The 72,089-nt window shown below is 27.9% G+C and overlaps 5 protein-coding genes across 5 annotated transcripts; 2 read left to right on the forward strand and 3 right to left on the reverse strand.

Moving 5' to 3' along the window:
• Nucleotides 1-7,667: 7,667 nt before the first annotated feature.
• LOC142162116 (uncharacterized) lies at nt 7,668-10,521 on the forward strand. Its single transcript, XM_075218427.1, has 2 exons — nt 7,668-8,536; nt 10,518-10,521. The coding sequence occupies exons 1-2, from the start codon at nt 7,668-7,670 to the stop codon at nt 10,519-10,521; spliced, it is 873 nt and encodes a 290-aa protein (XP_075074528.1).
• Nucleotides 10,522-11,538: 1,017 nt separating this feature from the next.
• LOC142162117 (uncharacterized) lies at nt 11,539-12,949 on the reverse strand. The gene is made up of 2 exons (XM_075218428.1): nt 12,081-12,949; nt 11,539-11,545 (listed from the first exon to the last, which is right to left on the reverse strand). Exons 1-2 carry the CDS (start codon nt 12,947-12,949, stop codon nt 11,539-11,541), a joined length of 876 nt encoding a protein of 291 aa, XP_075074529.1.
• Nucleotides 12,950-23,900: 10,951 nt separating this feature from the next.
• On the forward strand, nt 23,901-38,929 carry LOC142162118 (uncharacterized). The gene is made up of 2 exons (XM_075218429.1): nt 23,901-24,769; nt 38,920-38,929. Exons 1-2 carry the CDS (start codon nt 23,901-23,903, stop codon nt 38,927-38,929), a joined length of 879 nt encoding a protein of 292 aa, XP_075074530.1.
• A 280-nt stretch (nt 38,930-39,209) lies between these two features.
• On the reverse strand, nt 39,210-40,607 carry LOC142162119 (uncharacterized). Its single transcript, XM_075218430.1, has 2 exons — nt 39,739-40,607; nt 39,210-39,216 (listed from the first exon to the last, which is right to left on the reverse strand). The coding sequence occupies exons 1-2, from the start codon at nt 40,605-40,607 to the stop codon at nt 39,210-39,212; spliced, it is 876 nt and encodes a 291-aa protein (XP_075074531.1).
• A 6,580-nt stretch (nt 40,608-47,187) lies between these two features.
• Nucleotides 47,188-48,580, reverse strand: LOC142162120 (uncharacterized). The gene is made up of 2 exons (XM_075218431.1): nt 47,712-48,580; nt 47,188-47,194 (listed from the first exon to the last, which is right to left on the reverse strand). Exons 1-2 carry the CDS (start codon nt 48,578-48,580, stop codon nt 47,188-47,190), a joined length of 876 nt encoding a protein of 291 aa, XP_075074532.1.
• Between the last annotated feature and the right edge of the window lie 23,509 nt (nt 48,581-72,089).

Here is a 72,089-nt window from a genome sequence, read left to right on the forward strand (position 1 = left end):
GCCCATGTTCTTACCATTTGTGAGAGAATAGAAGAGTCGAGGTTCAAACTTCGGAAATAACAAATTCGCACGACAAGAATGCAAAAAAGTAATGTTTTTCTAGAAGTTCGGTAGCCTCTCAAAGATAAGCACAGACGTCTCTGTATCGATCTGTAAGACTCTACTAAACTTGCTCATGACTCACAATACCTATAAACCTAGGGTTCTGAATACCAACTTGTCATGGCCCAAAACCACGAATTAGGCATGATAGCGTCTAACGCACTTTCTAGGAAAGCAGAACATGACAAGACGAAACAAAATAATAGAATTTAACAAAATAATACAAGTTTAAACAAGCAACAATAAGGATCGGGATAGAGCTCTACCTCATCTCTCTAACAACTCTACAAGCAACTCCGCTACTAGTAACTAGGTAAAACACCTGGATTTGCACAATTAAGTTTAGAATATAATGTGAGTACAACTGATCCCATGTACTCAGCAAGTATAATAACAAACCTCGACGAGGTAATAGAGGCAAGAATTATAAATGATACTCTCTATATCGTAAGTAGTTCATAAATTCAACCAGTACAGAACAATAATGCGATCAAGTCATAAGGCACAAAAAGAAGCATCTTGGTGTAAAATATTTCTCAAGTACTCTGCTGAGTCAATGATCTGACATATATAGACGATATACAATTAAATCTGGAAATAATCAAGGAAATTGCAAGTAAAGATGAAATGCAATAACCAAACAATATTGGCTAGTTTTACCTCAGAATTTCCTTACCGTACCAACACTAATCAATTTTTCCTCAAGTCTGCATGTACATCATCAAGAAGGCAAATAAGAGGGACACCCTAGGGTGATAGATTCATATGCACACACTGTATGAACAACTCACGTGCTAATAATAGCAAGCGCACGAACAACTTACGTGCTTCCTGGACAACTTACTTGCTAATAATATGTATATCTAGATCAGCACGAACAACTCACATATTGCACGTGCAACTTACGAGCAAATAATACCAATCGTACGGACAACTTATGTGTCAATAATCACAATTCGCCTGTCATGGTCACAGGCTACAAGTCCGTATCATATCACATAGAAAATAAATATACAAGAATACATGTACATGATCAATGAATATCATGTTTCATACCCCCCTGGACTGATTTATATGAAATGTTAGGGTGTAGGCATGTGCAATGTGTGCTATCACAGCTCAATCAAACAATTTCATCGCAAAATAGAAGTTTATCAGGTTCAATCAGCCGAATAACTTCAACGTAACGTCAAATGTGTTACAAATAGCTCATAGAGGGGGTACAAATAGAAGCAAGACCACATCATAAATCTTAACAATCATATCAATATATATCATAGCCTAAGCACTACCCCGAGCATGAATAGTACCATGGTTCACGCATATGGGCTCAACCCCATACATATGCACCACTCATAGCACATAAGAATCATAAATAATTCAGGCAACTAGTGCCTCAACCAAGTTTGGGTAAGACACTTAACTCAAGCAAGCCAAATCAATCCTCTAACAAGCCCTTCCCGCGTGTATCAACCTCCGGACGGCTCAAAGCTTGTTAAAACAACTTCATATAATCAATAAAAGCTTTAGGAACCTATTCAAATTGATAAAGCTAAGATATTTAACTAAAATAAAAAAGTCAGTCCCCGGCCTACACCCCTGAACCCGACCAAATTCACAAATTCCGAACACCCATTTAAATACAACTCCAACGATACCAATTTCATCCAATACCAAACACAAATCAACCCTCAAATCATCAAATCTAACTCTCCAATAACATAGTCCGAAAATCCCTAAATCCCACCTTACGTTCATGACAATTAGATGTAATAATCCATGGGTATTCAATAGCTAATACCAAAAGTGAGTAAGGATCACTTACCTCTTCAATTATGAAGAAAACCACTCCAAAAATCGTCCTAGTCCGAGCTCGCAATTCAAAACAATGTGAAAAACACTATAACCCTTGATTGTTAAGCCTGCTAAGAAAACTCGCACCTGCGGTCACTAATCGCTTCTGTCACGCCCCAAAAACCGAGGGGCGCGACCGGCGCTCGACCGGGTAGGCCCCAGCAAAGCGGACCAGGGTGCCTTTCCTATTCCACGTGATACCCTGCGTTTCCATTACCCATTAACCAAGTGAAATAGCCATTTATAAATTTAAACACATTTTTACGAGATTTACATAACATACATAGTTACTTAGCGTGGTTTACAAGTTATACTGCCCAAAATACATAAGTACATAACCCACATTTCCTGTCTACTGAGCCTCTAAATACAACTGCAGAATAATACGGAAATGCCGGCAACAAGGCTCTGACTATACCTTACACAAATACCACAATAAGACTCCGGGAAGAAAAACGGCATGGGCCACGCAGGGCCCCGAGAGGAAAGGGGCTCACCAATACAGCTGACGGAAAGTGGAGGAGGTGCTACTGCCGGTGGACTGGAGTACCTGCTTTAGAACCACCTACAATCATAACACGAATGTAGCGCCCCCGGCAAAAGGGACGTCAGTACATTTGAATTGTACTGGTATGTATAAACAAACTTCACCCCAAGTAAAATCAAATAACACACAAGTAACAGACATCAATAGAATCAACGATCAAATGCACGTGAAAGAAACCATCAAAGCCAAACAAGTTTCACAATCTCTCCTTTTGCCCTTCAACATTATCACATCAATGATTTCACAATTTTCACATATTTTCGTTTCAATAGTGATTTCGATTACTTTCCAACCTTATTACCTTGGCCACCCTTATTACCTCGGTCACCCTTATCACCACAACCCACACCTTATAACTTCGTGTTGCGGTGCGCAACCCGATCCCACCAGATAATTACATTTCACACAACAATAGTAGTTCACAGTTCTAAAAAATACTAAAATAACAGAATTAGAAAAAGAATTAGAGATGCTAAAACAGATGTATGCAAATAAACTAATAGAAAAGGAAAAACGTAAAGAAGAAGAAGAAGAACTAAAACTAACAAATGAGATAGAAAGATTCAAATTACAGTTAGAAGAAGTACAGGAGAGTCCATCAAAAATAAGTATAAACGAAATAAATGACCAAAGTGATAAGACACAGAACTAGGAGAAAACTATTCAGAAACAAGTGAAACATACACAGAACTTATAGAAAAAACAGAAAAGATAAAAATAAACCCAGAAATAAATACAGGAGATATGAACGAAGATAAACCAAGCATATCAGGAATAAAAAATCCAAAACAATTAAACCCAACCTATTACAGAGTAAGTTATGATGCATATGATAGAAACAAAACATTATGGGATAAAAGGTTAAATAAGAAATGGGCACCAAGACAGATAACTGAACAATATAATTTTTTAGATCTAGATTGTGTAGCAGATATAAATAAAACAATACAATTATGGATAGGATATATCTCAAAACAACTAATAGATAATAAAATAACAATAGCGGAAACACCAGGATATATAGAAAGAACATTAATAGGAACTATAAAATTATGGTTACAAAATTTATCAAGTGAAAGCTTAGACACATTAAGGAGTAATAAAAAACTTGACGGTACAACTACAACAACAGTTACAGATATATTAAATAAATATGAAATAGCAATAAGAAATGAATTTAGTAGTATGACAACAGAAGTAGAAGAACAAAATAAAGAAAAAATTACAAATAGAAATTTAATGACAAAATTAGCAATATGTAATATGTGTTATATAGATGAATATACTTGTGCATTTAGAGACTATTATTATAAAGGAACATATAGTCTAGATGAAAGTAAAGAGATAAGAAAATTATATTTTACAAAATTACCAGAACCCTTTAGCTCAAAAATAATAAAAAATTGGAACGAAGCAGGACTAGCAGATACATTAGGAGCAAGGATAAAATTTCTACAAAACTGGTTTATAGAATTATGTGAAAAATATAAAGAAAACATGAAAATGGAAAAAATATTAGTAAAAAATTTGGCATGTTGCAAAAGTAGAATAGCACCCCAATTTGGATGCACAGATAAATATTACAAAAAAGAAGGAAAGAAAAAGAAATTTAAATAAAAATATTCAAAATATAAATATAGGAAACCAAGAAGAAGATATTATGTAAAAAATTATAAACATAAAAAACCATATAGGAAAAAGAAAAAACTAACAGAATGTACTTGCTATAATTGTGGAAAGCTAGGACACTTAGCCAAAGATTGTAAATTACCAAAAAACCCAAAGAATAAACAAATTACCGAAATACTAATTGATAATGATAAATATACACAAATAGAATATGTAGATTATGAATTAAGCAGTGAAGACAGCATATATGAGATATCAGAAAATGAGTTCTCTGAAAATGAAATAAACAAGGATATAGAAGAGTCAGATGAAGAAAATTATGACTGAAAAAGATATACAAATTATACAACAAGAAGAACACCAAGATGAACAATCTTCAGAACAAAAAATAATATTTGACGCTAATATATTTGAACAAATAAAAGGAAAAGAATTGGATCTAAGTATAGACAAAATATTAGAAGTACCAACAATAAAGAATTGGTTTAAAAGACAAAAAGAAGAATACTATGTAGTAAGCCAAAGAGAACATATAATAGATTGTAAATACATCAAAGGTAAAGCACAAATACCAATTTTAAATAAAAGACTACTAAATAAAGAAATACAAGATATAAAAGCAAAAAATCCAATAAAATATGTACACTTAGGAGGAACGGAGATCCTAATAAAAGCATGTTTTAGGGAAGGAATAGATACCCCTATAGAAATATACTTGGCAGATGATAGGATTGTACAACCTATAGAAAAGAGTATAATAAGTGCTGTAAGAGGTAACTTAATATACCAAAAATTTAAATTTATAGTAAGTGCTAACTATTCAGTAGCAGTAGATGATAAAAATATAGATAAATCATTAGTATTATACTGGAAAATGTCTGGAATAGAATTAGCACCAGGAAGTAAAATATTCACAGCAAGATGTAAAAATCTATATGTCTTAACAACAAAACATAAGATAACAGCTAAAAATAAAATAAATAAAATAAAAATAGAAAATCCATTCGAAAGAATAGTATCAGTTATAGACAACAATGATTACAGTTATACAGAAATAGACATGGATGAAGATTTAGAAATAGTAAAAAAAAGATTAAGCACATCAAAACGAATAAATAATGAAATGCCAGAAACGTCAACAAGAAGTACATCAAGAAGTACATCAAAAAGAATAAATTATACCACTCCACAAGAATTAATAGAACAAAAAATAGAAGAAATAAACACACATCATTATTATATAACAGGAATAATGGACCAAAGAAAATATTTAATACTAATAAATACAGGGCAGGAAGAGAACTATGTTATACCAGAACAAGAAATAGTAACAATAGAACAACAAAATTCAGAACTACCAAAAGCGTTAAGAAAAAACAAAGAAACAACTGAAAAAGAATTAATTATTGGAGGAATACCAATATTAATAAATTTTAAAATATATCAAGGAGATAAAAATATTACACTAGGGATAAAATGGTTAGAAAAAGTCAAACCATATAAATTAGAAGATAGGCAATTAACAATAAGTTATGAAAATAAGAAAATAATAATAAAAAGAACTTTGATATAATGCCAAAGATATACATACTTGCCAAAATAATAGTAGAAGGATATTATAATAGATATTATACACCTATGGTGGATACAGGAGCAGAAGCTAATATGTGTAGACATAATTGTTTACCAGAAAGTAAATGGGAAAAGCTAAAAACCCCCATAGTAGTAACAGGATTTAATAATGAAGGAAGTATGATAACATATAAAGCAAGAAATATAAAAATACAAATATGGGATAAAATATTAACCATAGAAGAAATATATAGTTACGAATTCACAAATAAAGATATATTATTAGGAATGCCATTTTTAGATAAATTATACCCACATATAATAACAAAAACACATTGGTGGTTTACTACCCCGTGTAAACAAAAATTAGGAGCAAAAAGAGTAAATAATAAAGTAAGAAAAACAACACCCTGGATTAAAGGAAGTGAAAAGATTACCCAAAAATTAGAAAATGTAATACAAAGCAACCATAATATAGAAATAATCATTTTCTCAATAAATAAAATAAAATTACTACAAGATAAATTAGAATTACTATATAATGATAATCCACTCCGAGGATGGGAAAAACATAAAACAAAAATAAAGATTGAACTAATAGATGAAAGTAGCATAATAACACAAAAACCTTTAAAATACAATTTTAATGATTTAACAGAATTTAAAATGCATATAAAGGAATTATTAGACAATAAGTACATACAAGAAAGTAATAGTAAACATACTAGCCCGGCATTTATAGTAAATAAGCATAGTGAGCAAAAACGAGGAAAAAGCCGTATGGTTATAGATTATAGAAACTTAAATGCAAAAACAAAAACATATAATTATCCGATACCAAATAAAATACTAAAAATCAGACAAATACAAGGATATAACTATTTTAGTAAGTTTGACTGTAAATCGGGATTTTACCATTTAAAACTAGAAGATGAATCTAAAAAGTTAACAGCATTCACAGTACCACAAGGATTTTACGAATGGAACGTATTACCTTTTGGATATAAAAATGCACCAGGTAGGTATCAACATTTTATGGATAATTACTTCAACCAATTAAAAAATTGTATAATATATATAGATGATATATTGCTATATTCTAGAACAGAGAACGAACATATAATACTACTAGAAAAATTCATACACATTGTAGAAATATCAGGAATAAGTTTAAGTAAAAAGAAAGCAGAAGTAATGAAAAATCAAATAGAATTTTTAGGTATACAAATAGATAAAAACGGGATAAAAATGCAAACCCATGTAGTACAAAAAATAATTAACTTGAATGAAACACTTGATACAAAAAAGAAGTTACAATCATTTTTAGGATTGGTTAACCAAGTAAGAGAATATATTCCTAAATTAGCAGAAAACTTAAAACCATTACAGAAAAAATTAAAAAAGGACATAGAATATCATTTTGACGAAAAAGATAAAATACATATACAGAAGATAAAAAATATGTGTAAAAAATTACCAAAACTATATTTTCCAGATGAAAAGAAACAATTTACATATATTGTAGAAACTGATTCTAGTGATCACAGCGACGGAGGAGTTCTAAAATATAAATATGATAATGAAAAAATTGAACACCATTGTAGATATTATTCCGGATCATACACGGAACCACAATTAAAATGGGAAATAAATAGGAAAGAACTATTTGGATTATATAAATGTTTGTTAGCATTTGAGCCATATATTGTTTATAACAAATTTATAGTAAGAACAGATTATACACAAGTAAAATGGTGGATAACTCGGAAAGTACAGGATTCAGTAACTACAAAGGAAATAAGGAGACTTGTATTAAATATACAAAATTTTACATTTACAATTGAAGTAATATGAACTGACAAGAATGTTATTGCAGACTACCTATCAAGACAAAGGTACCCAAACAGATGAAAGCCAAGAATCAAAAGACATATTTATATTCCTTACTACTCTATCCTTACAGATGGAGAGTATGGGAAAAAGATTACAACAGCTAGAAAGTCAGCAGCATGACTATAAAAATGCGGAGCTAAGTCGATCGGAAGACTCTAAACTTCCAGAGGTAGAAGGAGACGTTGGGAAACTCCAAAAAACCCATAACACAGTTGCTTTATATACAGCTGCAGGTACAAGCAAACAAGTTAGCAAAAAGGCATATAACAATGTAAACCTAAATACCGTATTTGATAAGCCATTTACATCAAAAAAGCCAAGAGAAGCAATAGTTATAGCCCCACAAACTTCAACCTATGCTAATAGCCTACACCACAACAAAAAGGTATATAACCATATTACTCAAACATATAATGAGAATATATATAAAATCCAGACATTTCTGAACCTAAACCCTAGATCAACAACTACGACAGATCCAACACAAGATTATGTAACCCAAAAACTACATGGATATAATAGGCTTATAGCCCAGCCAAAAACAAAAGCAAACCTAGTAAAAACATGTTACAACTACGGACTACTTAGCACAGTATATACCCATGACAGAGAAGAAATAATTGGAATACCAGAGCTATACAAAGCATTTGTCACCTTCAAGAGAATTACAAAAGGCAACCTATTCTTCATCAAATTCTATACAGCACCAGCGGAAATACTATATGATGAAATAAAATCCATAATACAGGTGATAAAGATAGGACTAACACGAGATATGATAATACCAGAAGAGATAGAGAAACAACCCGAGATACAGAAAATGGAGATACCAAGTTTCTATGCTAATAAAAGAATAATTGGTATAGCAACTATTATTCAAGAACTAGCTAACAATTATCTACAAGGAAATGCTATCTGGAGCTACTATTCCAGAGACCAGTTGATGATATATGCCAACTCGAAGGAACTACGACAAGGAGATATGGATGAAGTCCAGAAATGGATTTTATCATTATTAAAACCAGAAATGCAACCAACTACCAGAGCATTGAAAAAAGAATTTATTTCAAACGAGTTATTAACAAGATACTGCAAACTAGTAGGACACAAATATCCAGACCACATATGTTCAAAGTGCAACGGAGATGATAACTATGTACCAGAAGTCCAACTAGAATGAAGGTATCAACAAGAAGACAAAAGAAGAAGACAGCTACTGGAAACATATAATGTAAAGTAAATAGTACTAGTCGCATTCATGAACAGTAAAGGTCGTTCATGAATAGTAAGAATCATAAAGTAAATAGTATATGTCATAATCATGAACAGTAAAGGTCGTTCATGAATAGTAAGAGTCATGTAAAAAAGTCGTAAAGTAAATAGTATATGTCATAATCATGAACAGTAAAGGTCGTTCATGAATAGTAGGAGTCATTTGTAAACAGTAGGAGTCGTTTTAATTTTCTTTATATAGAATGTAAATCCGAGGAAGGAAGGATATCCTCAGACATCCTCATCCTCACTCTCTCTCTTATCTTCTCTCAATAAAATATCTAATTATATACAAACTTCTGAAAGCTATGGAGCATTCAAACGAGTTACAAAACCAGGTAAGTTTATTCATAATCATGTTTAACTAAACTCATATATTCCTTATAATCTCTTGAATATCATAATTGTTTATCATGTTATAGTACTGTTATAAAGAACATCTTGAGAAAGTTTGCCTGTCTAATAATGCTGAGAGTAGTTAAGCCCAGACTATGCCATCCTAAAGTGGAAACCAGTAGGCAAGGAAGCCGTTTAGGGGAGTACACAGAGTTGAGGCGCTGTTAGGGAAAATGATTGAAGCATGAAAAACATGGTAGTGACCAGAAAAGATTGTTCAGTATAACTTATTAAAATATGATAAACTCTATGATAAACAAAGAGGTTAGAGGGAATATGTTTAGTAAACACATGATAAGGATAAATAATAAATCTAAATGAACAACCACACGTATTTATTAGAAGAAGATATTGACTACAAAATAATTATGTTATATATCTTTAAGAGACTTAATAACGATGTTAAAAGAAAAATTTACGATATTTTAATTACTTTTGAAATAATATATGTAATGGAACAAGCATTTACGGAACTAATTGTATCACATGAAATAGATATATTAGATCTATATGAACTAGATTTATATTCAGACTAATGATCACATATCAAGTTAATAAAATATGTTTATAAATGAAACATAACACTTTTCATTATATAAGATTCTATAATACCCAGAAATGGAAACTTCTTAAAAACCTCAGTAACATAAATAGAAAAATAGATTGTGTTAAATACAATATTAAAACCTGCAAAGATATTATTAAATATAATAAATTACGTAATAAAGCTTTATTAACTATAGAAAATGAAATTGAATTTTATGAAGATAAACTTGAAAGTTATCAACACAGAAAAGAAATAACACTGAGAAAAATAGAAACCATGGATATATGTATCAACAGGTATACATCTCAGTATTAATATGAACAAATCAAAAATTGATAGTTACAAATATTTTAAGTACTGGTTAGAAAATCTAAAACATATAAATATGTCAAAAATAATATTAGAAACAAATATAGAAGAATATCAAAAAACTAAAGATATTAAATACTTAGAATACACACTTGAAAATATAAAAGAAATTTTAGGGTTAATTTCGTTAGCTGCAGATAATCATGAAAAAGCATTTAATTCCACAATTACATAAACTAGATCCTATGAAAAATAAGATGAACTCAAGCAAACCCCCCCAAAATGGTATCGATTAAGATTTTGGGGGGGGGGGGGGTTGTTTGAGTTCATCTTATTTTTCATAGGATCTATTTTATGTAGTTGTGGAATTTAATGCTTTTTCATGATTATCTGCAGCTAACGAAATTAACCCTAAAATTTCTTTTATATTTTCAAGTGTGTATTCTAAGTATTTAATATCTTTAGTTTTTTGATATTCTTTTATATTTTTTTCTAATATTATTTTTGACATATTTATATGTTTTAGATTTTCTAACCAGTACTTAAAATATTTGTAACTATCAATTTTTGATTTGTTCATATTAATACTGAGATGTTATATAAAGTTTCCATTTCTGGGTATTATAGAATCTTATATAATGAAAAGTGTTATGTTTCATTTATAAACAGATTTTATTAACTTGATATGTGATCATTAGTCTGAATATAAATCTAGTTCATATAGATCTAATATATCTATTTCATGTGATACAATTAGTTCCGTAAATGCTTGTTCCATTACATATATTATTTCAAAAGTAATTAAAATATCGTAAATTTTTCTTTTAACATCGTTATTAAGTCTCTTAAAGATATATAACATAAGTATTTTGTAGTCAATATCTTCTTCTAATAAATACGTGTGGTTGTTCATTTAGATTTATTATTTATCCTTATCATGTGTTTACTAAACATATTCCCTCTAACCTCTTTGTTTATCATAGAGTTTATCATATTTTAATAAGTTATACTGAACAATCTTTTCTGGTCACTACCATGTTTTTCATGCTTCAATCATTTTCCCTAACAGCGCCTCAACTCTGTGTACTCCCCTAAACGGCTTCCTTGCCTACTGGTTTCCACTTTAGGATGGCATAGTCTGGGCTTAACTACTCTCAGCATTATTAGACAGGCAAACTTTCTCAAGATGTTCTTTATAACAGTACTATAACATGATAAACAATTATGATATTCAAGAGATTATAAGGAATATATGAGTTTAGTTAAACATGATTATGAATAAACTTACCTGGTTTTGTAACTCGTTTGAATGCTCCATAGCTTTCAGAAGTTTGTATATAATTAGATATTTTATTGAGAGAAGATAAGAGAGAGAGTGAGGATGAGGATGTCTGAGGATATCCTTCCTTCCTCGGATTTACATTCTATATAAAGAAAATTAAAACGACTCCTACTGTTTACAAATGACTCCTACTATTCATGAACGACCTTTACTGTTCATGATTATGACATATACTATTTACTTTACGACTTTTTTACATGACTCTTACTATTCATGAACGACCTTTACTGTTCATGATTATGACATATACTATTTACTTTATGATTCTTACTATTCATGAACGACCTTTACTGTTCATGAATGCGACTAGTACTATTTACTTTACATTATATGTTTCCAGTAGCTGTCTTCTTCTTTTGTCTTCTTGTTGATACCTTCATTCTAGTTGGACTTCTGGTACATAGTTATCATCTCCGTTGCACTTTGAACATATGTGGTCTGGATATTTGTGTCCTACTAGTTTGCAGTATCTTGTTAATAACTCGTTTGAAATAAATTCTTTTTTCAATGCTCTGGTAGTTGGTTGCATTTCTGGTTTTAATAATGATAAAATCCATTTCTGGACTTCATCCATATCTCCTTGTCGTAGTTCCTTCGAGTTGGCATATATCATCAACTGGTCTCTGGAATAGTAGCTCCAGATAGCATTTCCTTGTAGATAATTGTTAGCTAGTTCTTGAATAATAGTTGCTATACCAATTATTCTTTTATTAGCATAGAAACTTGGTATCTCCATTTTCTGTATCTCGGGTTGTTTCTCTATCTCTTCTGGTATTATCATATCTCGTGTTAGTCCTATCTTTATCACCTGTATTATGGATTTTATTTCATCATATAGTATTTCCGCTGGTGCTGTATAGAATTTGATGAAGAATAGGTTGCCTTTTGTAATTCTCTTGAAGGTGACAAATGCTTTGTATAGCTCTGGTATTCCAATTATTTCTTCTCTGTCATGGGTATATACTGTGCTAAGTAGTCCGTAGTTGTAACATGTTTTTACTAGGTTTGCTTTTGTTTTTGGCTGGGCTATAAGCCTATTATATCCATGTAGTTTTTGGGTTACATAATCTTGTGTTGGATCTGTCGTAGTTGTTGATCTAGGGTTTAGGTTCAGAAATGTCTGGATTTTATATATATTCTCATTATATGTTTGAGTAATATGGTTATATACCTTTTTGTTGTGGTGTAGGCTATTAGCATAGGTTGAAGTTTGTGGGGCTATAACTATTGCTTCTCTTGGCTTTTTTGATGTAAATGGCTTATCAAATACGGTATTTAGGTTTACATTGTTATATGCCTTTTTGCTAACTTGTTTGCTTGTACCTGCAGCTGTATATAAAGCAACTGTGTTATGGGTTTTTTGGAGTTTCCCAACGTCTCCTTCTACCTCTGGAAGTTTAGAGTCTTCCGATCGACTTAGCTCCGCATTTTTATAGTCATGCTGCTGACTTTCTAGCTGTTGTAATCTTTTTCCCATACTCTCCATCTGTAAGGATAGAGTAGTAAGGAATGTAAATATGTCTTTTGATTCTTGGCTTTCATCTGTTTGGGTACCTTTGTCTTGATAGGTAGTCTGCAATAACATTCTTGTCAGTTCATATTACTTCAATTGTAAATGTAAAATTTTGTATATTTAATACAAGTCTCCTTATTTCCTTTGTAGTTACTGAATCCTGTACTTTCCGAGTTATCCACCATTTTACTTGTGTATAATCTGTTCTTACTATAAATTTGTTATAAACAATATATGGCTCAAATGCTAACAAACATTTATATAATCCAAATAGTTCTTTCCTATTTATTTCCCATTTTAATTGTGGTTCCGTGTATGATCCGGAATAATATCTACAATGGTGTTCAATTTTTTCATTATCATATTTATATTTTAGAACTCCTCCGTCGCTGTGATCACTAGAATCAGTTTCTACAATATATGTAAATTGTTTCTTTTCATCTGGAAAATATAGTTTTGGTAATTTTTTACACATATTTTTTATCTTCTGTATATGTATTTTATCTTTTTCGTCAAAATGATATTCTATGTCCTTTTTTAATTTTTTCTGTAATGGTTTTAAGTTTTCTGCTAATTTAGGAATATATTCTCTTACTTGGTTAACCAATCCTAAAAATGATTGTAACTTCTTTTTTGTATCAAGTGTTTCATTCAAGTTAATTATTTTTTGTACTACATGGGTTTGCATTTTTATCCCGTTTTTATCTATTTGTATACCTAAAAATTCTATTTGATTTTTCATTACTTCTGCTTTCTTTTTACTTAAACTTATTCCTGATATTTCTACAATGTGTATGAATTTTTCTAGTAGTATTATATGTTCGTTCTCTGTTCTAGAATATAGCAATATATCATCTATATATATTATACAATTTTTTAATTGGTTGAAGTAATTATCCATAAAATGTTGATACCTACCTGGTGCATTTTTATATCCAAAAGGTAATACGTTCCATTCGTAAAATCCTTGTGGTACTGTGAATGCTGTTAACTTTTTAGATTCATCTTCTAGTTTTAAATGGTAAAATCCCGATTTACAGTCAAACTTACTAAAATAGTTATATCCTTGTATTTGTCTGATTTTTAGTATTTTATTTGGTATCGGATAATTATATGTTTTTGTTTTTGCATTTAAGTTTCTATAATCTATAACCATACGGCTTTTTCCTCGTTTTTGCTCACTATGCTTATTTACTATAAATGTCGGGCTAGTATGTTTACTATTACTTTCTTGTATGTACTTATTGTCTAATAATTCCTTTATATGCATTTTAAATTCTGTTAAATCATTAAAATTGTATTTTAAAGGTTTTTGTGTTATTATGCTACTTTCATCTATTAGTTCAATCTTTATTTTTGTTTTATGTTTTTCCCATCCTCGGAGTGGATTATCATTATATAGTAATTCTAATTTATCTTGTAATGGTTTTATCTTATTTATTGAGAAAATGATTATCTCTATATTATGGTTACTTTGTATTACATTTTCTAATTTTTGGGTAATCTTTTCACTTTCTTTAATCCAGGGTGTTGTTTTTCTTACTTTATTATTTACTCTTTTTGCTCCTAATTTTTGTTTACACGGGGTAGTAAACCACCAATGTATTTTTGTTATAATATGTGGGTATAATTTATCTAAAAATGGCATTCCTAATAATATATCTTTATTTGTGAATTCGTAACTATATATTTCTTCTATGGTTAATATTTTATCCCATATTTGTATTTTTATATTTCTTGCTTTATATGTTATCATACTTCCTTCATTATTAAATCTTGTTACTACTATGGGGGTTTTTAGCTTTTCCCATTTACTTTCTAGTAAACAATTATGTCTACACATATTAGCTTCTGCTCATGTATCCACCATAGGTGTATAATATCTATTATAATATCCTTCTACTATTATTTTTGCAAGTATGTATATCTTTGGCATTATATCAAAGTTCTTTTTATTATTATTTTCTTATTTTCATAACTTATTGTTAATTGCCTATCTTCTAATTTATATGGTTTGACTTTTTCTAACCATTTTATCCCTAGTGTAATATTTTTATCTCCTTGATATATTTTAAAATTTATTAATATTGGTATTCCTCCAATAATTAATTCTTTTTCAGTTGTTTCTTCGTTTTTTCTTAACGCTTTCGGTAGTTCTGAATTTTGTTGTTCTATTGTTACTATCTCTTGTTCTGGTATTAGTTCTCTTATAACATAATTCTCTTCCTGCCCTGTATTTATTAGTATTAAATATTTTGTTTGGTCCATGATTCCTGTTATATAATAATGATGTGGGTTTATTTCTTCTATTTTTTGTTCTATTAATTTTTGTGGAGTGGTATAATTTATTCTTTTTGATGTACTTCTTGATGTACTTCTTGATGACATTTCTGGCATTTCATTATTTATTCGTTTTGATGTGCTTAATCTTTCTTTTACTATTTCTAAATCTTCATCCATGTCTATTTCTGTATAACTGTAATCATTGTTGTCTATAACTGATACTATTCTTTCGAATGGATTTTCTATTTTTATTTTATTTATTTTATTTTTAGCTGTTATCTTATGTTTTGTTGTTAAGACATATAGATTTTTACATCTTGCTGTGAATATTTTACTTCCTGGTGCTAATTCTATTCCAGACATTTTCCAGTATAATACTAATGATTTATCTATATTTTTATCATCTACTGCTACTGAATAGTTAGCACTTACTATAAATTTAAATTTTTGGTATATTAAGTTACCTCTTACAGCACTTATTATACTCTTTTCTATAGGTTGTACAATCCTATCATCTGCCAAGTATATTTCTATAGGGGTATCTATTCCTTCCCTAAAACATGCTTTTATTAGGATCTCCGTTCCTCCTAAGTGTACATATTTTATTGGATTTTTTGCTTTTATATCTTGTATTTCTTTATTTAGTAGTCTTTTATTTAAAATTGGTATTTGTGCTTTACCTTTGATGTATTTACAATCTATTATATGTTCTCTTTGGCTTACTACATAGTATTCTTCTTTTTGTCTTTTAAACCAATTCTTTATTGTTGGTACTTCTAATATTTTGTCTATACTTAGATCCAATTCTTTTCCTTTCAAATATATTAGCGTCAAATATTATTTTTTGTTCTGAAGATTGTTCATCTTGGTGTTCTTCTTGTTGTATAATTTGTATATCTTTTTCAGTCATAATTTTCTTCATCTGATTCTTCTATATCCTTGTTTATTTCATTTTCAGAGAACTCATTTTCTGATATCTCATATATGCTGTCTTCACTGCTTAATTCATAATCTACATATTCTATTTGTGTATATTTATCATTATCAATTAGTATTTCGGTAATTTGTTTCTTCTTTGGGTTTTTTGGTAATTTACAATCTTTGGCTAAGTGTCCTAGCTTTCCACAATTATAGCAAGTACACTCTGTTAGTTTTTTCTTTTTCCTATATGGTTTTTTATGTTTATAATTTTTTACATAATATCTTCTTCTTGGTTTCCTATATTTATATTTTGAATATTTTGATTTAAATTTCTTTTTCTTTCCTTCTTTTTTGTAATATTTATCTGTGCATCCAAATTGGGGTGCTATTCTACTTTTGCAACATGCCAAATTTTTTACTAATATTTTTTCCATTTTCATGTTTTCTTTATATTTTTCACATAATTCTATAAACCAGTTTTGTAGAAATTTTATCCTTGCTCCTAATGTATCTGCTAGTCCTGCTTCGTTCCAATTTTTTATTATTTTTGAGCTAAAGGGTTCTGGTAATTTTGTAAAATATAATTTTCTTATCTCTTTACTTTCATCTGGACTATATGTTCTTTTATAATAATAGTCTCTAAATGCACAAGTATATTCATCTATATAACACATATTACATATTGCTAATTTTGTCATTAAATTTCTATTTGTAATTTTTTCTTTATTTTGTTCTTCTACTTCTGTTGTCATACTACTAAATTCATTTCTTATTGCTATTTCATATTTATTTAATATATCTGTAACTGTTGTTGTAGTTGTACCGTCAAGTTTTTTATTACTCCTTAATGTGTCTAAGCTTTTACTTGATAAATTTTGTAACCATAATTTTACAGTTCCTATTAATGTTCTTTCTATATATCCTGGTGTTTCCGCTATTGTTATTTTATTATCTATTAGTTGTTTTGAGATATATCCTATCCATAATTGTATTGTTTATTTATATCTGCTACACAATCTAGATCTAAAAAATTATATTGTTCAGTTATCTGTCTTGGTGCCCATTTCTTATTTAACCTTTTATCCCATAATGTTTTGTTTCTATCATATGCATCATAACTTACTCTGTAATAGGTTGGGTTTAATTGTTTTGGATTTTTTATTCCTGATATGCTTGGTTTATCTTCGTTCATATCTCCTGTATTTATTTCTGGGTTTATTTTTATCTTTTCTGTTTTTTCTATAAGTTCTGTGTATGTTTCACTTGTTTCTGAATAGTTTTCTCCTAGTTCTGTGTCTTTATCACTTTGGTCATTTATTTCGTTTATACTTATTTTTGATGGACTCTCCTGTACTTCTTCTAACTGTAATTTGAATCTTTCTATCTCATTTGTTAGTTTTAGTTCTTCTTCTTCTTCTTCTTCTTCTTCTTCTTCTTCTTTACGTTTTTCCTTTTCTTTTAGTTTATTTGCATACATCTGTTTTAGCATCTCTAATTATTTTTCTAATTCTGTTATTTTAGTGTTTTTTACTTCCTCTATCTGTTGTATATTTTCTTTAGCTTGCTGTTGTATTTCTTTAATCTCTCGTTTTCTATCTATTTCTTCGTTTCTTTTGTTATTCTAACCATGGCGGTTAAACTATCCTCTAGTTTTACAGTTTCTTTTTCTAACATTAAGTTTAGGTTATTTCCTATTTTTTTATATCTTCTTCCTAAGTTGGAAAATATTATTGTTATTTTTAATCCTTCTGGATTCTCATATGTTTTCTCTTCTAATGCGAATTCTTCTTTATTCATCTTTTATCCTTTAGATAACAAACATATTTATATTCTGTTTTAGATATTATATCGATTAATTTGGACAGCCTAGCTTTGTTTATTTTTGTGATACTTAAGTATTCATATTCTATATATAGTTTCTTTAGTTTCTTCCTAATTTTCTGTGATTTCTTAGTTATTTTGATTGTTTCACTGTTTTGCGGGTTTGTACTATTAATGTCAGTGTTATTTTTCATGATTTGCTTCTTAATATAAATATTTATTTTTCATAGCTCTGATACCATTTTTGGGGGTGGGGGGTTGTTTGAGTTCATCTTATTGTAGTTGTGGAATTAAATGCTTTTTCATGATTATCTGCAGCTGACGAAATTAACCCTGAAATTTCTTATATATTTTCAAGTGTGTATTCTAAGTATTTATATCTTTAGTTTTTTGATATTCTTTTATATTTTTTTCTAATATTATTTTTGACATATTTATATGTTTTAGAATTTCTAACCAGTACTTAAAATATTTGTAACTATCAATTTTTGATTTGTTCATATTAATACTGAGATGTATACCTGTTGATACATATATCCATGGTTTCTATATTTCTCAGTGTTATTTCTTTTCTGTGTTGGTAACTTTCAAGTTTATCTTAATAAAATTCTATACAGCACCAGCGGAAATACTATATGATGAAAAATAAACATTTATATTAAAAGCAAATTATGAAAAATAACACTGACATTAATAGTACAAACCCGCAAAACAGTGAAACAATCAAAATAACTAAGAAATCACAGAAAATTAGGAAGAAACTAAAGAAACTATATATAGAATATGAATACTTAAGTATCACAAAAATAAACAAAGCTAGGCTGTCCAAATTAATCGATATAATATCTAAAACAGAATATAAATATGTTTGTTATCTAAAGGATAAAAGATGAATAAAGAAGAATTCGCATTAGAAGAGAAAACATATGAGAATCCAGAAGGATTAAAAATAACAATAATATTTTCCAACTTAGGAAGAAGATATAAAAAAATAGGAAATAACCTAAACTTAATGTTAGAAAAAGAAACTGTAAAACTAGAGGATAGTTTAACCGCCATGGTTAGAATAACAAAAGAAAACGAAAAAATAGATAAAAACGAGAGATTAAAGAAATACAACAGCAAGCTAAAGAAAAAATACAACAGATAGAGGAAGTAAAAAACACTAAAATAACATAATTAGAAAAAGAATTAGAGATGCTAAAACAGATGTATGCAAATAAACTAAAAGAAAAGGAAAAACGTAAAGAAGAAGAAGAAGAAGAACTAAAACTAACAAATGAGATAGAAAGATTTAAATTACAGTTAGAAGAAGTACAGGATAGTCCATCAAAAATAAGTATAAACGAAATAAATGACCAAAGTGATAAAGACACAGAACTAGGAGAAAACTATTCAGAAACAAGTGAAACATACACAGAACTTATAGAAAAAATAGAAAAGATAAAAATAAACCCAGAAATAAATACAGGAGATATGAACGAAGGTAAACCAAGCATATCAGGAATAAAAAATCCAAAACAATTAAACTCAACCTATTACAGAGTAAGTTATGATGCATATGACAGAAACAAAACATTATGGGATAAAAGGTTAAATAAGAAATGGGCACCAAGACAGATAACTGAACAATATAATTTTTTAGATCTAGATTGTGTAGCAGATATAAATAAAACAATACAATTATGGATAGGATATATCTCAAAACAACTAATAGATAATAAAATAACAATAGCGGAAACACCAAGATATATAGAAAGAACATTAATAGGAACTGTAAAATTATGGTTACAAAATTTATCAAGTGAAAGCTTAGACACATTAAGGAGTAATAAAAAACTTGACGGTACAACTACAACAACAGTTACAGATATATTAAATAAATATGAAATAGCAATAAGAAATGAATTTAGTAGTATGACAACAGAAGTAGAAGAACAAAATAAAGAAAAAATTACAAATAGAAATTTAATGACAAAATTAGCAATATGTAATATGTGTTATATAGATGAATATACTTGTGCATTTAGAGACTATTATTATAAAGGAACATATAGTCCAGATGAAAGTAAAGAGATAAGAAAATTATATTTTAAAAAATTACCAGAACCCTTTAGCTAAAAAATAATAAAAAATTGGAACGAAGCAGGACTAGCAGATACATTAGGAGCAAGGATAAAATTTCTACAAAACTGGTTTATAGAATTATGTGAAAAATATAAAGAAAACATGAAAATGGAAAAAATATTAGTAAAAAATTTGGCATGTTGCAAAAGTAGAATAGCACCCCAATTTGGATGCACAGATAAATATTACAAAAAAGAAGGAAAGAATAAGAAATTTAAATCAAAATATTCAAAATATAAATATAGGAAACCAAGAAGAAGATATTATGTAAAAAATTATAAACATAAAAAACCATATAGGAAAAAGAAAAAACTAACAGAATGTACTTGCTATAATTGTGGAAAGCTAGGACACTTAGCCAAAGATTGTAAATTACCAAAAAACCCAAAGAAGAAACAAATTACCGAAATACTAATTGATAATGATAAATATACACAAATAGAATATGTAGATTATGAATTAAGCAGTGAAGACAGCATATATGAGATATCAGAAAATGAGTTCTCTGAAAATGAAATAAACAAGGATATAGAAGAATCAGATGAAGAAAATTATGACTGAAAAAGATATACAAATTATACAACAAGAAGAACACCAAGATGAACAATCTTCAGAACAAAAAATAATATTTGACGCTAATATATTTGAAAGGAAAAGAATTGGATCTAAGTATAGACAAAATATTAGAAGTACCAACAATAAAGAATTGGTTTAAAAGACAAAAAGAAGAATACTATGTAGTAAGCCAAAGAGAACATATAATAGATTGTAAATACATCAAAGGTAAAGCACAAATACCAATTTTAAATAAAAGACTACTAAATAAAGAAATACAAGATATAAAAGCAAAAACTCCAATAAAATATGTACACTTAGGAGGAACGGAGATCCTAATAAAAGCATGTTTTAGGGAAGGAATAGATACCCCTATAGAAATATACTTGACAGATGATAGGATTGTACAACCTATAGAAAAGAGTATAATAAGTGCTGTAAGAGGTAACTTAATATACCAAAAATTTAAATTTATAGTAAGTGCTAACTATTCAGTAGCAGTAGATGATAAAAATATAGATAAATCATTAGTATTATACTGGAAAATGTCTGGAATAGAATTAGCACCAGGAAGTAAAATATTCACAGCAAGATGTAAAAATCTATATGTCTTAACAACAAAACATAAGATAACACCTAAAAATAAAATAAATAAAATAAAAATAGAAAATCCATTCGAAAGAATAGTATCAGTTATAGACAACAATGATTACAGTTATACAGAAATAGACATGGATGAAGATTTAGAAATAGTAAAAGAAAGATTAAGCACATCAAAACGAATAAATAATGAAATGCCAGAAACGTCAACAAGAAGTACATCAAGAAGTACATCAAAAAGAATAAATATACCACTCCACAAAAATTAATAGAACAAAAAATAGAAGAAATAAACCCACATCATTATTATATAACAAGAATAATGGACCAAAGAAAATATTTAATACTAATAAATACAGGGCAGGAAGAGAATTATGTTATAAGAGAAATAATACCAGAGCAAGAGATAGTAACAATAGAATAACAAAATTCAGAACTACCAAAAGCGTTAAGAAAAAACGAAGAAACAACTGAAAAAGAATTTATTATTGGAGGAATACCAATATTAATAAATTTTAAAATATATCAAGGAGATAAAAATATTACACTAGGGATAAAATGGTTAGAAAAAGTCAAACCATATAAATTAGAAGATAGGCAATTAACAATAAGTTATGAAAATAAGAAAATAATAATAAAAAGAACTTTGATATAATGCCAAAGATATACATACTTGCAAAAATAATAGTAGAAGGATATTATAATAGATATTATACACCTATGGTGGATACAGGAGCAGAAGCTAATATGTGTAGACATAATTGTTTACCAAAAAGTAAATGGGAAAAGCTAAAAACCCCCATAGTAGTAACAGGATTTAATAATGAAGGAAGTATGATAACATATAAAGCAAGAAATATAAAAATACAAATATGGGATAAAATATTAACCATAGAAGAAATATATAGTTACGAATTCACAAATAAAGATATATTATTAGGAATGTCATTTTTAGATAAATTATACCCACATATTATAACAAAAACACATTGGTGGTTTACTACCCCGTGTAAACAAAAATTAGGAGCAAAAAGAGTAAATAATAAAGTAAGAAAAACAACACCCTGGATTAAAGGAAGTGAAAAGATTACCCAAAAATTAGAAAATGTAATACAAAGTAACCATAATATAGAGATAATCATTTTCTCAATAAATAAGATAAAACCACTACAAGATAAACTAGAATTACTATATAATGATAATCCACTCCAAGGATGGGAAAAACATCAAACAAAAATAAAGATTGAACTAATAGATGAAAATAGCATAATAACACAAAAACCTTTAAAATACAATTTTAATGATTTAACAGAATTTAAAATGCATATAAAAGAATTATTAGATAATAACTACATACAAGAAAGTAATAGTAAACATACTAGCCCGGCATTTATAGTAAATAAGCATAGTGAACAAAAAAGAGGAAAAAGGCGTATGGTTATAGATTATAGAAATTTAAATGCAAAAACAAAAACATATAATTATCCGATACCAAATAAAATACTAAAAATTAGAAAAATACAAGGATATAACTATTTTAGTAAATTTGACTGTAAATCAGGATTTTACCATTTAAAACTAGAAGATGAATCTAAAAAGTTAACAACATTCACAGTACCACAAGGATTTTACGAATGGAACGTATTACCTTTTGGATATAAAAATGCACCAGGTAGGTATCAATATTTTATGGATAATTACTTCAACCAATTAGAAAATTGTATAATATATATAGATGATATATTGCTATATTCTAGAACAGAGAACGAACATATAAAACTACTAGAAAAATTCATACACATTGTAGAAATATCAGGAATAAGTTTAAGTAAAAAGAAAGCAGAAGTAATGAAAAATCAAATAGAATTTTAAGGTATACAAATAGATAAAAACGGAATAAAAATGCAAACCCATGCAGTACAAAAAATAATTAACTTGAATGAAACACTTGATACAAAAAAGAAGTTACAATCATTTTTAGGATTGGTTAACCAAGTAAGAGAATATATTCCTAAATTAGCAGAAAACTTAAAACCATTACAGAAAAAATTAAAAAAGGACATAGAATATCATTTTGACGAAAAAGATAAAATACATATACAGAAGATAAAAAATATGTGTAAAAAATTACCAAAACTATATTTTCCAGATGAAAAGAAACAATTTACATATATTGTAGAAACTGATTCTAGTGATCACAGCTACGGAGGAGTTCTAAAATATAAATATGATAATGAAAAAATTGAACACCATTGTAGATATTATTCCGGATCATACACGAAACCACAATTAAAATGGGAAATAAATAGGAAAGAACTATTTGGATTATATAAATGTTTGTTAGCATTTGAGTCATATATTGTTTATAACAAATTTATAGTAAGAACAGATAATACACAAGTAAAATGGTGGATAACTCGGAAAGTACATGATTCAGTAACTACAAAGGAAATAAGGAGACTTGTATTAAATATACAAAATTTTACATTTACAATTGAAGTAATACGAACTGACAAGAATGTTATTGCAGACTACCTATCAAGACAAAGGTACCCAAACAGATGAAAGCCAAGAATCAAAAGACATATTTACAATCCTTACTACTCTATCCTTACAGATGGAGAGTATGGGAAAAAGATTACAACAGCTAGAAAGTCAGCAGCATGACTATAAAAATGCGGAGCTAAGTCGATCGGAAGACTCTAAACTTCCAGAGGTAGAAGGAGACGTTGGGAAACTCCAAAAAACCCATAACACAGTTGCTTTATATACAGCTGCAGGTACAAGCAAACAAGTTAGCAAAAAGCCATATAACAATGTAAACCTAAATACCGTATTTGATAAGCCATTTACATCAAAAAAGCCAAGAGAAGCAATAGTTATAGCCCCACAAACTTCAACCTATGCTAATAGCCTACACCACAACAAAAAGGTATATAACCATATTACTCAAACATATATTGAGAATATATATAAAATCCAGACATTTCTGAACCTAAACCCTAGATCAACAACTACTACGGATCCAACACAAGATTATGTAACCCAAAAACTACAGGGATATAATAGGCTTATAGCCCAGCCAAAAACAAAAGCAAACCTAGTAAAAACATGTTACAACTACGGACTACTTAGCACAGTATATACCCATGACGGAGAAGAAATAATTGGAATACCAGAGCTATACAAAGCATTTGTCACCTTCAAGAGAATTACAAAAGGCAACCTATTCTTCATCAAATTCTATACAGCACCAGCGGAAATACTATATGATGAAATAAAACCCATAATACAGGTGATAAAGATAGGACTAACACGAGATATGATAATACCGGAAGAGATAGAGAAACAACCAGAGATACAGAAAATGGAGATACCAAGTTTCTATGCTAATAAAAGAATAATTGGTATAGCAACTATTATTCAAGAACTAGCTAACAATTATCTACAAGGAAATGCTATCTGGAGCTACTATTCCAGAGACCAGTTGATGATATATGCTAACTCGAAGGAACTACGACAAGGAGATATGGATGAAGTCCAGAAATGGATTTTATCATTATTAAAGCCAGAAATGCAACCAACTACCAGAGCATTGAAAAAAGAATTTATTTCAAACGAGTTATTAACAAGATACTGCAAACTAGTAGGACACAAATATCCAGACCACATATGTTCAAAGTGCAACGGAGATGATAACTATGTACCAGAAGTCCAACTAGAATGAAGGTATCAACAAGAAGACAAAAGAAGAAGACAACTACTGGAAACATATAATGTAAAGTAAATAGTACTAGTCGCATTCATGAACAGTAAAGGTCGTTCATGAATAGTAAGAGTCATAAAGTAAATAGTATATGTCATAATCATGAACAGTAAAGGTCGTTCATGAATAGTAAGAGTCATGTAAGTCGTAAAGTAAATAGTATATGTCATAATCATGAACAGTAAAGATCGTTCATGAATAGTAGGAGTCATTTGTAAACAGTAGGAGTCGTTTTAATTTTCTTTATATAGAATGTAAATCCGAGGAAGGGAGGACATCCTCAGACATCCTCATCCTCACTCTCTCTCTTATCTTCTCTCAATAAAATATCTAATTATATACAAACTTCTGAAAGCTATGGAGCATTCAAACGAGTTACAAAACCAGGTAAGTTTATTCATAATTATGTTTAACTAAACTCATATATTCCTTATAATCTCTTGAATATCATAATTGTTTATCATGTTATAGTACTGTTATAAAGAACATCTTGAGAAAGTTTGCCTGTCTAATAATGCTGAGAGTAGTTAAGCCCAGACTATGCCATCCTAAAGTGGAAACCAGTAGGCAAGGAAGCCGTTTAGGGAAGTACACAGAGTTGAGGCGCTGTTAGGGAAAATGATTGAAGCATGAAAAACATGGTAGTGACCAGAAAAGATTGTTCAGTATAACTTATTAAAATATGATAAACTCTATGATAAACAAAGAGGTTAGAGGGAATACGTTTAGTAAACACATGATAAGGATAAATAATAAATCTAAATGAACAACCACACGTATTTATTAGAAGAAAATATTGACTACAAAATACTTATGTTATATATCTTTAAGAGACTTAATAACGATGTTAAAAGAAAAATTTACGATATTTTAATTACTTTTGAAATAATATATGTAATGGAACAAGCATTTACGGAACTAATTGTATCACATGAAATAGATATATTAGATCAATATGAACTAGATTTATATTCAGACTAATGATCACATATCAAGTTAATAAAATCTGTTTATAAATGAAACATAACACTTTTCATTATATAAGATTCTATAATACCCAGAAATGGAAACTTCTTAAAAACCTTAGTAACATAAATAGAAAAATAGATTGTGTTAAATACAATATTAAAACCTGCAAAGATACTATTAGATATAATAAATTACGTAATAAAGCTTTATTAACTATAGAAAATGAAATTGAATTTTATGAAGATAAATTTGAAAGTTATCAACACAGAAAAGAAATAACACTGAGAAATATAGAAACCATGGATATATGTATCAACATGTATACATCTCAGTATTAATATGAACAAATCAAAAATTGATAGTTACAAATATTTTAAGTACTGGCTAGAAAATCTAAAACATATAAATATGACAAAAATAATATTAGAAAAAAATATAGAAGGATATCAAAAAACTAAAGATATTAAATACTTAGAATACACACTTGAAAATATAAAAGAAATTTCAGGGTTAATTTCGTTAGCTGCAGATAATCATGAAAAAGCATTTAATTCCACAACTACATAAAATAGATCCTATGAAAAATAAGATGAACTTGAGCTATGAAAAATAAACATTTATATTAAGAAGCAAATCATGAAAAATAACACTGACATTAATAGTACAAACCCGCAAAACAGTGAAACAATCAAAATAACTAAGAAATCACAGAAAATTAGGAAGAAACTAAAGAAACTATATATAGAATATGAATACTTAAGTATCACAAAAATAAACAAAGCTAGGCTGTCCAAATTAATCGATATAATATCTAAAACAGAATATAAATATGTTTGTTATCTAAAGGATAAAAGATGAATAAAGAAGAATTCGCATTAGAAGAGAAAACATATGAGAATCCAGAAGGATTAAAAATAACAATAATATTTTCCAACTTAGGAAGAAGATATAAAAAAATAGGAAATAACCTAAACTTAATGTTAGAAAAAGAAACTGTAAAACTAGAGGATAGTTTAACCGTCATGGTTAGAATAACAAAAGAAAACGAAGAAATAGATAAAAAACGAGAGATTAAAGAAATACAACAGCAAGCTAAAGAAAAAATACAACAGATAAAGGAAGTAAAAAACACTAAAATAACAGAATTAGAAAAAGAATTAGAGATGCTAAAACAGATGTATGCAAATAAACTAAAAGAAAAGGAAAAACGTAAAGAAGAAGAAGAAGAAGAACTAAAACTAACAAATGAGATAGAAAGATTTAAATTACAGTTAGAAGAAGTACAGGAGAGTCCATCAAAAATAAGTATAAACGAAATAAATGACCAAAGTGATAAAGACACAGAACTAGGAGAAAACTATTCAGAAACAAGTGAAACATACAGAGAACTTATAGAAAAAACAGAAAAGATAAAAATAAACCCAGAAATAAATACAGGAGATATGAACGAAGATAAACCAAGCATATCAGGAATAAAAAATCCAAAACAATTAAACCCAACCTATTACAGAGTAAGTTATGATGCATATGATAGAAACAAAACATTATGGGATAAAAGGTTAAATAAGAAATGGGCACCAAGATAGATAACTGAACAATATAATTTTTTAGATCTAGATTGTGTAGCAGATATAAATAAAACAATACAATTATGGATAAGATATATCTCAAAACAACTAATAGATAATAAAATAACAATAGCGGAAACACCAGGATATATAGAAAGAACATTAATAGGAACTGTAAAATTATGGTTACAAAATTTATCAAGTGAAAGCTTAGACATTAAGGAGTAATAAAAAACTTGACGGTACAACTACAACAACAGTTACAAATATATTAAATAAATATGAAATAGCAATAAGAAATGAATTTAGTAATATGACAACAGAAGTAGAAGAACAAAATAAAGAAAAAATTACAAATAGAAATTTAATGACAAAATTAGCAATATGTAGTATGTGTTATATAGATGAATATACTTGTGCATTTAGAGACTATTATTATAAAGGAACATATAGTCCAGATGAAAGTAAAGAGATAAGAAAATTATATTTTACAAAATTACCAGAACCCTTCAGCTCAAAAATAATAAAGAATTGGAACGAAGCAGGACTAGCAGAAACATTAAGAGTAAGGATAAAATTTCTACAAAACTGGTTTATAGAATTATGTGAAAAATATAAAGAAAACATGAAAATGGAAAAAATATTAGTAAAAAATTTGGCATGTTGCAAAAGTAGAATAGCACCCCAATTTGGATGCACAGATAAATATTACAAAAAAGAAGGAAAGAAAAAGAAATTTAAATCAAAATATTAAAAATATAAATATAGGAAACCAAGAAGAAGATATTATGTAAAAAATTATGTAAAAAATTATATAGGAAAAAGAAAAAACTGACAGAGTGTACTTGCTATAATTGTGGAAAGCTAGGACACTTAGCCAAAGATTGTAAATTACCAAAAAACCCAAAGAAGAAAGAAATTACCGAAATACTAATTGATAATGATAAATATACGCAAATAGAATATGTAGATTATGAATTAAGCAGTGAAGACAGCATATATGAGATATCAGAAAATGAGTTCTCTGAAAATGAAATAAACAAGGATATAGAAGAGTCAGATGAAGAAAATTATGACTGAAAAAGATATACAAATTATACAACAAGAAGAACACCATTGATGAACAATCTTCAGAACAAAAAATAATATTTGACGCTAATATATTTTAACAAATAAAAGGAAAAGAATTGGATCTAAGTATAGACAAAATATTAGAAGTACCAACAATAAAGAATTGGTTTAAAAGACAAAAAGAAGAATACTATGTAGTAAGCCAAAGAGAACATATAATAAATTGTAAATACATCAAAGGTAAAGCACAAATACCAATTTTAAATAAAAGACTACTAAATAAAGAAATACAAGATATAAAAGCAAAAAATCCAATAAAATATGTACACTTAGGAGGAACGGAGATCCTAATAAAAGCATATTTTAGGGAAGGAATAGATACCCCTATAGAAATATACTTGGCAGATGATAGGATTGTACAACCTATAGAAAAGAGTATAATAAGTGCTGTAAGAGGTAACTTAATATACCAAAAATTTAAATTTATAGTAAGTGCTAACTATTCAGTAGCAGTAGATGATAAAAATATAGATAAATCATTAGTATTATACTGGAAAATGTCTGGAATAGAATTAGCACCAGGAAGTAAAATATTCACAGCAAGATGTAAAAATCTATATGTCTTAACAACAAAACATAAGATAACAGCTAAAAATAAAATAAATAAAATAAAAATAGAAAATCCATTCGAAAGAATAGTATCAGTTATAAACAACAATGATTACAGTTATACAGAAATAGACATGGATGAAGAATTAGAAATAGTAAAAGAAAGATTAAGCACATCAAAACGAATAAATAATGAAATGCCAGAAACGTCAACAAGAAGTACATCAAGAAGTACATCAAAAAGAATAAATTATACCACTCCACAAAAATTAATAGAACAAAAAATAGAAGAAATAAACCCACATCATTATTATATAACAGGAATAATGGACCAAAGAAAATATTTAATACTAATAAATACAGGGCATGAAGAGAATTATGTTATTAGAGAACTAATACCAGAGCAAGAGATAGTAACAATAGAACAACAAAATTCAGAACTACCAAAAGCATTAAGAAAAAACGAAGAAACAACTGAAAAAGAATTAATTATTGGAGGAATACCAATATTAATAAATTTTAAAATATATCAAGGAGATCAAAATATTACACTAGGGATAAAATGGTTAGAAAAAGTCAAACCATATAAATTAGAAGATATGCAATTAACAATAAGTTATGAAAATAAGAAAATAATAATAAAAAGAACTTTGATATAATGCCAAAGATATACATACTTGCAAAAATAATAGTAGAAGGATATTATAATAGATATTATACACCTATGGTGGATACAGGAGCAGAAGCTAATATGTGTAGACATCATTGTTTACCAAAAAGTAAATGGGAAAAGCTAAAAATCCCCATAGTAGTAACAGGATTTAATAATGAAGGAAGTATGATAACATATAAAGCAAGAAATATAAAAATACAAATATGGGATAAAATATTAACCATAGAAGAAATATATAGTTACGAATTCACGAATAAAGATATATTATTAGGAATGCCATTTTTAGATAAATTATACCCACATATTATAACAAAAACACATTGGTGGTTTACTACCCCGTGTAAACAAAAATTAGGAGCAAAAAGAGTAAATAATAAAGTAAGAAAAACAACACCCTGGATTAAAGGAAGTGAAAAGATTACCCAAAAATTAGAAAATGTAATACAAAGTAACCATAATATAGAGATAATCATTTTCTTAATAAATAAGATAAAACCACTACAAGATAAACTAGAATTACTATATAATGATAATCCACTCCAAGGATGGGAAAAACATCAAACAAAAATAAAGATTGAACTAATAGATGAAAATAGCATAATAACACAAAAACCTTTAAAATATAATTTTAATGATTTAACAGAATTTAAAATGCATATAAAAGAATTATTAGATAATAACTACATACAAGAAAGTAATAGTAAACATACTAGCCCGGCATTTATAGTAAATAAGCATAGTGAACAAAAAAGAGGAAAAAGTCGTATGGTTATAGATTATAGAAATTTAAATGCAAAAACAAAAACATACAATTTATCCGATACCAAATAAAATACTAAAAATCAGACAAATACAAGGATATAACTATTTTAGTAAGTTTGACTGTAAATCGGGATTTTACCATTTAAAACTAGAAGATGAATCTAAAAAGTTAACAGCATTCACAGCACCACAAGGATTTTTCGAATGGAACGTATTACCTTTTGGATATAAAAATGCACCAGGTAGGTATCAACATTTTATGGATAATTACTTTAACCAATTAGAAAATTGTATAATATATATAGATGATATATTGCTATATTCTAGAACAGAGAACGAACATATAAAACTACTAGAAAAATTCATACACATTGTAGAAATATCAGGAATAAGTTTAAGTAAAAAGAAAGCAGAAGTAATGAAAAATCAAATAGAATTTTTAGGTATACAAATAGATAAAAACGGGATAAAAATGCAAACCCATGTAGTACAAAAAATAATTAACTTGAATGAAACACTTGATACAAAAAAGAAGTTACAATCATTTTTAGGATTGGTTAACCAAGTAAGAGAATATATTCCTAAATTAGCAGAAAACTTAAAACCATTACAGAAAAAATTAAAAAGGACATAGAATATCATTTTGACGAAAAAGATAAAATACATATACAGAAGATAAAAAATATGTGTAAAAAATTACCAAAACTATATTTTCCAGATGAAAAGAAACAATTTACATATATTGTAGAAACTGATTCTAGTGATCACAGCTACGGAGGAGTTCTAAAATATAAATATGATAATGAAAAAATAGAACACCATTGTAGATATTATTCCGGATCATACACGGAACCACAATTAAAATGGGAAATAAATAGGAAAGAACTATTTGGATTATATAAATGTTTGTTAGCATTTGAGCCATATATTGTTTATAACAAATTTATAGTAAGAACAGATAATACACAAGTAAAATGGTGGATAACTCGGAAAGTACAGGATTCAGTAACTACAAAGGAAATAAGGAGACTTGTATTAAATATACAAAATTTTACATTTACAATTGAAGTAATACGAACTGACAAGAATGTTATTGCAGACTACCTATCAAGACAAAGGTACCCAAACAGATGAAAGCCAAGAATCAAAAGACATATTTACAATCCTTACTACTCTATCCTTACAGATGGAGAGTATGAGAAAAAGATTACAACAGCTAGAAAGTCAGCAGCATGACTATAAAAATGCGGAGCTAAGTCGATCGGAAGACTCTAAACTTCCGGAGGTAGAAGGAGACGTTGGGAAACTCCAAAAAACCCATAACACAATTGCTTTATATACAGCTGCAGGTACAAGCAAACAAGTTAGCAAAAAGCCATATAACAATGTAAACCTAAATACCGTATTTGATAAGCCATTTACATCAAAGAAGCCAAGAGAAGCAATAGTTATAGCCCCACAAACTTCAACCTATGTTAATAGCCTACACCACAACAAAAAGGTATATAACCATATTACTCAAACATATATTGAGAATATATATAAAATCCAGACATTTCTGAACCTAAACCCTAGATCAACAACTACTACGGATCCAACACAAGATTATGTAACCCAAAAACTACAGGGATATAATAGGCTTATAGCCCAGCCAAAAACAAAAGCAAACCTAGTAAAAACATGTTAAAACTACGGACTACTTAGCACAGTATATAGTCACGACGGAGAAGAAATAATTGGAATACCAGAGCTATACAAAGCATTTGTCACCTTCAAGAGAATTACAAAAGGCAACCTATTCTTCATCAAATTCTATACAGCACCAGCGGAAATACTATATGATGAAATAAAACCCATAATACAGGTGATAAAAATAGGACTAACACGAGATATGATAATACCGGAAGAGATAGTGAAACAACCAGAGATACAGAAAATGGAGATACCAAGTTTCTATGCTAATAAAAGAATAATTGGTATAGCAACTATTATTCAAGAACTAGCTAACAATTATCTACAAGGAAATGCTATCTGGAGCTACTATTCCAGAGACCAGTTGATGATATATGCCAACTCAAAGGAACTACGACAAGGAGATATGGATGAAGTCCAGAAATGGATTTTATCATTATTAAAACCAGAAATGCAACCAACTACCAGAGCATTGAAAAAAGAATTTATTTCAAACGAGTTATTAACAAGATACTGCAAACTAGTAGGACACAAATATCCAGACCATATATGTTCAAAGTGCAACGGAGATGATAACTATGTACCAGAAGTCCAACTAGAATGAAGGTATCAACAAGAAGACAAAAGAAGAAGACAGCTACTGGAAACATATAATGTAAAGTAAATAGTACTAGTCACATTCATGAACAGTAAAGGTCGTTCATGAATAGTAAGAGTCATAAAGTAAATAGTATATGTCATAATCATGAACAGTAAAGGTCGTTCATGAATAGTAAGAGTCATGTAAGTCGTAAAGTAAATAGTATATGTCATAATCATGAACAGTAAAGGTCGTTCATGAATAGTAGGAGTCATTTGTAAATAGTAGGAGTCGTTTTAATTTTCTTTATATAGAATGTAAATCTGAGGAAGGAAGGACATCCTCAGACATCCTCATCCTCACTCTCTCTCTTATCTTCTTTCAATAAAATATCTAATTATATACAAACTTCTGAAAGCTATGGAGCATTCAAACGAGTTACAAAACCAGGTAAGTTTATTCATAATCATGTTTAACTAAACTCATATATTCCTTATAATCTCTTGAATATCATAATTGTTTATCATGTTATAGTACTGTTATAAAGAACATCTTGAGAAAGTTTGCCTGTCTAATAATGCTGAGAGTAGTTAAGCCCAGACTATGCCATCCTAAAGTGGAAACCAGTAGGCAAGGAAGCCGTTTAGGGGAGTACACAGAGTTGAGGCGCTGTTAGGGTAAATGATTGAAGCATGAAAAACATGGTAGTGACCAGAAAAGATTGTTCAGTATAACTTATTAAAATATGATAAACTTTATGATAAACAAAGAGGTTAGAGGGAATATGTTTAGTAAACACATGATAAGGATAAATAATAAATCTAAATGAACAACCACACGTATTTATTAGAAGAAAATATTGACTACAAAATACTTATGTTATATATCTTTAAGAGACTTAATAACGATGTTAAAAGAAAAATTTATGATATTTTAGTTACTTTTGAAATAATATATGTAATGGAACAAGCATTTACGGAACTAATTGTATCACATGAAATAGATATATTAGATCTATATGAACTAGATTTATATTCAGACTAATGATCACATATCAAGTTAATAAAATTTGTTTATAAATGAAACATAACACTTTTCATTATATAAGATTCTATAATACCCAGAAATGGAAACTTCTTAAAAACCTCAGTAACATAAATAGAAAAATAGATTGTGTTAAATACAATATTAAAACCTGCAAAGATACTATTAGATATAATAAATTACGTAATAAAGCTTTATTAACTATAGAAAATGAAATTGAATTTTATGAAGATAAACTTGAAAGTTATCAACACAGAAAAGAAATAACACTGAGAAATATAGAAACCATGAATATATGTATCAACAGGTATACATCTCAGTATTAATATGAACAAATAAAAAATTGATAGTTACAAATATTTTAAGTACTGGTTAGAAATTCTAAAACATATAAATATGTCAAAAGTTATATTAGGAAAAAATATAGAAGAATATCAAAAAACTAAAGATATTAAATACTTAGAATACACACTTGAAAATATAAAAGAAATTTCAAGGTTAATTTCGTTAGCTGCAGATAATCATGAAAAAGCATTTAATTCCACAACTACATAAAATAGATCCTATGAAAAATAAGATGAACTCAAACAACCCCCAACCCAAAAAATTACAGGGATATAATAGGCTTATAGCCCAGCCAAAAACAAAAGCAAACCTAGTAAAGACATGTTACAACTACGGACTACTTCCTGTATCCACCATAGGTGTATAATATTTATTAAAATATCCTTCTACTATTATTTTGGCAAGTATGTATATCTTTGACATTATATCAAAGTTCTTTTTATTATTATTTTCTTATTTTCATAACTTATTGTTAATTGCCTATCTTCTAATTTATATGGTTTGACTTTTTCTAACTATTTTATCCCTAGTGTAATATTTTTATCTCCTTGATATATTTTAAAATTTATTAATATTGGTATTCCTCCAATAATTAATTCTTTTTCAGTTGTTTCTTCGTTTTTTCTTAACGCTTTCGGTAGTTATGAATTTTGTTGTTCTATTGTTACTATCTCTTGTTCTGGTATTAGTTCTCTTATAACATAATTCTCTTCCTGCCCTGTATTTATTAGTATTAAATATTTTCTTTGGTCCATTATTCCTGTTATATAATAATGATGTGGGTTTATTTCTTCTATTTTTTGTTCTATTAATTTTTGTGGAGTGGTATAATTTATTCTTTTTGATGTACTTCTTGATGACGTTTCTGGCATTTCATTATTTATTCGTTTTGATGTGCTTAATCTTTCTTTTACTATTTCTAAATCTTCATCCATGTCTATTTCTGTATAACTGTAATCATTGTTGTCTATAACTGATACTATTCTTTCGAATGGATTTTCTATTTTTATTTTATTTATTTTATTTTTAGCTGTTATCTTATGTTTTGTTGTTAAGACATATAGATTTTTACATCTTGCTGTGAATATTTTACTTCCTGGTGCTAATTCTATTCCAGACATTTTCCAGTATAATACTAATGATTTATCTATATTTTTATCATCTACTGCTACTGAATAGTTAGCACTTACTATAAATTTAAATTTTTGGTATATTAAGTTACCTCTTACAGCACTTATTATACTCTTTTCTATAGGTTGTACAATCCTATCATCTGCCAAGTATATTTCTATAGGGGTATCTATTTCTTCCCTAAAACATGCTTTTATTAGGATCTCCGTTCCTCCTAAGTATACATATTTTATTGGATTTTTTGCTTTTATATCTTGTATTTCTTTATTTAGTAGTCTTTTATTTAAAATTGGTATTTGTGCTTTACCTTTGATGTATTTACAATCTATTATATGTTCTCTTTGGCTTACTACATAGTATTCTTCTTTTTGTCTTTTAAACCAATTCTTTATTGTTGGTACTTCTAATATTTTGTCTATACTTAGATCCAATTCTTTTCCTTTCAAATATATTAGCGTCAAATATTATTTTTTGTTCTGAAGATTGTTCATCTTGGTGTTCTTCTTGTTGTATAATTTGTATATCTTTTTCAGTCATAATTTTCTTCATCTGATTCTTCTATATCCTTGTTTATTTCATTTTCAGAGAACTCATTTTCTGATATCTCATATATGCTGTCTTCACTGCTTAATTCATAATCTACATATTCTATTTGTGTATATTTATCATTATCAATTAGTATTTCGGTAATTTGTTTCTTCTTTGGGTTTTTTGGTAATTTACAATATTTGGCTAAGTGTCCTAGCTTTCCACAATTATAGCAAGTACACTCTGTCAGTTTTTTCTTTTTCCTATATGGTTTTTTATGTTTATAATTTTTTACATAATATCTTCTTCTTGGTTTCCTATATTTATATCTTGAATATTTTGATTTAAATTTCTTTTTCTTTCCTTCTTTTTTGTAATATTTATCTGTGCATCCAAATTGGGGTGCTATTCTACTTTTGCAACATGCCAAATTTTTTACTAATATTTTTTCCATTTTCATGTTTTCTTTATATTTTTCACATAATTCAATAAACCAGTTTTGTAGAAATTTTATCCTTGCTCCTAATGTATCTGCTAGTCCTGCTTCGTTCCAATTTTTTATTATTTTTGAGCTAAAGGGTTCTGGTAATTTTGTAAAATATAATTTTCTTATCTCTTTACTTTCATCTGGACTATATGTTCCTTTATAATAATAGTCTCTAAATGCACAAGTATATTCATCTATATAACACATATTACATATTGCTAATTTTGTCATTAAATTTCTATTTGTAATTTTTTCTTTATTTTGTTCTTCTACTTCTGTTGTCATACTACTAAATTCATTTCTTATTGCTATTTCATATTTATTTAATATATCTGTAACTGTTGTTGTAGTTGTACCGTCAAGTTTTTTATTACTCCTTAATGTGTCTAAGCTTTCACTTGATAAATTTTGTAACCATAATTTTACAGTTCCTATTAATGTTCTTTCTATATATCCTGGTGTTTCCGCTATTGTTATTTTATTATCTATTAGTTGTTTTGAGATATATCCTATCCATAATTGTATTGTTTTATTTATATCTGCTACACAATCTAGATCTAAAAAATTATATTGTTCAGTTATCTGTCTTGGTGCCCATTTCTTATTTAACCTTTTATCCCATAATGTTTTATTTCTGTCATATGCATCATAACTTACTCTGTAATAGGTTGGGTTTAATTGTTTTGGATTTTTTATTCCTGATATGCTTGGTTTATCTTCGTTCATATCTCTTGTATTTATTTCTGGGTTTATTTTTATCTTTTCTGTTTTTTCTATAAGTTATGTGTATGTTTCACTTGTTTCTGAATAGTTTTCTCCTAGTTCTGTGTCTTTATCACTTTGGTCATTTATTTCGTTTATACTTATTTTTGATGGACTCTCCTGTACTTCTTCTAACTGTAATTTGAATCTTTCTATCTCATTTGTTAGTTTTAGTTCTTCTTCTTCTTCTTCTTTACGTTTTTCCTTTTCTTTTAGTTTATTTGCATACATCTGTTTTAGCATCTCTAATTCTTTTTCTAATTCTGTTATTTTAGTGTTTTTTACTTCCTCTATCTGTTGTATTTTTTCTTTAGCTTGCTGTTGTATTTCTTTAATCTCTCGTTTTCTATCTATTTCTTCGTTTTCTTTTGTTATTCTAACCATGGCAGTTAAACTATCCTCTAATTTTACAGTTTCTTTTTCTAACATTAAGTTTAGGTTATTTCCTATTTTTTATATCTTCTTCCTAAGTTGGAAAATATTATTGTTATTTTTAATCCTTCTGGATTCTCATATGTTTTCTCTTCTAATGCGAATTCTTCTTTATTCATCTTTTATCCTTTAGATAACAAACATATTTATATTCTATTTTAGATATTATATCGATTAATTTGGACAGCCTAGCTTTGTTTATTTTTGTGATACTTAAGTATTCATATTCTATATATAGTTTCTTTAGTTTCTTCCTAATTTTCTGTGATTTCTTAGTTATTTTGATTGTTTCACTGTTTTGCGGATTTGTACTATTAATGTCAGTGTTATTTTTCATGATTTGCTTCTTAATATAAATATTTATTTTTCATAGCTCTGATACCATTTTGGGGGGGGGGGGGGGTTGTTTGAGTTCATCTTATTAATATTTGTAACTATCAATTTTTGATTTGTTCATATTAATACTGAGATGTATACCTGTTGATACATATATTCATGGTTTCTATATTTCTCAGTGTTATTTTTTTTCTGTGTTGATAACTTTCAAGTTTATCTTCATAAAATTCAATTTCATTTTCTATAGTAAATAAAGCTTTATTACGTAATTTATTATATCTAATAATATCTTTGCAGGTTTTAATATTGTATTTAACACAATCTATTTTTCTATTTATGTTATTGAGGTTTTTAAGAAGTTTCCATTTCTGGGTATTATAGAATCTTATATAATGAAAAGTGTTATGTTTCATTTATAAACAAATTTTATTAACTTGATATGTGATCATTAGTCTGAATATAAATCTAGTTCATATAGATCTAATATATCTATTTCATGTGATACAATTAGTTCCGTAAATGCTTGTTCCATTACATATATTATTTCAAAAGTAATTAAAATATCATAAATTTTTCTTTTAACATCGTTATTAAGTCTCTTAAAGATATATAACATAAGTATTTTGTAGTCAATATTTTCTTCTAATAAATACGTGTGGTTGTTCATTTAGATTTATTATTTATCCTTATCATGTGTTTACTAAACATATTCCCTCTAACCTCTTTGTTTATCATAGAGTTTATCATATTTTAATAAGTTATACTGAACAATCTTTTCTGGTCACTACCATGTTTTTCATGCTTCAATCATTTTCCCTAACAGCGCCTCAACTCTGTGTACTCCCCTAAACGGCTTCCTTGCCTACTGGTTTCCACTTTAGGATGGCATAGTCTGGGCTTAACCACTCTCAACATTATTAGACAGGCAAACTTTCTCAAGAGGTTCTTTATAACAGTACTATAACATGATAAACAATTATGATATTCAAGAGATTATAAGGAATATATGAGTTTAGTTAAACATGATTATGAATAAACTTACCTGGTTTTGTAACTCGTTTGAATGCTCCATAGCTTTCAGAAGTTTGTATATAATTAGATATTTTATTGAGAGAAGATAAGAGAGAGAGTGAGGATGAGGATGTCTGAGGATATCCTTCCTTCCTCGGATTTACATTCTATATAAAGAAAATTAAAACGACTCTTACTGTTTACAAATGACTCCTACTATTCATGAACGACCTTTACTGTTCATGATTATGACATATATTATTTACTTTATGACTCTTACTATTCATGAACGACCTTTACTGTTCATGATTATGACATATACTATTTACTTTATGACTCTTACTATTCATGAACGACCTTTACTGTTCATGAATGCGACTAGTACTATTTACTTTACATTATATGTTTCCAGTAGCTGTCTTCTTCTTTTGTCTTCTTGTTGATACCTTCATTCTAGTTGGACTTCTGGTACATAGTTATCATCTCCGTTGCACTTTGAACATATGTGGTCTGGATATTTGTGTCCTACTAGTTTGCAGTATCTTGTTAATAACTCGTTTGAAATAAATTCTTTTTTCAATGCTCTGGTAGTTGGTTGCATTTCTGGCTTTAATAATGATAAAATCCATTTCTGGACTTCATCCATATCTCCTTGTCGTAGTTCCTTCGAGTTGGCATATATCATCAACTGGTCTCTGGAATAGTAGCTCCAGATAGCATTTCCTTGTAGATAATTGTTAGCTAGTTCTTGAATAATAGTTGCTATACCAATTATTCTTTTATTAGCATAGAAACTTAATATCTCCATTTTCTGTATCTCCGGTTGTTTCTCTATCTCTTCCGGTATTATCATATCTCGTGTTAGTCCTATCTTTATCACCTGTATTATGGGTTTTATTTCATCATATAGTATTTCCGCTGGTGCTGTGTAAAATTTGATGAAGAATAGGTTGCCTTTTGTAATTCTCTTGAAGGTGACAAATGCTTTGTATAGCTCTGGTATTCCAATTATTTCTTCTCCGTCATGGGTATATACTGTGCTAAGTAGTCCGTAGTTGTAACATGTTTTTACTAGGTTTGCTTTTGTTTTTGGCTGGGCTATAAGCCTATTATATCCCTGTAGTTTTTGGGTTACATAATCTTGTGTTGGATCCGTAGTAGTTGTTGATCTAGGGTTTAGGTTCAGAAATGTCTGGATTTTATATATATTCTCAATATATGTTTGAGTAATATGGTTATATACCTTTTTGTTGTGGTGTAGGCTATTAGCATAGGTTGAAGTTTGTGGGGCTATAACTATTGCTTCTCTTGGCTTTTTTGATGTAAATGGCTTATCAAATACGGTATTTAGGTTTACATTGATATGTGGTTTTTTGCTAACTTGTTTGCTTGTACCTGCAGCTGTATATAAAGCAACTGTGTTATGGGTTTTTTGGAGTTTCCCAACGTCTCCTTCTACCTCTGGAAGTTTAGAGTCTTCCGATCGACTTAGCTCCGCATTTTTATAGTCATGCTGCTGACTTTCTAGCTGTTGTAATCTTTTTCCCATACTCTCCATCTGTAAGGATAGAGTAGTAAGGATTGTAAATATGTCTTTTGATTCTTGGCTTTCATCTGTTTGGATACCTTTGTCTTGATAGGTAGTCTGCAATAACATTCTTGTCAGTTCGTATTACTTCAATTGTAAATGTAAAATTTTGTATATTTAATACAAGTCTCCTTATTTCCTTTGTAGTTACTGAATCCTGTACTTTCCGAGTTATCCACCATTTTACTTGTGTATTATCTGTTCTTACTATAAATTTGTTATAAACGATATATGGCTCAAATGCTAACAAACATTTATATAATCCAAATAGTTCTTTTCTGTTTATCTCCCATTTTATTTGTGGTTCCGTGTATGATCCTGAATAATATCTACAATGGTGTTCAATTTTTTCATTATCATATTTATATTTTAGAACTCCTCCGTAGCTGTGATCACTAGAATCAGTTTCTACTATGTATGTAAACTGTCTTTTTTCATCTGGAAAATATAGTTTTGGTAATTTTTTACACATATTTTTTATCTTCTGTATATGTATTTTATCTTTTTCGTCAAAATGATATTCTATGTCCTTTTTTAATTTTTTTTGTAATGGTTTTAAGTTTTCTGCTAATTTAGGAATATATTCTCTTACTTGGTTAACCAATCCTAAAAATGATTGTAACTTCTTTTTTGTATCAAGTGTTTCATTCAAGTTAATTATTTTTTGTACTACATGGGTTTGCATTTTTATTCCGTTTTTATCTATTTGTATACCTAAAAATTCTATTTGATTTTTCATTACTTCTGCTTTCTTTTTACTTAAACTTATTCCTGATATTTCTACAATGTGTATGAATTTTCTAGTAGTTTTATATGTTCGTTCTTTGTTCTAGAATATAGCAATATATCATCTATATATATTATACAATTTTCTAATTGGTTGAAGTAATTATCCATAAAATGTTGATACCTACCTGGTGCATTTTTATATCTAAAAGGTAATACGTTCCATTCGTAAAATCCTTGTGGTACTGTGAATGCTGTTAACTTTTTAGATTCATCTTCTAGTTTTAAATGGTAAAATCCCGATTTACAGTCAAACTTACTAAAATAGTTATATCCTTGTATTTGTCTGATTTTTAGTATTTTATTTGGTATCGGATAATTATATGTTTTTGTTTTTGCATTTAAGTTTCTATAATCTATAACCATACGGCTTTTTCCTCGTTTTTGCTCACTATGCTTATTTACTATAAATGTCGGGCTAGTATGTTTACTATTACTTTCTTGTATGTACTTATTATCTAATAATTCTTTTATATGCATTTTAAATTCTGTTAAATCATTAAAATTGTATTTTAAAGGTTTTTGTGTTATTATGCTATTTTCATCTATTAGTTCAATCTTTATTTTTGTTTGATGTTTTTCCCATCCTTGGAGTGGATTATCATTATATAGTAATTCTAGTTTATCTTGTAATGGTTTTATCTTATTTATTGAGAAAATGATTATCTCTATATTATGGTTACTTTGTATTACATTTTCTAATTTTTGGGTAATCTTTTCACTTCCTTTAATCCAGGGTGTTGTTTTTCTTACTTTATTATTTACTCTTTTTGCTCCTAATTTTTGTTTACACGGGGTAGTAAACCACCAATGTGTTTTTGTTATAATATGTGGGTATAATTTATCTAAAAATGGCATTCCTAATAATATATCTTTATTTGTGAATTCGTAACTATATATTTCTTCTATGGTTAATATTTTATCTCATATTTGTATTTTTATATTTCTTGCTTTATATGTTATCATACTTCCTTCATTATTAAATCCTGTTACTACTATGGGGTTTTTTAGCTTTTCCCATTTACTTTCTGGTAAACAATTATGTCTACACATGTTAGCTTCTGCTCCTGTATCCATCATAGGTGTATAATATCTATTATAATATCCTTCTACTATTATTTTGGCAAGTATATATATTTTTGGCATTATATTAATGTTCTTTTTATTATTATTTTCTTGTTTTCATAACTTATTGTTAATTGCCTATCTTCTAATTTATATGGTTTGACTTTTTCTAACCATTTTATTCCTAGTGTAATGTTTTTATCGCCTTGATATATTTTAAAATTTATTAATATTGATATTCCTCCAATAATTAATTCTTTTTCAGTTGTTTCTTCATTTTTTTTAACGCTTTTGGTAGTTCTGAATTTTGTTGTTCTATTGTTACTATCTCTTGTTCTGGTATTAGTTCTCTTATAACATAATTCTCTTCCTGCCCTGTATTTATTAGTATTAAATATTTTCCTTGGTCCATTATTCATGTTATATAATAATGATGTGGGTTTATTTCTTCTATTTTTTGTTCTAATAATTTTTGTGGAGTGGTATAATTTATTCTTTTTGATGTACTTCTTGATGACGTTTCTGGCATTTCATTATTTATTCGTTTTGATGTGCTTAATCTTTTTTTTACTATTTCTAAATCTTCATCCATGTCTATTTCTGTATAACTGTAATCATTGTTGTCTATAACTGATACTATTCTTTCGAATGGATTTTCTATTTTTATTTTATTTATTTTATTTTTAGCTGTTATCTTATGTTTTGTTGTTAAGACATATAGATTTTTACATCTTGCTGTGAATATTTTACTTCCTGGTGCTAATTCTATTCCAGACATTTTCCAGTATAATACTAATGATTTATCTATATTTTTATCATCTACTGCTACTGAATAGTTAGCACTTACTATAAATTTAAATTTTTGGTATATTAAGTTACCTCTTACAGCACTTATTATACTCTTTTCTATAGGTTGTACAATCCTATCATCTGCCAAGTATATTTCTATAGGGGTATCTATTCCTTCCCTAAAACATGCTTTTATTAGGATCTCCGTTCCTCCTAAGTGTACATATTTTATTGGATTTTTTGCTTTTATATCTTGTATTTCTTTATTTAGTAGTCTTTTATTTAAAATTGGTATTTGTGCTTTACCTTTGATGTATTTACAATCTATTATATGTTCTCTTTGGCTTACTATATAGTATTCTTCTTTTTGTCTTTTAAACCAATTCTTTATTGTTGGTACTTCTAATATTTTGTATATACTTAGATCCAATTCTTTTCCTTTTATTTGTTCAAATATATTAGCGTCAAATATTATTTTTTGTTCTGAAGATTGTTCATCTTGGTGTTCTTCTTGTTGTATAATTTGTATATCTTTTTCAGTCATAATTTTCTTCATCTGACTCTTCTATATCCTTGTTTATTTCATTTTCAGAGAACTCATTTTCTGATATCTCATATATGCTATCTTCACTGCTTAATTCATAATCTACAGATTCTATTTGTGTATATTTATCATTATCAATTAATATTTCGGTAATTTGTTTCTTTTTTGGGTTTTTTGGTAATTTACAATCTTTGGCTAAGTGTCCTAGCTTTCCACAATTATAGCAAGTACACTCTGTTAGTTTTTTCTTTTTCCTATATGGTTTTTTATGTTTATAATTTTTTTACATAATATCTTCTTCTTGGTTTCCTATATTTATATATTGAATATTTTGATTTAAATTTCTTTTTCTTTCATTCTTTTTTGTAATATTTATCTGTGCAGCCAAATTGGGGTGCTATTCTACTTCTGCAACATGCCAAATTTTTTACTAATATTTTTTCCATTTTCATGTTTTCTTTATATTTTTCACATAATTCTATAAACCAGTTTTGTAGAAATTTTATCCTTACTCCTAATGTTTCTGCTAGTCCTGCTTCGTTCCAATTTTTTATTATTTTTGAGCTGAAGGGTTCTGGTAATTTTGTAAAATATAATTTTCTTATCTCTTTACTTTCATCTGAACTATATGTTCCTTTATAATAATAGTCTCTAAATGCACAAGTATATTCATCTATATCACACATATTACATATTGCTAATTTTGTCATTAAATTTCTATTTGTAATTTTTTCTTTATTTTGTTCTTCTACTTCTGTTGTCATACTACTAAATTCATTTCTTATTGCTATTTCATATTTATTTAATATATCTGTAACTGTTGTTGTAGTTGTACCGTCAAGTTTTTTATTACTCCTTAATGTGTCTAAGCTTTCACTTGATAAATTTTGTAACCATAATTTTACAGTTCCTATTAATGTTCTTTCTATATATCCTGGTGTTTCCGCTATTGTTATTTTATTATCTATTAGTTGTTTTGAGATATATCCTATCCATAATTGTATTGTTTTATTTATATCTGCTACACAATCTAGATCTAAAAAATTATATTGTTCAGTTATCTGTCTTGGTGCCCATTTGTTATTTAACCTTTTATCCCATAATGTTTTGTTTCTGTCATATGCATCATAACTTACTCTGTAATAGGTTGGGTTTAATTGTTTTGGATTTTTTACTCCTGATATGCTCGGTTTATCTTCGTTCATATCTCCTGTATTTACTTCTGAGTTTATTTTTATCTCTTCTGTTTTTTTTATAAGTTCTGTGTATGTTTCACTTGTTTCTGAATAGTTTTCTCCTAGTTCTGTGTCTTTATCACTTTGGTCATTTATTTCGTTTATACTTATTTTTGATGGACTCTCCTGTACTTCTTCTAACTGTAATTTGAACTTTTCTATCTCATTTTTTAGTTTTAGTTCTTCTTCTTCTTCTTTACGTTTTTCCTTTTCTTTTAGTTTATTTGCATACATCTGTTTTAGCATCTCTAATTCTTTTTCTAATTCTGTTATTTTAGTGTTTTTTACTTCCTCTATCTGTTGTATTTTTTCTTTAGCTTGCTGTTGTATTTCTTTAATCTCTCGTTTTTTATCTATTTCTTCGTTTTCTTTTGTTATTCTAACCATGGCGGTTAAACTATCCTCTAGTTTTACAGTTTCTTTTTCTAACATTAAGTTTAGGTTATTTCCTATTTTTTTATATCTTCTTCCTAAGTTGGAAAATATTATTGTTATTTTTAATCCTTCTGGATTCTCATATGTTTTCTCTTCTAATGCGAATTCTTCTTTATTCATCTTTTATCCTTTAGATAACAAACATATTTATATTCTGTTTTAGATATTATATCGATTAATTTGGACAGCCTAGCTTTGTTTATTTTTGTGATACTTAAGTATTCATATTCTATATATAGTTTCTTTAGTTTCTTCCTAATTTTCTACGATTTCTTAGTTATTTTGATTGTTTCACTGTTTTGCGGGTTTGTACTATTAATGTCAGTGTTATTTTTCATGATTTGCTTCTTAATATAAATATTTATTTTTCATAGCTCTGATACCATTTTTGGGGGTGGGGGGTTGTTTGAGTTCATCTTATTGTAGTTGTGGAATTAAATGCTTTTTCATGATTATCTGCAGCTGACGAAATTAACCCTGAAATTTCTTTTATATTTTCAAGTGTGTATTCTAAGTATTTAATATCTTTAGTTTTTTGATATTCTTCTATATTTTTTTATAATATTTTTTTTGACATATTTATATGTTTTAGAATTTCTAACCAGTACTTAAAATATTTGTAACTATCAATTTTTGATTTGTTCATATTAATACTGAGATGTATACCTGTTGATACATATATCCATGGTTTCTATATTTCTCAGTGTTATTTCTTTTCTGTGTTGGTAACTTTCAAGTTTATCTTCATAAAATTCAATTTCATTTTCTATAGTTAATAAAGCTTTATTACGTAATTTATTATATCTAATAGTATCTTTGCAGGTTTTAATATTGTATTTAACACAATCTATTTTTCTATTTATGTTACTGAGGTTTTTAAGAAGTTTCCATTTCTGGGTATTATAGAATCTTATATAATGAAAAGTGTTATGTTTCATTTATAAACAGATTTTATTAACTTGATATGTGATCATTAGTCTGAATATAAATCTAGTTCATATAGATCTAATATATCTATTTCATGTGATACAATTAGTTCTGTAAATGCTTGTTCCATTACATATATTATTTCAAAAGTAACTAAAATATCGTAAATTTTTCTTTTAACATCGTTATTAAGTCTCTTAAAGATATATAACAAAAGTATTTTGTAGTCAATATTTTCTTCTAATAAATACGTGTGGTTGTTCATTTAGATTTATTATTTATCCTTATCATGTGTTTACTAAACATATTCCCTCTAACCTCTTTGTTTATCATAAAGTTTATCATATTTTAATAAGTTATACTGAACAATCTTTTCTGGTCACTACCATGTTTTTCATGCTTCAATCATTTACCCTAACAGCGCCTCAACTCTGTGTACTCCCCTAAACGGCTTCCTTGCCTACTGGTTTCCACTTTAGGATGGCATAGTCTGGGCTTAACTACTCTCAGCATTATTAGACAGGCAAACTTTCTCAAGATGTTCTTTATAACAGTACTATAACATGATAAACAATTATGATATTCAAGAGATTATAAGGAATATATGAGTTTAGTTAAACATAATTATGAATAAACTTACCTGGTTTTGTAACTCGTTTGAATGCTCCATAGCTTTCAGAAGTTTGTATATAATTAGATATTTTATTGAGAGAAGATAAGAGAGAGAGTGAGGATGAGGATGTCTGAGGATATCCTTCCTTCCTCGGATTTACATTCTATATAAAGAAAATTAAAACGACTCCTACTGTTTACAAATGACTCCTACTATTCATGAACGACCTTTACTGTTCATGATTATGACATATACTATTTACTTTATGACTCTTACTATTCATGAACGACCTTTACTGTTCATGATTATGACATATACTATTTACTTTATGACTCTTACTATTCATGAACGACCTTTACTGTTCATGATTATGACATATACTATTTACTTTATATGTTTCCAGTAGCTGTCTTCTTCTTTTGTCTTCTTGTTGATACCTTCATTCTAGTTGGACTTCTGGTACATAGTTATCATCTCCGTTGCACTTTGAACATATGTGGTCTGGATATTTGTGTCCTACTAGTTTGCAGTATCTTGTTAATAACTCGTTTGAAATAAATTCTTTTTTCAATGCTCTGGTAGTTGGTTGCATTTCTGGCTTTAATAATGATAAAATCCATTTCTGGACTTCATCTATATCTCCTTGTCGTAGTTCCTTCGAGTTGGCATATATCATCAACTGGTCTCTGGAATAGTAGCTCCAGATAGCATTTCCTTGTAGATAATTGTTAGCTAGTTCTTGAATAATAGTTGCTATACCAATTATTCTTTTATTAGCATAGAAACTTGGTATCTCCATTTTCTGTATCTCCGGTTGTTTCTCTATCTCTTCCGGTATTATCATATCTCGTGTTAGTCCTATCTTTATCACCTGTATTATGGGTTTTATTTCATCATATAGTATTTCCGCTGGTGCTGTATAGAATTTGATGAAGAATAGGTTGCCTTTTGTAATTCTCTTGAAGGTGACAAATGCTTTGTATAGCTCTGGTATTCCAATTATTTCTTCTCCGTCATGGGTATATACTGTGCTAAGTAGTCCGTAGTTGTAACATGTTTTTACTAGGTTTGCTTTTGTTTTTGGCTGGGCTATAAGCCTATTATATCCCTGTAGTTTTTGGGTTACATAATCTTGTGTTGGATCCGTAGTAGTTGTTGATCTAGGGTTTAGGTTCAGAAATGTCTGGATTTTATATATATTCTCAATATATGTTTGAGTAATATGGTTATATACCTTTTTGTTGTGGTGTAGGCTATTAGCATAGGTTGAAGTTTGTGGGGCTATAACTATTGCTTCTCTTGGCTTTTTTGATGTAAATGGCTTATCAAATACGGTATTTAGGTTTACATTGTTATATGGCTTTTTGCTAACTTGTTTGCTTGTACCTGCAGCTGTATATAAAGCAACTGTGTTATGGGTTTTTTGGAGTTTCCCAATGTCTCCTTCTACCTCTGGAAGTTTAGAGTCTTCCGATCGACTTAGCTTCGCATTTTTATAGTCATGCTGCTGACTTTCTAGCTGTTGTAATCTTTTTCCCATACTCTCCATCTGTAAGGATAGAGTAGTAAGGATTGTAAATATGTCTTTTGATTCTTGGCTTTCATCTGTTTGGGTACCTTTGTCTTGATAGGTAGTCTGCAATAACATTCTTGTCAGTTCGTATTACTTCAATTGTAAATGTAAAATTTAGTATATTTAATACAAGTCTCCTTATTTCCTTTGTAGTTACTGAATCCTGTACTTTCCGAGTTATCCACCATTTTACTTGTGTATTATCTGTTCTTACTATAAATTTGTTATAAACAATATATGGCTTAAATGCTAACAAACATTTATATAATCCAAATAGTTCTTTCCTATTTATTTCCCATTTTAATTGTGGTTCCGTGTATGATCCGGAATAATATCTACAATGGTGTTCAATTTTTTCATTATCATATTTATATTTTAGAACTCCTCCGTAGCTGTGATCACTAGAATCAGTTTCTACAATATATGTAAATTGTTTCTTTTCATCTGGAAAATATAGTTTTGGTAATTTTTACACATATTTTTTATCTTCTGTATATGTATTTTATCTTTTTCGTCAAAATGATATTCTATGTCCTTTTTTAATTTTTTCTGTAATGGTTTTAAGTTTTCTGCTAATTTAGGAATATATTCTCTTACTTGGTTAACCAATCCTAAAAATGATAGTAACTTCTTTTTTGTATCAAGTGTTTCATTCAAGTTAATTATTTTTTGTACTACATGGGTTTGCATTTTTATCCCGTTTTTATCTATTTGTATACCTAAAAATTCTATTTGATTTTTCATTACTTCTGCTTTCTTTTTATTTAAACTTATTCCTGATATTTCTACAATGTGTATGAATTTTTCTAGTAGTTTTATATGTTCGTTCTCTGTTCTAGAATATAGCAATATATCATCTATATATATTATACAATTTTCTAATTGGTTGAAGTAATTATCCATAAAATGTTGATACCTACCTGGTGCATTTTTATATCCAAAAGGTAATACGTTCTATTCGTAAAATCCTTGTGGTACTGTGAATGCTGTTAACTTTTTAGATTCATCTTCTAGTTTTAAATGGTAAAATCCTGATTTACAGTCAAATTTACTAAAATAGTTATATCCTTGTATTTGTGTAATTTTTAGTATTTTATTTGGTATCGGATAATTATATGTTTTTGTTTTTGCATTTAAATTTCTATAATCTATAACCATACGACTTTTTCCTCTTTTTTGTTCACTATGCTTATTTACTATAAATGCTGGGCTAGTATGTTTACTATTACTTTCTTGTTTGTAGTTATTATCTAATAATTCTTTTATATGCATTTTAAATTCTGTTAAATCATTAAAATTGTATTTTAAAGGTTTTTGTGTTATTATGCTATTTTCATCTATTAGTTCAATCTTTATTTTTGTTTTATGTTTTTCCCATCCTCGGAGTGGATTATCATTATATAGTAATTCTAATTTATCTTGTAGTAATTTTATTTTATTTATTGAGAAAATGATTATTTCTATATTATGGTTGCTTTGTATTACATTTTCTAATTTTTGGGTAATCTTTTCACTTCCTTTAATCCAGGGTGTTGTTTTTCTTACTTTATTATTTACTCTTTTTGCTCCTAATTTTTGTTTACACGGGGTAGTAAACCACCAATGTGTTTTTGTTATAATATGTGGGTATAATTTATCTAAAAATGGCATTCCTAATAATATATCTTTATTTGTGAATTCGTAACTATATATTTCTTCTATGGTTAATATTTTATCCCATATTTGTATTTTTATATTTCTTGCTTTATATGTTATCATACTTCCTTCATTATTAAATCTTGTTACTACTATGGGGGTTTTTAGCTTTTCCCATTTACTTTCTGGTAAACAATTATGTCTACACATATTAGCTTCTGCTCCTGTATCCACCATAGGTGTATAATATCTATTATAATATCCTTCTACTATTATTTTGGCAAGTATGTATATCTTTGGCATTATATCAAAGTTCTTTTTATTATTATTTTCTTATTTTCATAACTTATTGTTAATTGCCTATCTTCTAATTTATATGGTTTGACTTTTTCTAACCATTTTATCCCTAGTGTAATATTTTTATCTCCTTGATATATTTTAAAATTTATTAATATTGGTATTCCTCCAATAATTAATTCTTTTTCAGTTGTTTCTTCGTTTTTTCTTAACGCTTTTGTTAGTTCTGAATTTTGTTGTTCTATTGTTACTATCTCTTGTTCTGGTATTAGTTCTCTTATAACATAATTCTCTTCCTGCCCTGTATTTATTAGTATTAAATAATTTCTTTGGTCCATTATTCCTGTTATATAATAATGATGTGGGTTTATTTCTTCTATTTTTGTTCTATTAATTTTTGTGGAGTGGTATAATTTATTCTTTTTGATGTACTTCTTGATGTACTTCTTGTTGACGTTTCTGGCATTTCATTATTTATTCGTTTTGATGTGCTTAATCTTTCTTTTACTATTTCTAAATCTTCATCCATGTCTATTTCCGTATAACTGTAATCATTGTTGTCTATAACTGATACTATTCTTTCGAATGGATTTTCTATTTTTATTTTATTTATTTTATTTTTAGGTGTTATCTTATGTTTTGTTGTTAAGACATATAGATTTTTACATCTTGCTGTGAATATTTTACTTCCTGGTGCTAATTCTATTCCAGACATTTTCCAGTTATAATACTAATGATTTATCTATATTTTTATCATCTACTGCTACTGAATAGTTAGCACTTACTATAAATTTAAATTTTTGGTATATTAAGTTACCTCTTACAGCACTTATTATACTCTTTTCTATAGGTTGTACAATCCTATCATCTGCCAAGTATATTTCTATAGGGGTATCTATTCCTTCCCTAAAACATGCTTTTATTAGGATCTCCGTTCCTCCCAAGTGTACATATTTTATTGGAGTTTTTGCTTTTATATCTTGTATTTCTTTATTTAGTAGTCTTTTATTTAAAATTGGTATTTGTGCTTTACCTTTGATGTATTTACAATCTATTATATGTTCTCTTTGGCTTACTACATAGTATTCTTCTTTTTGTCTTTTAAACCAATTCTTTATTGTTGGTACTTCTAATTTTTTGTATATACTTAGATCCAATTCTTTTCCTTTTATTTGTTCAAATATATTAGCGTCAAATATTATTTTTTGTTCTGAAGATTGTTCATCTTGGTGTTCTTCTTGTTGTATAATTTGTATATCTTTTTCAGTCATAATTTTCTTCATCTGACTCTTCTATATCCTTGTTTATTTCATTTTCAGAGAACTCATTTTCTGATATCTCATATATGTTGTCTTCACTGCTTAATTCATAATCTACATATTCTATTTGTGTATATTTATCATTATCAATTAGTATTTCGGTAATTTGTTTCTTCTTTGGGTTTTTTGGTAATTTACAATCTTTGGCTAAGTATCCTAGCTTTCCACAATTATAGCAAGTACACTCTGTCGGTTTTTTCTTTTTCCTATATGGTTTTTTATGTTTATAATTTTTTACATAATATCTTCTTCTTGGTTTCCTATATTTATATTTTGAATATTTTGATTTAAATTTCTTTTTCTTTCCTTCTTTTTTGTAATATTTATCTGTGCATCCAAATTGGGGTGCTATTCTACTTTTGCAACATGCCAAATTTTTTACTAATATTTTTTCCATTTTCATGTTTTCTTTATATTTTTCACATAATTCTATAAACCAGTTTTGTAGAAATTTTATCCTCGCTCCTAATGTATCTGCTAGTCCTGTTTCGTTCCAATTTTTTATTATTTTTGAGCTAAAGGGTTCTGGTAATTTTGTAAAATATAATTTTCTTATCTCTTTACTTTCATCTGGACTATATCTTCCTTTATAATAATAGTCTCTAAATGCACAAGTATATTCATCTATATAACACATATTACATATTGCTAATTTTGTCATTAAATTTCTATTTGTAATTTTTTCTTTATTTTGTTCTTCCACTTCTGTTGTCATACTACTAAATTCATTTCTTATTGCTATTTCATATTTATTTAATATATCTGTAACTGTTGTTGTAGTTGTACCGTCAAGTTTTTTATTACTCCTTAATGTGTCTAAGCTTTCACTTGATAAATTTTGTAACCATAATTTTACAGTTCCTATTAATGTTCTTTCTATATATCCTGGTGTTTCCGCTATTGTTATTTTATTATCTATTAGTTGTTTTGAGATATATCCTATCCATAATTGTATTGTTTTATTTATATCTGCTACACAATCTAGATCTAAAAAATTATATTGTTCAGTTATCTGTCTTGGTGCCCATTTCTTATTTAACCTTTTATCCCATAATGTTTTGTTTCTGTCATATGCATCATAACTTACTCTGTAATAGGTTGAGTTTAATTGTTTTGGATTTTTTATTCCTGATATGCTTGGTTTATCTTCGTTCATATCTCCTGTATTTATTTCTGGGTTTATTTTTATCTTTTCTGTTTTTTCTATAAGTTCTGTGTATGTTTCACTTGTTTCTGAATAGTTTTCTCCTAGTTCTGTGTCTTTATCACTTTGGTCATTTATTTCGTTTATACTTATTTTTGATGGACTCTCATGTACTTCTTCTAACTGTAATTTGAATCTTTCTATCTCATTTGTTAGTTTTAGTTCTTCTTCTTCTTCTTTACGTTTTTCCTTTTCTTTTAGTTTATTTGCATACATCTGTTTTAGCATCTCTAATTCTTTTTCTAATTCTGTTATTTTAGTGTTTTTTACTTCCTCTATCTGTTGTATTTTTTCTTTAGCTTGCTGTTGTATTTCTTTAATCTCTCGTTTTTTATCTATTTCTTCGTTTTCTTTTGTTATTCTAACCATGGCGGTTAAACTATCCTCTAGTTTTACAGTTTCTTTTTCTAACATTAAGTTTAGGTTATTTCCTATTTTTTATATCTTCTTCCTAAGTTGGAAAATATTATTGTTATTTTTAATCCTTCTGGATTCTCATTTGTTTTCTCTTCTAATGCGAATTCTTCTTTATTCATCTTTTATCCTTTAGATAACAAACATATTTATATTCTGTTTTAGATATTATATCGATTAATTTGGACAACCTAGCTTTGTTTATTTTTGTGATACTTAAGTATTCATATTCTATATATAGTTTCTTTAGTTTCTTCCTAATTTTCTGCGATTTCTTAGTTATTTTGATTGTTTCACTGTTTTGCGGGTTTGTACTATTAATGTCAGTGTTATTTTTCATGATTTGCTTCTTAATATAAATGTTTATTTTTCATAGCTCTGATACCAATTTGGGGGTGGTTGTTTGAGTTCATCTTATAATTTGGGGGTGGTTGTTTGAGTTCATCTTATTTTTCATAGGATCTTTTTTATGTAGTTGTGGAATTAAATGCTTTTTCATGATTATCTGTAGCTAGCGAAATTAACCTAGAAACCATGGATATATGTATCAACATGTATACATCTCAGTATTAAACATGACCCCTCAAATTGGTATCAGAGCTATGGAAAATAAACATTTATATTAAGAAGCAAATCATGAAAAATAACACTGACATTAATAGTACAAACCCGCAAAACAGTGAAACAATTAAAATAACTAAGAAATCGCAGAAAATTAGAAAGAAACTAAAGAAACTATACATAGAATATGAATACTTAAGTATCACAAAAATAAACAAAGCTAGGCTGTCTAAATTAATCGATATAATATCTAAAACAGAATATAAATATGTTTGTTATCTAAAGGATAAAAGATGAATAAAGAAGAATTCGCACTAGAAGAGAAAACATATGAGAATCCAGAAGGATTAAAAATAACAATAATATTTTCCAACTTAGGAAGAAGATATAAAAAAAATAGGAAATAACCTAAACTTAATGTTAGAAAAAGAAACTGTAAAACTAGAGGATAGTTTAACCGCCATGGTTAAAATAACAAAAGAAAACGAAGAAATAGATAGAAAACGAGAGATTAAAGAAATACAACAGCAAGCTAAAGAAAAAATACAACAGATAGAGGAAGTAAAAAACACTAAAATAACAGAATTAGAAAAAGAATTAGAGATGCTAAAACAGATGTATGCAAATAAACTAAAAGAAAAGGAAAAACGTAAAGAAGAAGAAGAAGAAGAACTAAAACTAACAAATGAGATAAAAAGATTCAAATTACAGTTAGAAGAAGTACAGGAGAGTCCAGCAAAAATAAGTATAATTGAAATAAATGACCAAAGTGATAAAGACACAGAACTAGGAGAAAACTATTCAGAAACAAGTGAAACATACACAGAACTTATAGAAAAAACAGAAAAGATAAAAATAAACCCAGAAATAAATACAGGAGATATGAACGAAGATAAACCAAGCATATCAGGAATAAAAAATCCAAAACAATTAAACTCAACCTATTACAGAGTAAGTTATGATGCATATGATAGAAACAAAACATTATGGGATAAAAGGTTAAATAAGAAATGGGCACCAAGACAGATAACTGAACAATATAATTTTTTAGATCTAGATTGTGTAGCAGATATAAATAAAACAATACAATTATGGATAGGATATATCTCAAAACAACTAATAGATAATAAAATAACAATAGCGGAAACACCAGGATATATAGAAAGAACATTAATAGGAACTGTAAAATTATGGTTACAAAATTTATCAAGTGAAAGCTTAGACACATTAAGGAGTAATAAAAAACTTGACGGTACAACTACAACAACAGTTACAGATATATTAAATAAATATGAAATAGCAATAAGAAATGAATTTAGTAGTATGACAACAGAAGTAGAAGAACAAAATAAAGAAAAAATTACAAATAGAAATTTAATGACAAAATTAGCAATATGTAATATGTGTTATATAGATGAATATACTTGTGCATTTAGAGACTATTATTATAAAGGAACATATAGTCCAGATGAAAGTAAAGAGATAAGAAAATTATATTTTACAAAATTACCAGAACCCTTTAGCTCAAAAATAATAAAAAATTGGAACGAAGCAGGACTAGCAGATACATTAGGAGCAAGGATAAAATTTCTACAAAACTGGTTTATAGAATTATGTGAAAAATATAAAGAAAACATGAAAATGGAAAAAATATTAGTAAAAAATTTGGCATGTTGCAAAAGTAGAATAGCACCCCAATTTGGATGCACAGATAAATATTACAAAAAAGAAGGAAAGAAAAAGAAATTTAAATCAAAATATTCAAAATATAAATATAGGAAACCAAGAAGAAGATATTATGTAAAAAATTATAAACATAAAAAACCATATAGGAAAAAGAAAAAACTAACAGAATGTACTTGCTATAATTGTGGAAAGCTAGGACACTTAGCCAAAGATTGTAAATTACCAAAAAACCCAAAGAAGAAACAAATTACCGAAATACTAATTGATAATGATAAATATACACAAATAGAATATGTAGATTATGAATTAAGCAGTGAAGACAGCATATATGAGATATCAGAAAATGAGTTCTCTCAAAATGAAATAAACAAGGATATAGAAGAGTCAGATGAAGAAAATTATGACTGAAAAAGATATACAAATTATACAACAAGAAGAACACCAAGATGAACAATCTTCAGAACAAAAAATAATATTTGACGCTAATATATTTGAACAAATAAAAGGAAAAGAATTGGATCTAAGTATATACAAAATATTAGAAGTACCAACAATAAAGAATTGGTTTAAAAGACAAAAAGAAGAATACTATATAGTAAGCCAAAGAGAACATATAATAGATTGTAAATACATCAAAGGTAAAGCACAAATACCAATTTTAAATAAAAGACTACTAAATAAAGAAATACAAGATATAAAAGCAAAAAATCAAATAAAATATGTACACTAAGGAGGAACGGAGATCCTAATAAAAGCATGTTTTAGGGAAGGAATAGATACCCCTATAGAAATATACTTGGCAGATGATAGGATTGTACAACCTATAGAAAAGAGTATAATAAGTGCTGTAAGAGGTAACTTAATATACCAAAAATTTAAATTTATAGTAAGTGCTAACTATTCAGTAGCAGTAGATGATAAAAATATAGATAAATCATTAGTATTATACTGGAAAATGTCTGGAATAGAATTAGCACCAGGAAGTAAAATATTCACAGCAAGATGTAAAAATCTATATGTCTTAACAACAAAACATAAGATAACAGCTAAAAATAAAATAAATAAAATAAAAATAAAAAATCCATTCGAAAGAATAGTATCAGTTATAGACAACAATGATTACAGTTATACAGAAATAGACATGGATGAAGATTTAGAAATAGTAAAAGAAAGATTAAGCACATCAAAACGAATAAATAATGAAATGCCAGAAACGTCATCAAGAAGTACATCAAAAAGAATAAATTATACCACTCCACAAAAATTAATAAAACAAAAAATAGAAGAAATAAACCCACATCATTATTATATAACAGGAATCATGGACCAAAGAAAATATTTAATACTAATAAATACAGGGCAGGAAGAGAATTATGTTATAAGAGAACTAATACCAGAACAAGAGATAGTAACAATATAACAACAAAATTCAGAACTACCGAAAGCGTTAAGAAAAAACGAAGAAACAACTGAAAAAGAATTAATTATTGGAGGAATACCAATATTAATAAATTTTAAAATATATCAAGGAGATAAAAATATTACACTAGGGATAAAATGGTTAGAAAAAGTCAAACCATATAAATTAGAAGATAGGCAATTAACAATAAGTTTTGAAAATAAGAAAATAATAATAAAAAGAACTTTGATATAATGACAAAGATATACATACTTGCCAAAATAATAGTAGAAGGATATTATAATAGATATTATACACCTATGGTGGATACAGGAGCAGAAGCTAATATGTGTAGACATAATTGTTTACCAGAAAGTAAATGGGAAAAGCTAAAAACCCTCATAGTAGTAACAGGATTTAATAATGAAGGAAGTATGATAACATATAAAGCAAGAAATATAAAAATACAAATATGGGATAAAATATTAACCATAGAAGAAATATATAGTTACGAATTCACAAATAAAGATATATTATTAGGAATGCCATTTTTAGATAAATTATACCCACATATTATAACAAAAATACATTGGTGGTTTACTACCCCGTGTAAACAAAAATTAGGAGCAAAAAGAGTAAATAATAAAGTAAGAAAAACAACACCATGCATTAAAGGAAGTGAAAAGATTACCCAAAAATTAGAAAATGTAATACAAAGCAACCATAATATAGAGATAATCATTTTCTCAATAAATAAGATAAAACCACTACAAGATAAACTAGAATTACTATATAATGATAATCCACTCCAAGGATGGGAAAAACATCAAACAAAAATAAAGATTGAACTAATAGATGAAAATAGCATAATAACACAAAAACCTTTAAAATACAATTTTAATGATTTAACAGAATTCAAAATGCATATAAAAGAATTATTAGATAATAACTACATACAAGAAAGTAATAGTAAACATACTAGCCCAGCATTTATAGTAAATAAGCATAGTGAACAAAAAAGAGGAAAAAGCCGTATGGTTATAGATTATAGAAATTTAAATGCAAAAACAAAAACATATAATTATCCGATACCAAATAAAATACTAAAAATTAGACAAATACAAGGATATAACTATTTTAGTAAATTTGACTGTAAATCAGGATTTTACCATTTAAAACTAGAAGATGAATCTAAAAAGTTAACAGCATTCACAGTACCACAAGGATTTTACGAATGGAACGTATTACCTTTTGGATATAAAAATGCACCAGGTAGGTATCAACATTTTATGGATAATTACTTCAACCAATTAGAAAATTGTATAATATATATAGATGATATATTGCTATATTCTAGAACAGAGAACGAACATATAAAACTACTAGAAAAATTCATACACATTGTAGAAATATCAGGAATAAGTTTAAGTAAAAAGAAAGCAGAAGTAATGAAAAATCAAATAGAATTTTTAGGTATACAAATAGATAAAAACGGGATAAAAATGCAAACCCATGTAGTACAAAAAATAATTAACTTGAATGAAACACTTGATACAAAAAAGAAGTTACTATCATTTTTAGGATTGGTTAACCAAGTAAGAGAATATATTCCTAAATTAGCAGAAAACTTAAAACCATTACAGAAAAAATTAAAAAAGGACATAGAATATCATTTTGACGAAAAAGATAAAATACATATACAGAAGATAAAAAATATGTGTAAAAAATTACCAAAACTATATTTTCCAGATGAAAAGAAACAATTTACATATATTGTAGAAACTGATTCTAGTGATCACAGCTACGGAGGAGTTCTAAAATATAAATATGATAATGAAAAAATTGAACACCATTGTAGATATTATTCCGGATCATACACGGAACCACAATTAAAATGGGAAATAAATAGGAAAGAACTATTTGGATTATATAAATGTTTGTTAGCATTTGAGCCATATATTGTTTATAACAAATTTATAGTAAGAACAGATAATACACAAGTAAAATGGTGGATAACTCGGAAAGTACAGGATTCAGTAACTACAAAGGAAATAAGGAGACTTGTATTAAATATACAAAATTTTACATTTACAATTGAAGTAATACGAACTGACAAGAATGTTATTGCAGACTACCTATCAAGACAAAGGTACCCAAACAGATGAAAGCCAAGAATCAAAAGACATATTTACAATCCTTACTACTCTATCCTTACAGATGGAGAGTATGGGAAAAAGATTACAACAGCTAGAAAGTCAGCAGCATGACTATAAAAATGCGGAGCTAAGTCGATCGGAAGACTCTAAACTTCCAGAGGTAGAAGGAGACGTTGGGAAACTCCAAAAAACCCATAACACAGTTGCTTTATATACAGCTGCAGGTACAAGCAAACAAGTTAGCAAAAAGCCATATAACAATGTAAACCTAAATACCGTATTTGATAAGCCATTTACATCAAAAAAGCCAAGAGAAGCAATAGTTATAGCCCCACAAACTTCAACCTATGCTAATAGCCTACACCACAACAAAAAGGTATATAACCATATTACTCAAACATATATTGAGAATATATATAAAATCCAGACATTTCTGAACCTAAACCCTAGATCAACAACTACTACGGATCCAACACAAGATTATGTAACCCAAAAACTACAGGGATATAATAGGCTTATAGCCCAGCCAAAAACAAAAGCAAACCTAGTAAAAACATGTTACAACTACGGACTACTTAGCACAGTATATACCCATGACGGAGAAGAAATAATTGGAATACCAGAGCTATACAAAGCATTTGTCACCTTCAAGAGAATTACAAAAGGCAACCTATTCTTCATCAAATTCTATACAGCACCAGCGGAAATACTATATGATGAAATAAAACCCATAATACAGGTGATAAAGATAGGACTAACACGAGATATGATAATACCGGAAGAGATAGAGAAACAACCAGAGATACAGAAAATGGAGATACCAAGTTTCTATGCTAATAAAAGAATAATTGGTATAGCAACTATTATTCAAGAACTAGCTAACAATTATCTACAAGGAAATGCTATCTGGAGCTACTATTCCAGAGACCAGTTGATGATATATGCCAACTCGAAGGAACTACGACAAGGAGATATGGATGAAGTCCAGAAATGGATTTTATCATTATTAAAGCCAGAAATGCAACCAACTACCAGAGCATTGAAAAAAGAATTTATTTCAAACGAGTTATTAACAAGATACTGCAAACTAGTAGGACACAAATATCCAGACCACATATGTTCAAAGTGCAACGGAGATGATAACTATGTACCAGAAGTCCAACTAGAATGAAGGTATCAACAAGAAGACAAAAGAAGAAGACAGCTACTGGAAACATATAAAGTAAATAGTATATGTCATAATCATGAACAGTAAAGGTCGTTCATGAATAGTAAGAGTCATAAAGTAAATAGTATATGTCATAATCATGAACAGTAAAGGTCGTTCATGAATAGTAAGAGTCATAAAGTAAATAGTATATGTCATAATCATGAACAGTAAAGGTCGTTCATGAATAGTAGGAGTCATTTGTAAACAGTAGGAGTCGTTTTAATTTTCTTTATATAGAATGTAAATCCGAGGAAGGGAGGACATCCTCAGACATCCTCACCCTTACCTTCTCTCTCTAATATTCTCTCTTATCTTCTCTCTTGTAAGAAATATCTGAGTTATTTACAAGTATCTAAAACAGCTATGGAGCATTCAAACGAGTTACAAAACCAGGTAAGTTTATTCGTAAACATGTTTAACTAAACTCATATATTCCTTATAATCTCTTGAATATCATAATTGTTTATCATGTTATAGTACTGTTATAAAGAACATCTTGAGAAAGTTTGCCTGTCTAATAATGCTGAGAGTAGTTAAGCCCAGACTATGCCATCCTAAAGTGGAAACCAGTAGGCAAGGAAGCCGTTTAGGGGAGTACACAGAGTTGAGGCGCTGTTAGGGTAAATGATTGAAGCATGAAAAACATGGTAGTGACCAGAAAAGATTGTTCAGTATAAGTTATTAAAATATGATAAACTTTATGATAAACAAAGAGGTTAGAGGGAATATGTTTAGTAAACACATGATAAGGATAAATAATAAATCTAAATGAACAACCACACGTATTTATTAGAAGAAAATATTGACTACAAAATACTTATGTTATATATCTTTAAGAGACTTAATAACGATGTTAAAAGAAAAATTTACGATATTTTAGTTACTTTTGAAATAATATATTTAATGGAACAAGCATTTACGGAACTAATTGTATCACATGAAATAGATATATTAGATCTATATGAACTAGATTTATATTCAGACTAATGATCACATATCAAGTTAATAAAATCTGTTTATAAATGAAACATAACACTTTTCATTATATAAGATTCTATAATACCCAAAAATGGAAACTTCTTAAAAACCTCAGTAACATAAATAGAAAAATAGATTGTGTTAAATACAATATTAAAACCTGCAAAGATATTATTAGATATAATAAATTACGTAATAAAGCTTTATTAACTATAGAAAATGAAATTGAATTTTATGAAGATAAACTTGAAAGTTACCAACACAGAAAAGAAATAACACTGAGAAATATAGAAACCATGGATATATGTATCAACAGGTATACATCTCAGTATTAATATGAACAAATCAAAAATTGATAGTTACAAATATTTTAAGTACTGGTTAGAAATTCTAAAACATATAAATATGTCAAAAATAATATTAGAAAAAAATGTAGAAGAATATCAAAAAACTAAAGATATTAAATACTTAGAATACACACTTGAAAATATAAAAGAAATTTCAGGGTTAATTTCGTCAGCTGCAGATAATCATGAAAAAGCATTTAATTCCACAACTACAATAAGATGAACTCAAACAACCCCCCACCCCCAAAAATGGTATCAGAGCTATGAAAAATAAATATTTATATTAAGAAGCAAATCATGAAAAATAACACTGACATTAATAGTACAAACCTGCAAAACAGTGAAACAATCAAAATAACTAAGAAATCGCAGAAAATTAGGAAGAAACTAAAGAAACTATATATAGAATATGAATACTTAAGTATCACAAAAATAAACAAAGCTAGGCTGTCCAAATTAATCGATATAATATCTAAAACAGAATATAAATATGTTTGTTATCTAAAGGATAAAAGATGAATAAAGAAGAATTCGCATTAGAAGAGAAAACATATGAGAATCCAGAAGGATTAAAAATAACAATAATATTTTCCAACTTAGGAAGAAGATATAAAAAAATAGGAAATAACCTAAACTTAATGTTAGAAAAAGAAACTGTAAAACTAGAGGATAGTTTAACCGCCATGGTTAGAATAACAAAAGAAAACGAAGAAATAGATAAAAAACGAGAGATTAAAGAAATACAACAGCAAGCTAAAGAAAAAATACAACAGATAGAGGAAGTAAAAAACACTAAAATAACAGAATTAGAAAAAGAATTAGAGATGCTAAAACAGATGTATGCAAATAAACTAAAAGAAAAGGAAAAACGTAAAGAAGAAGAAGAAGAAGAACTAAAACTAACAAATGAGATAGAAAGATTCAAATTACAGTTAGAAGAAGTACAGGAGAGTCCATCAAAAATAAGTATAAACGAAATAAATGACCAAAGTGATAAAGACACAGAACTAGGAGAAAACTATTCAGAAACAAGTGAAACATACACAGAACTTATAGAAAAAACAGAAAAGATAAAAATAAACCCAGAAATAAATACAGGAGATATGAACGAAGATAAACCGAGCATATCAGGAGTAAAAAATCCAAAACAATTAAACCCAACCTATTACAGAGTAAGTTATGATGCATATGACAGAAACAAAACATTATGGGATAAAAGGTTAAATAAGAAATGGGCACCAAGACAGATAACTGAACAATATAATTTTTTATATCTAGATTGTGTAGCAGATATAAATAAAACAATACAATTATGGATAGGATATATCTCAAAAAAACTAATAGATAATAAAATAACAATAGCAGAAACACCAGGATATATAGAAAGAACATTAATAGGAACTGTAAAATTATGGTTACAAAATTTATCAAGTGAAAGCTTAGACACATTAAGGAGTAATAAAAAACTTGACGGTACAACTACAACAACAGTTACAAATATATTAAATAAATATGAAATAGCAATAAGAAATGAATTTAGTAGTATGACAACAGAAGTAGAAGAACAAAATAAAGAAAAAAATTACAAATAGAAATTTAATGACAAAATTATCAATATGTAATATGTGTTATATAGATGAATATACTTGTGCATTTAGAGACTATTATTATAAAGGAACATATAGTCCGGATGAAAGTAAAGAGATAAGAAAATTATATTTTACAAAATTACCAGAACCCTTCAGCTCAAAAATAATAAAAAATTGGAACGAAGCAGGACTAGCAGAAACATTAGGAGTAAGGATAAAATTTCTACAAAACTGGTTTATAGAATTATGTGAAAAATATAAAGAAAACATGAAAATGGAAAAAATATTAGTAAAAAATTTGGCATGTTGCAAAAGTAGAATAGCACCCCAATTTGGCTGCACAGATAAATATTACAAAAAAGAAGGAAAGAAAAAGAAATTTAAATCAAAATATTCAAAATATAAATATAGGAAACCAAGAAGAAGATATTATGTAAAAAATTATAAACATAAAAAACCATACAGGAAAAAGAAAAAACTGACAGAGTGTACTTGCTATAATTGTGGAAAGCTAGGACACTTAGCTAAAAATTGTAAATTACCAAAAAACCCAAAGAAGAAACAAATTACCGAAATATTAATTGATAATGATAAATATACACAAATAGAATATGTAGATTATGAATTAAGCAGTGAAGACAGCATATATGAGATATCAGAAAATGAGTTCTCTGAAAATGAAATAAACAAGGATATAGAAGAGTCAGATGAAGAAAATTATGACTGAAAAAGATATACAAATTATACAACAAGAAGAACACCAAGATGAACAATCTTCAGAACAAAAATAATATTTGATGCAAATATATTTGAACAAATAAAAGGAAAAGAATTGGATCTAAGTATAGACAAAATATTAGAAGTACCAACAATAAAGAATTGGTTTAAAAGACAAAAAGAAGAATACTATGTAGTAAGCCAAAGAGAACATATAATAAATTGTAAATACATCAAAGGTAAAACACAAATACCAATTTTAAATAAAAGACTACTAAATAAAGAAATACAAGATATAAAAGCAAAGAATCCAATAAAATACGTACACTTAGGAGGAACGGAGATCCTAATAAAAGCATGTTTTAGGGAAGGAATAGATACCCCTATAGAAATATACTTGGCAGATGATAGGATTGTACAACCTATAGAAATGAGTATAATAAGTGCTGTAAGAGGTAACTTAATATACCAAAAATTTAAATTTATAGTAAGTGCTAACTATTCAGTAGCAGTAGATGATAAAAATATAGATAAATCATTAGTATTATACTGGAAAATGTCTGGAATAGAATTAGCACCAGGAAGTAAAATATTCACAGCAAGATGTAAAAATCTATATGTCTTAACAACAAAACATAAGATAACAGCTAAAAATAAAATAAATAAAATAAAAATAGAAAATCCATTCGAAAGAATAGTATCAGTTATAGACAACAATGATTACAGTTATACAGAAATAGACATGGATGAAGATTTAGAAATAGTAAAAGAAAGATTAAGCACATCAAAACGAATAAATAATGAAATGCCAGAAACGTCATCAAGAAGTACATCAAAAAGAATAAATTATACCACTCCACAAAAAATATTAGAACAAAAAATAGAAGAAATAAACCCACATCATTATTATATAACAGGAATAATGGACCAAAGAAAATATTTAATACTAATAAATACAGGGCAGGAAGAGAATTATGTTATAAGAGAACTAATACCAGAACAAGAGATAGTAACAATAGAACAACAAAATTCAGAACTACCAAAAGCGTTAAGAAAAAACGAAGAAACAACTGAAAAAGAATTAATTATTGGAGGAATACCAATATTAATAAATTTTAAAATATATCAAGGCGATAAAAACATTACACTAGGAATAAAATGGTTAGAAAAAGTCAAACCATATAAATTAGAAGATATGCAATTAACAATAAGTTATGAAAACAAGAAAATAATAATAAAAAGAACATTAATATAATGCCAAAAATATATATACTTGCCAAAATAATAGTAGAAGGATATTATAATAGATATTATACACCTATGGTGGATACATGAGCAGAAGCTAATATGTGTAGACATAATTGTTTACCAGAAAGTAAATAGGAAAAACTAAAAACCCCCATAGTAGTAACAGGATTTAATAATGAAGGAAGTATGATAACATATAAAGCAAGAAATATAAAAATACAAATATGGGATAAAATATTAACCATAGAAGAAATATATAGTTACGAATTCACAAATAAAGATATATTATTAGGAATGCCATTTTTAGATAAATTATACCCACATATTATAACAAAAACACATTGGTGGTTTACTACCCCGTGTAAACAAAAATTAGGAGCAAAAAGAGTAAATAATAAAGTAAGAAAAACAACACCTTGGATTAAAGGAAGTGAAAAGATTACCCAAAAATTAGAAAATGTAATACAAAGCAACCATAATATAGAAATAATCATTTTCTCAATAAATAAAATAAAATTACTACAAGATAAATTAGAATTACTATATAATGATAATCCACTCCGAGGATGGGAAAAACATAAAACAAAAATAAAAATTTAACTAATAGATGAAAATAGCATAATAACACAAAAACCTTTAAAATACAATTTTAATGATTTAACAGAATTCAAAATGCATATAAAAGAATTATTAGATAATAACTACATACAAGAAGGTAATAGTAAACGTAGTAGCCCAGCATTTATAGTAAATAAGCATAGTGAACAAAAAAGAGGAAAAAGCCGTATGGTTATAGATTATAGAAATTTAAATGCAAAAACAAAAACATATAATTATCCGATACCAAATAAAATACTAAAAATTAGACAAATACAAGGATATAACTATTTTAGTAAATTTGACTGTAAATCAGGATTTTACCATTTAAAACTAGAAGATGAATCTAAAAAGTTAACAGCATTCACAGTACCACAAGGATTTTACGAATGGAACGTATTACCTTTTGGATATAAAAATGCACCAGGTAGGTATCAACATTTTATGGATAATTACTTCAACCAATTAGAAAATTGTATAATATATATAGATGATATATTGCTATATTCTAGAACAGAGAACGAACATATAAAACTACTAGAAAAATTCTTACACATTGTAGAAATATCAGGAATAAGTTTAAGTAAAAAGAAAGCAGAAGTAATGAAAAATCAAATAGAATTTTTAGGTATACAAATAGATAAAAACGGAATAAAAATGCAAACCCATGTAGTACAAAAAATAATTAACTTGAATGAAACACTTGATACAAAAAAGAAGTTACAATCATTTTTAGGATTGGTTAACCAAGTAAGAGAATATATTCCTAAATTAGCAGAAAACTTAAAACCATTACAGAAAAAATTAAAAAAGGACATAGAATATCATTTTGACAAAAAAGATAAAATACATATACAGAAGATAAAAAATATGTGTAAAAAATTACCAAAACTATATTTTCCAGATGAAATGAAACAATTTACATATATTGTAGAAACTGATTCTAGTGATCACAGCTACGGAGGAGTTCTAAAATATAAATATGATAATGAAAAAATTGAACACCATTGTAGATATTATTCCGGATCATACACGGAACCACAATTAAAATGGGAAATAAATAGGAAAGAACTATTTGGATTATATAAATGTTTGTTAGCATTTGAGCCATATATTGTTTATAACAAATTTATAGTAAGAACAGATTATACACAAGTAAAATGGTGGATAACTCGGAAAGTACAGGATTCAGTAACTACAAAGGAAATAAGGAGACTTGTATTAAATATACAAAATTTTACATTTACAATTGAAGTAATACGAACTAACAAGAATGTTATTGCAGACTACCTATCAAGACAAAGGTACCCAAACAGATGAAAGCCAAGAATCAAAAGACATATTTACAATCCTTACTACTCTATCCTTACAGATGGAGAGTATGGGAAAAAGATTACAACAGCTAGAAAGTTAGCAGCATGACTATAAAAATGCGGAGCTAAGTCGATCGGAAGACTCTAAACTTCCAGAGGTAGAAGGAGACGTTGGGAAACTCCAAAAAACCCATAACACAGTTGCTTTATATACAGCTGCAGGTACAAGCAAACAAGTTAGCAAAAAGCCATATAACAATGTAAACCTAAATACCGTATTTGATAAGCCATTTACATCAAAAAAGCCAAGAGAAGCAATAGTTATAGCCCCACAAACTTCAACCTATGCTAATAGCCTACACCACAACAAAAAGGTATATAACCATATTACTCAAACATATATTGAGAATATATATAAAATCCAGACATTTCTGAACCTAAACCCTAGATCAACAACTACTACAGATCCAACACAAGATTATGTAACCCAAAAACTACAGGGATATAATAGGCTTATAGCCCAGCCAAAAACAAAAGCAAACCTAGTAAAAACATGTTACAACTACGGACTACTTAGCACAGTATATACCCATGACGGAGAAGAAATAATTGGAATACCAGAGCTATACAAAGCATTTGTCACCTTCAAGAGAATTACAAAAGGCAACCTATTCTTCATCAAATTCTATACAGCACCAGCGGAAATACTATATGATGAAATAAAACCCATAATACAGGTGATAAAGATAGGACTAACACGAGATATGATAATACCGGAAGAGATAGAGAAACAACCAGAGATACAGAAAATGGAGATACCAAGTTTCTATGCTAATAAAAGAATAATTGGTATAGCAACTATTATTCAAGAACTAGCTAACAATTATCTACAAGGAAATGCTATCTGGAGCTACTATTCCAGAGACCAGTTGATGATATATGCTAACTCGAAGGAACTACGACAAGGAGATATGGATGAAGTCCAGAAATGGATTTTATCATTATTAAAGCCAGAAATGCAACCAACTACCAGAGCATTGAAAAAAGAATTTATTTCAAACGAGTTATTAACAAGATACTGCAAACTAGTAGGACACAAATATCCAGACCACATATGTTCAAAGTGCAACGGAGATGATAACTATGTACCAGAAGTCCAACTAGAATGAAGGTATCAACAAGAAGACAAAAGAAGAAGACAGCTACTGGAAACATATAATATAAAGTAAATAGTATATGTCATAATCATGAACAGTAAAGGTCGTTCATGAATAGTAAGAGTCATAAAGTAAATAGTATATGTCATAATCATGAACAGTAAAGGTCGTTCATGAATAGTAAGAGTCATAAAGTAAATAGTATATGTCATAATCATGAACAGTAAAGGTCGTTCATGAATAGTAGGAGTCATTTGTAAACAGTAGGAGTCGTTTTAATTTTCTTTATATAGAATGTAAATCCGAGGAAGGGAGGACATCCTCAGACATCCTCACCCTTACCTTCTCTCTCTAATATTCTCTCTTATCTTCTCTCTTGTAAGAAATATCTGAGTTATTTACAAGTATCTAAAACAGCTATGGAGCATTCAAACTAGTTACAAAACCAGGTAAGTTTATTCGTAAACATGTTTAACTAAACTCATATATTCCTTATAATCTCTTGAATATCATAATTGTTTATCAGAGCTATGGAAAATAAACATTTATATTAGGAAGCAAATCATGAAAAATAACACTGACATTAATAGTACAAACCCGCAAAACAGTGAAACAATCAAAATAACTAAGAAATCGCAGAAAATTAGGAAGAAACTAAAGAAACTATATATAGAATATGAATACTTAAGTATCACAAAAATAAACGAAGATAGGCATTCCAAATTAATCGATATAATATCTAAAACAGAATATAAATATGTTTGTTATCTAAAGGATAAAAGATGAATAAAGAAGAATTCGCATTAGAAGAGAAAACATATGAGAATCCAGAAGGATTAAAAATAACAATAATATTTTCCAACTTAGGAAGAAGATATAAAAAAAATAGGAAATAACCTAAACTTAATGTTAGAAAAAGAAACTGTAAAACTAGAGGATAGTTTAACCGCCATGGTTAGAATAACAAAAGAAAACGAAGAAATAGATAAAAAAATGAGAGATTAAAGAAATACAACAGCAAGCTAAAGAAAAAATACAACAGATAGAGGAAGTAAGAAACACTAAAATAACAGAATTAGAAAAAGAATTAGAGATGCTAAAACAGATGTATGCAAATAAACTAAAAGAAAAGGAAAAACGTAAAGAAGAAGAAAAAGAACTAAAACTAACAAATGAGATAGAAAGATTCAAATTACAGTTAGAAGAAGTACAGGAGAGTCCATCAAAAATAAGTATAAACGAAATAAATGACCAAAGTGATAAAGACACAGAACTAGGAGAAAACTATTCAGAAACAAGTGAAACATACACAGAACTTATAGAAAAAACAGAAAAGATAAAAATAAACCCAGAAATAAATACAGGAGATATGAACGAAGATAAACCAAGCATATCAGGAATAAAAAATCCAAAACAATTAAACCCAACCTATTACAGAGTAAGTTATGATGCATATGACAGAAACAAAACATTATGGGATAAAAGGTTAAATAAGAAATGGGCACCAAGACAGATAACTGAACAATATAATTTTTTAGATCTAGATTGTGTGGCAGATATAAATAAAACAATACAATTATGGATAGGATATATCTCAAAACAACTAATAGATAATAAAATAACAATAGCGGAAACACCAGGATATATAGAAAGAACATTAATAGGAACTGTAAAACTGGTTACAAAATTTATCAAGTGAAAGCTTAGACACATTAAGGAGTAATAAAAAACTTGACGGTACAACTACAATAACAGTTACAGATTTATTAAATAAATATGAAATAGCAATAAGAAATGAATTTAGTAGTATGACAACAGAAGTAGAAGAACAAAATAAAGAAAAAATTACAAATAGAAATTTAATGACAAAATTATCAATATGTAATATGTGTTATATAGATGAATATACTTGTGCATTTAGAGACTATTATTATAAAGGAACATATAGTCCGGATGAAAGTAAAGAGATAAGAAAATTATATTTTACAAAATTACCAGAACCCTTCAGCTCAAAAATAATAAAAAATTGGAACGAAGCAGGACTAGCAGAAACATTAGGAGTAAGGATAAAATTTCTACAAAACTGGTTTATAGAATTATGTGAAAAATATAAAGAAAACATGAAAATGGAAAAAATATTAGTAAAATATTTGGCATGTTGCAAAAGTAGAATAGCACCCCAATTTGGCTGCACAAATAAATATTACAAAAAAGAAGGAAAGAAAAAGAAATTTAAATCAAAATATTCAAAATATAAATATAGGAAACCAAGAAGAAGATATTATGTAAAAAATTATAAACATAAAAAACCATATAGGAAAAAGAAAAAACTAACAGAGTGTACTTGCTATAATTGTGGAAAGCTAGGACACTTAGCCAAAGATTGTAAATTACCAAAAAACCCAAAGAAGAAACAAATTACCGAAATACTAATTGATAATGATAAATATACACAAATAGAATATGTAGATTATGAATTAAGCAGTGAAGACAGCATATATGAGATATCAGAAAATGAGTTCTCTGAAAATGAAATAAACAAGGATATAGAAGAGTCAGATGAAGAAAATTATGACTGAAAAAGATATACAAATTATACAACAAGAAGAACACCAAGATGAACAATCTTCAGAACAAAAAATAATATTTGACGCTAATATATTGGAACAAATAAAAGGAAAAGAATTGGATCTAAGTATAGACAAAATATTAGAAGTACCAACAATAAAGAATTGGTTTAAAAGACAAAAAGAAGAATACTATGTAGTAAGCCAAAGAGAACATATAATAGATTGTAAATACATAAAAGGTAAAGCACAAATACCAATTTTAAATAAAAAACTACTAAATAAAGAAATACAAGATATAAAAGCAAAAAATCCAATAAAATACGTACACTTAGGAGGAACGGAGATCCTAATAAAAGCATGTTTTAGGGAAGGAATAGATACCTCTATAGAAATATACTTGGCAGATGATAGGATTGTACAACCTATAGAAAAGAGTATAATAAGTGCTGTAAGAGGTAACTTAATATACCAAAAATTTAAATTTATAGTAAGTGCTAACTATTCAGTAGCAGTAGATGATAAAAATATAGATAAATCATTAGTATTATACTGGAAAATGTCTGGAATAGAATTAGCACCAGGAAGTAAAATATTCACAGCAAGATGTAAAAATCTATATGTCTTAACAACAAAACATAAGATAACAGCTAAAAATAAAATAAATAAAATAAAAATAGAAAATCCATTCGAAAGAATAGTATCAGTTATAGACAACAATGATTACAGTTATACAAAAATAGACATGGATGAAGATTTAGAAATAGTAAAAGAAAGATTAAGCACATCAAAACGAATAAATAATGAAATGCCAGAAACGTCATCAAGAAGTACATCAAGAAGTACATCAAAAAGAATAAATTATACCACTCCACAAAAATTAATAGAACAAAAAATAGAAGAAATAAACCCACATCATTATTATATAACGGGAATAATGGACCAAAGAAAATATTTAATATTAATATATACAGGGCAGGAAGAGAATTATGTTATAAGGGAATTAATACCAGAACAAGAGATAGTAACAATAGAACAACAAAATTTAGAACTACCAAAAGCGTTAAGAAAAAACGAAGAAACAACTGAAA

Source organism: Nicotiana tabacum, chromosome 7, assembly GCF_000715075.1.
Source record: "Nicotiana tabacum cultivar K326 chromosome 7, ASM71507v2, whole genome shotgun sequence".
In the NCBI taxonomy this organism is placed as follows: Eukaryota; Viridiplantae; Streptophyta; class Magnoliopsida; order Solanales; family Solanaceae; genus Nicotiana; species Nicotiana tabacum.

Bases quoted from the DNA above. Each gene is read 5' to 3' on its own strand.
- LOC142162116 (XM_075218427.1), top strand. From the start codon at position 7,668: ATGGAGAGTATGGGAAAAAGATTACAACAGCTAGAAAGTCAGCAGCAT.
- LOC142162117 (XM_075218428.1), bottom strand. From the start codon at position 12,949: ATGGAGAGTATGGGAAAAAGATTACAACAGCTAGAAAGTCAGCAGCAT.
- LOC142162118 (XM_075218429.1), top strand. From the start codon at position 23,901: ATGGAGAGTATGGGAAAAAGATTACAACAGCTAGAAAGTCAGCAGCAT.
- LOC142162119 (XM_075218430.1), bottom strand. From the start codon at position 40,607: ATGGAGAGTATGGGAAAAAGATTACAACAGCTAGAAAGTCAGCAGCAT.
- LOC142162120 (XM_075218431.1), bottom strand. From the start codon at position 48,580: ATGGAGAGTATGGGAAAAAGATTACAACAGCTAGAAAGTCAGCAGCAT.